General features: G+C 42.1%; 2 protein-coding genes across 2 annotated transcripts; both read right to left on the bottom strand.

Moving 5' to 3' along the window:
• Positions 1-1,643: 1,643 nt before the first annotated feature.
• On the bottom strand, positions 1,644-3,123 carry pou4f1 (POU class 4 homeobox 1). The gene is made up of 2 exons (XM_052026380.1): positions 3,001-3,123; positions 1,644-2,642 (listed from the first exon to the last, which is right to left on the bottom strand). The coding sequence occupies exons 1-2, from the start codon at positions 3,121-3,123 to the stop codon at positions 1,644-1,646; spliced, it is 1,122 nt and encodes a 373-aa protein (XP_051882340.1).
• A 25,956-nt stretch (positions 3,124-29,079) lies between these two features.
• On the bottom strand, positions 29,080-58,901 carry obi1 (ORC ubiquitin ligase 1). The gene is made up of 6 exons (XM_052026319.1): positions 58,710-58,901; positions 56,982-57,117; positions 52,965-53,056; positions 50,504-50,755; positions 40,473-40,561; positions 29,080-32,065 (listed from the first exon to the last, which is right to left on the bottom strand). The coding sequence occupies exons 1-6, from the start codon at positions 58,791-58,793 to the stop codon at positions 30,553-30,555; spliced, it is 2,166 nt and encodes a 721-aa protein (XP_051882279.1). The 5' UTR covers positions 58,794-58,901; the 3' UTR covers positions 29,080-30,552.
• Between the last annotated feature and the right edge of the window lie 13,188 nt (positions 58,902-72,089).

The following is a 72,089-nucleotide window of genomic DNA, read 5'->3' as shown; positions in this document are numbered from 1 at the left end:
ATAAATATTACACCTATAAACAGACAACTGTTTCCCTTTTTTTTCTTTATTAGTAAATGTGCGAAGACACATCTCCCTGTTGTATTTGGCTTACAGAAATAATTTAAATAAATAAGTAAATAAATTTAAAAAACACAATTCAGGAGAAAGCTTGGCAAATATACATTGGACAGGGATTGACTTAAAGTGAGACATTTTTATGTATGACGCACACGTGGCTGCGGTTTGTAAACACACATGTGCGCAAATTATAAAGTTATTTACAATAAACACCTATATACAATTATAAACAGGGTCGGAATGTTGTGTCTAGTGAAAACAGGCAGTTAACAGTGAAATCACACTATCCACAAGGTCTATCAAGCTACTCTATAGTGTTCATTTCAGTTCCAATGCATAGAATGTTTGCGCTGCAAACGGATAATAAAACATTTTTGTATCGAATCCATAGGCGCCAAATTCGGTATCCATCCTCAGCTCATGCAGTTATTTTGCCTCTGCGCACGTATTTTAGATGCCCATAAAGGAGATATTCCTACCCAAAACAGAATCAATAATTTAGTGTGAATATTTTATGCGCAAACTTTTGGTCGTCCTATATCAAGCTTCGATGTAAGCATCGCTTGGAATTTTGATCGTAAACCATAATACGCTAACATGTTTTCCAACCAGTACAATATACTAAATTCTGCAACATATTTTAGTGCAATTACCAAAACGGAGTGCCGACAGCTAATGCCCGTTACATTTCACGAAAAAAGGTGATTTGCTCAGCATGCAGACCTTTGGAAACGATTATCACTGAAAAATGTCAATTGTGTGATTGTTTTTGTATCTTTTTTTCTCTTTTTTTAAGAATCCAAAATAAATAATAATGACGCTATAACTTGATCTGAATAAATACTGTTTCAAACAGCAAATCAAGTCAGATTATCCACAATAGCACGCCTGTGCCGTTGTTCCCCTTGAAAGAATGCTGTACTTGGGGAAACTATATTCTTATAGTGCCCTTAACTTATACTCGAATGTAAAGAGTTACAAGACCATTATCGCTGCAGTTGTCAGATCTGCCTGAGTTTTTTTTATATATATATAGCTGAAGCAATTGCCTTCTGAGAGTCAGAAAGACAATCTCAAAACGCATCAGATTCGCTGGGCTGGAGAGTAACCAAAACGCGTCGTGTGGTAAATGTAAACGGGTAAAATGAAACGAACTACACCTTCAACAAAATACTGTAAAGACGGAGTGAAATAACACTGAAGTGACTGAACATCAATCAACTTTCCTTCAGATGTTGCCTTCTTAACAAGATAGGGGCCGAGCTAGCTCGTACCCCCGCAGTTTTATCTAGCAACTGGGCGATCTGATTTACCTGTGATTTGCATACTTCACCAATAACGTGAAAAATTAACATAAACATCACGATGCCTCGAAAACCGACGATTTTGGCATGGTCGTCACTAAACGCGTTTCTGCCTTTGCAAACCTCCGCTCGCTCCGCTACACACAGTCCTGGACCCAAGTCTGGAGTCAATGGGGAGGAACAACTGTTCCTTGGGCGACTCTCCCCCAGCAATTGTCCGCTGCTAAACTAAGTCAGCCAAGCAAAAGGGTTTAACCCCCCCCCGGCTGCCGCTTGCGGCTAGTGGTTGGCGGAAAATTTCATCCGTTTCTGCTTCTGTCTTTGATTGCAAAACCATACCCTCACCACGTTCTTTTTCAGATCCAGTTTCTCGGCGATGGCCGCGATCTTTTCAGAGGACGGTCGAGGCTGCACGGCGAAGTAAGCCTCCAAGGAGCGCTTCTCCGGGGCGGCGATCGATGTCCTTTTGCGCTTCTTCTCGCCGCCGTTGAAGAGGTCGGGCTTGCTGAGTTTCTCGCGGTGGGCGCCCTCCGCTTCCTCCAGCCAAGCTTGGAGGATGGGTTTGAGGGCGATCATGTTGTTGTGGGACAGGGTCAGAGACTCGAACCTGCAGATGGTGCTTTGGCTGAGCGAGCCCACGCCCGGGATCTTCAGGTTGGCCAGGGCTGAGCCCACGTCGGCCTGGGTCACGCCCAGCTTGATCCGCCTCTGCTTGAAGCGCTCGGCGAAGGCTTCCAGCTCCCGCGGGTCGGCGTCTACGTCGTTCAGGGCAGGCATGCCTGGGGCCACGCCGTGAGCCGCCAGCCCGTGGGGGTGCGGGGTCATGTTCAGAGCGCTCTGGTGGTGCGGGTGGTGGTGCGGGTGGTGGGGGTGCGGGCTACTGAGGTGACCCAGGCCGTGCATGTGCGCCGGGTGAGAGTGAGACGAGGTGGGCACTACCCCTCCTTCCCCGCTGCCGGCTCCGGCCCCGGCCATGGCCCCGGCTAAGCTCAGCGACGAGGTGCTCAGGTGGTCGAGAAGTTCTCCCGGGTCCAGCGTCTGGTGGGGCTGGTGGTGGTGATGATGGTGGTGGTGATGGTGCGAGGACAAAGCAGACGGGTGCGGCAGCGGCGCGGTCGAGGTAGAAGTGCATGGCACGCTGTTCATGGTGTGGTAAGTGGCATCCGGCTTGAAAGGGTGGCTCTTGCCCTGGGACACGGCGATATCCACGGCGGCCAGAGCCTCGGCGCGGGCCAGGAGAGTTTCATCCAAGCTGGCGAAGATATTGCTCTGCAGTTGCTACCAGAGAGACACAGAGAGGCCAGAAAACATGATCAACAAGCCAATTCTCAGCGGGGAACACTGTCACATAACACTTAAAAAACATTACTCTAAACCTTCAGAAAGCAGGGAGCCGAACTGCAAAGCCGGAAACTCTAAGCCAAAATTAGAAGAAGTTGAATTGCAGTTTTACACGGCAGAAATTTAGCGACTCAAACCAAAATCAAAAGGAGTTTAAGTTGCAATCTCTGCAAGGCAGAGAGATGGTGGCTTGCGTGGGTAAAGAGCAACACATTTTGAAGCAGCATCTGCCCAACGCAGCGTCACTTGGTTCGCACTCACCACAGACACACAGAGAGGGGAGGTAGCTACATACCGGCGGCGCTGGCAGACAGGCTCTCCTTATTGCTTCCGAGCTGGAGTGCAGAGAAGTGTACTTGTGCTCAGGTAGGGTATGATGCATGCCGAAAGCTGGCTGCTTGCTGTTCATGGACATCATTTTGAACACTGTTCATAAGGATGCCAGAGAGAGGAAATGAGGCTGCAACAGTACTTAAAAGAAAGTAAAAGTTCTGAGTATATATATATATTTATATATGCATTTATGATTCTTTTTTTAATATAAATAAATATGGATTGGCAGGCCGGTGTGCCGCCTGCACACCCCGGCTGTGTGCACGTCTCTCTCGCCCACTGCTGTCTCTCTATTACTGCTGGACTAGACAGATGAGGCGCTTACACCTGCTCCCGAGTCTCGTCCCGTCCCCTCCGCGTTCGCGCGAGATTTGCAACCCCCCCCCCCCCCCCCCCTCCACCACTGAAGCCCAGAGCATGAGAACCGGATGTGGTGAGGCAGAGGCGGGGGGGGGGGAGGGGGGGGAGCTGGAGACGACGCGAGGGCAGCACCTGGTCCCCACGACCAGTCCTCCCCGACCGCGCACGCGTGCTCCCGCTCCGCCTCCCCACAGCCGGCGTGTGGGTCCCTGTGATTGACAGGCCGCCCTCCTCCCACCCCCTCCCTGTGATTGGCAGGCCGTCCTCCTCCCTGTGATTGGCAGGCCGTCCTCCTCCCTGTGATTGACAGGCTGCCCTCCTCCCCCTGTGATTGACAGGCTGCCCTCCTCCCCCTGTGATTGACAAGCCGCCCTCCTCCCCCCTGTGATTGACAGGCCGCCCTCCTCCCCCCCTGTGATTGACAGGCCGCCCTCCTCCCCCCTGTGATTGACAGGCCGCCCTCCTCCCCTGCCAAACTCCTGCTGCCCAAACTCAGGAAGAGAACTACAGATCCCATCGCACAACTTCTCTCCGCGTCCCCCCCCCCCCCGCTCCAGCGTCTGAGCGCAAACACGTGCAAAACAACCGCATACAATTGCAATGCAGAAACCAATTGCAAATAGTTGTACCCTGAGTCACATAGTATCTGTTGACCGCCCCCTTTGAGGTGTCTCGTAAAGTCCTCGAAAAGATTAAATATCGAACCGATGCCCAGGCGTATTTTTGTGAGTGCTGGAAGCGTTTCAGAAAGATATCCAGGGTCCTGATGAAATGATCCGAGCAAGTTTTAATCATAAAACAGTTAAAGCGCATCTAATTGAATGCATTTCGGAACAGTTGTCTCTGCCTCGAAACATTTGCAGCAAAGAAAGAATCGAGAGGATGTCAAATTCTCCTTGAGCTTTATGTCTTCTGGGTTCAAAGGATATCGGTGGCCGATGAACAAACATTGCCGTCGCTCTTCTTGGAGAGGAGGCAAGCACGGTGCGCATGCGCACTTTTCCTCATGCCTCCTTGGAGGAGAGGTTCAATCCCTGTTGGAACACCCAACTCCTCAACTATGCGGACGGTATGAATTTCTCCGTTTGGCTGTATAGCAGTTAATTAAGCGTGCTCTTGCAAAGTTTTGTTTTAAATTGGCACACAGTTTTTCATGTTAATTGCCCCTTGAAAGCTTTAATGATGTTACAGCATGTCCGTTCCATCTCGCGAGAACATTATTCCAGTAATAACTTAATTACTTAGGTACATTCCAAAACTCAATTGGAACTAAAATAGTAAATGGGAGCTGCTCATATAATTATTACAATTCAGTCTCTAAACTTCCCTGGATAGATTAATAATGAATGTGTTACTTTCAAGGATTCTATTTAGAAATTGGTATTAGTATTGGTTTATTATTGTCACCTGTACCGAGGTACAGTGAAAAACTTGTCTTGCATACCGATCGTACAGGTTAATTCATTACACAGTGCAGTTACATTGAGTTAGTACAGAGTGCATTGATGTAGTACAGGTAAAAACAATAACAGTACAGAGTAAAGTGTCACAGCTACAGAGAAAATGCAGTGCAATAAGGTGCAAGGTAGATCGTGAGGTCAGAGTCTATCTCATCGTAAATGTGCATTAATCATTACTTCTAATAAACAAAAGAATGAATCGGAAGGTAGTTATAATTTTTATTCTGGAGATGTTTATACAAAGCAACTGCTGCAAAAATCTAACCCTTCAAGCGTTTCATTAAAAACAACTCTGAAAAGTGTATAGAAGTAGTTATTTTGCCGAATTGTGTAACAACCTGCCGCCCTAGAGTAAAAAAAAGCTTGGTTATATTTACTTTATACTTCCAACACTTGTAGTTGCATGGAACGTGATTCAGCGGAATAATTTCCAACGATCCACTTTACTGAATAATTTATGATAAAGAGTTTTTCTTTCTCTGTAGATTCTCAGCATGATGACTTTAACAACAATATTCGGTTACATTTTCCAGTCTAATCTATGTTTTTTTTCCATACTTGCTTTCTGTACCAGTGTATATTCCGCATGTTCTAAAAGTTCGGTGTAAGATGTTTAATTGGAGCTCCGCTGGCGTTTGACCGGCTCGTAATGTGTCGTGAGAAGATTATTTCTGGACCGAACCAAAAACAAATGCCAAGTTTTATAGCAGACCACCGAAAGTGTTGAAACACGAAGACAACGACCAATAATAGTAGTCTGTTAACAGATTATTGCTGCACGTTATTCTAAAGGGGAGTCGATTCTAACCGTATTTTCTATTCGAATATGACCGTTATAATAGATCCAATGCATAATAATGAATCAAATCACTTCATTGATCAGCAGCGTTCACGTTATTTTACAATTAATATAAAATGCAATCAGAAACAAACTGTACCGATAAAAACTAAAGTTAGAAATCACAACATGCTGGGGTGATTATATCCATAGATCTGTACCAGAACTTATCACTGGGCAGTATATTAGTGGTGCTATTAACTAAACAGTAAGATTCCAGGGAATCGTTTTTTTACTGTCAGTTTGTAATTTTTAACAGTAGAAGAACTTCTATCTGATATAATTAAAAACGATTTAGAGATTGGCTTCTGTGTCCTTGACTTTTATATCTGCAAGGCCACCAACACTCGTTTCCAGTGAAATGTTGCGAAACCATCAAACTATATAAGTGCTTGAAATAAACCCTTGATATGGAGTTCCAATTGTTGTGTTGCCAACTTATTGAATATAGCGGAAACAATTTTATCATCTGAGAGCAAGAGTTTGATACCAACTTTGTTTCCCGCCCTTATTTATTGTTAATGATAGAGAAGTAAATAGGAAGCGTATTGAACATTAACCCCTCCTAATACGTACATCAGTCTTCCAATATTGAGACTGCTAAGCAAAATATGCACCACCTTGGATCAAGTTTCATGCAATAGCAACACATGGGAACTGAAAGGTAGAAACTACACAACCAACAAGAAGCAAGCAGAAGGGGACCCCCTCGATCGTGACATTTCAAAGATAGTGATGTCGATATTACCCTTCTGTCAGCCCGCGATTTTCTATCAACTGAAGCAAAATTGGAAAATCGTGGGATGACGAAGGGGGTAAATATCTGTGCCGAAAAATAATGAAGGAAATAACCATAACTATAAATAAGAGGCAAACCACCGTGCTCAAAGTATTGAAAATCGAGCCATTTTGTTCTCTATCGAGCAGAGAACAGGAAGGGTTTCATTGGTTTATGATACTCCCAAGATGTTTTATGGGGGAGTAATCACGTGGGCCACAGGTTAACTATGACAGTGGGTGAAGGATTTGGACCGATGTATATTTACTCGACTGTTGCTTTTTTTATATAAAGTCCCCTCTGTTTCTGCAAATAAGGCAAATAAAATCAACCCATGAAATTCAAAATAAATAATTAAAAGGATGCTCTTCGATAATCAAAATTCCCACACAAAAAAAGTTTCTATCTGATATCTACGTATTAGATTACTGCAGTTTCCGAAACGAAACGCCATTGGATGTTACAACCTAGAGTATTCAACTGTGCATAGAAGAAATACAGAACAACGTGATGTAAGATTTTTTTTCCAGAATGTGTATACAGAATGTGTTAGTTGATATTCTATTAGGAATTACAGTAGATATAACTGAGCAGAAATTTAGCAAATGAGGAACAGAGTCTTGCTATAGCCTTGCTTAGCCGTAGGTTTCAGTTTATCACGGCAGTTACAAGTCTTCAATTTATATTTGTATGAACAGTAGTTCTGAATGTAAACTGTAACAAATCCCGAAGCATTACCAATTTTTGTGTTTTGGAAAGAATGGGTCTGAACTAAGGCAGTTTTATTTTAATACTTTATCTTCGTGTTTCAGCATATCAAGTGGAGATATTTTACGAAAAGGTAAAGGTGTAAGAAGAAAATATCCCATATTTTAGGGCCACACCCAGTCTAATCAAGAGAGGTAAACCATATTCTCTATTTTACAGGCAGAGATTGTTTATTTATTTTTTAAATATTTAAATGTTGTTTGACATCGGTTCTATGAATTGTCTTGGGGCGTTTTACTGCGTTAAAATGTATTGCTATTGTTGCATTTGACTTATTTATGTAAATTAACACGAAGCACGAGGGAACAAATTTATAAACTTGAAATTGGTGAGATACATGTTTACATTCCAGGACCATTTCTCACAAAGATCTTTCCGAGATATTTGACTGGATCTGCGCCCCACCCCTTTACAACCACGTAACTGTTTAACAATGAGCAATCTCGGGGGGTGGGGAAGAACTCGAGCAACACACTTCTATGGAGAGGCTTATCAGTAGTCTGCGATTCAGATCCTTGTTGTGATCTTTCTGTTGGCCCTAAGTAGATAAATGGCAGCGATCAGCTGGCTGTTAACTGATAACCCCAGTCACACGACAATGGTACAGTAATTGCTTGTAAATTTCCGCATCCGGGACCGTGAATTTATTTTACCTTTTAAAACATTTTTGCTACCTATAACACAAGCTGAAGTACGCACGAAGGGCAGTGATCAAGGTGGTTTAGATACATTGTTGGATGAGCGTGGAGGAAATTATACAAGACGGAGTATACACGTTTGCTAGTGAACTACAGTTTAATGTAGCTCAGTATATTCGGGTGGGTCTAATTAATTTACATTTATGTACATTCTTTGAGTATGGACCCGAAAACCAACTAGAAGTCAGGCTAGTCCATTTTCTTTTCGATTTGATACTCAATCAGGCAGGCCCTTTCAAAAAGAAACTCTATCTACAAGAATAAAATTCATGTAACTAAAGATAACAAACATCAGTTCTTCTGGAATAAGTAGGTGTAATTCTATTCTTGCCTGCAACATTGCTCCAGAATTATTAAAAGCATGTTTAAAATTCCGATTTTTTATACGCTTCTGAAACTAGAAATGGATGCACTATTTAATTTATTTCTTTCTTTAATTGGGTGTGGGAGACCTGGGTGGTGAGTCTTTGTGAGTCCTCTATTGCAATCACCAATATCTTTAGTTGGAGCAATAATACTCTCTTTTGATCCTGTGGGACTGTAGAATTTCTTCCCACAAAGACACGCATACATAATGGACAACGCTCAGCTCCTACCGGAATTGCCAGTGGATCAGTATTCTGTTGAGAATTATGTGCAGGAATGTGTGATTGCACTCCTAGGGTCGATATTATTTTGAATTATTTTTAATGAGGCACAAGTAGTTCTGAATAATTCTTCAGTAGAGATCTTCCACAAATAGCTGGATATGATTTTGGAATTTAATGGTGCTGTAACACTAGATACAATGAAACGCTTCTGATGCTAAGGTGTTATAATGCGATGTATATACTGCTGGATGAGAACTATACTTTTACTTAGCCATGAGCATCTCAAGTAACGATTGCAACGATTAGATTTTTTAGACTTGCAACAGTGATATCTTGAATGTGCAGTTTTGCTACCTAATAAACCAATTGTGAATTAGTGTTCTGCTTCTCAATCCCAATTACGAAATATTGTGTGTTGAAACGTCATAAATGGCATATTAAGTATTGTGATAGCAAAACGTTTGTTTTCACATTTTCCAAAACGAGGTAAACTAATTCATGGGATCAATTTTGAGTGCATGATACTTCCGCCTTGCTCACTTCCCACATTTAGAATACAATCAAGAATTTAAAAATTCCAACTGCAGCACCAATTTCCTACACACAGTGATCTGTTCTGGGTGAGTGTTACAAACTCAGCCAAGCCACACAGTGCTAATTTCAGAGGGCAACAACCAATAAACAGACCAATTAAGAAACAGTCAAAGGCCAAATAAAGCCTGTTTAAAATTATTCCTGCAGTCAAACCTCAAAGTCTGACATCAGGTAAGCACAAAACAAAGGTATACTTTTACTTAAGATATAATCAGTTTGACGCAAAATACTCAAATTGGTAATTTGTTTAATTGCCATTAATTAACATTTAATTTCATTTACCGATTATAAATTATTTTATACTGTTAGTATATAAAAACATGGAACAGATTATGAAGTGATATTGCCTATGCATTCAAATAAATCAATTCCTTAGATTAGCAAAGAACAGCTAACTGTCTACGTACGACGGGAAGTAATTGTGATTTCATTCAAAGTGTGTAACGATGTAATATTAAATATTGAAAGCTTTAATTGTGCTTTCCATCCCAGGGTGCTTGCTGTTGAACCCTTCGGGGTGGAGATAAGAGCATGCCGGTTTGGGCTCTGGATGCCAATGTTCTCTTTATATTTAGAACATCTTGCACTGTCCATTGTTATCTAATTACTGCCTACAAAAGCAGCCGACCTTCTTGCAAATATAATCTTTGAAATTCGAAACCACCGCAGCACCGATTTCAAGTTCTGAGAAATTGCTGTCTTGTCCCGCGTCTGATCTGATTTATTAGAAATTTTTAACGAAATCATGCATCTTTTACAAGCCTTTAATCACTCCATGAAATTTTAATTCATGAACTGTGGTGCGTTTAAATAAATGAAGCGTTAATTCATTAGGATTAATTAATTTGTTAAAAAGTTCTATGCACGGCCGAGACAGCATTGATCTGTTAGTATTATGTGCTAATGGGATAATGAAGACCTAACGATAAGATTAAGCATTTCTTAGCCCGTATCAACATCTGTTGTCAAAAGTTTATGATCTAATGTAAAGTGACGTATAGATAAACAGCAGAGCACATCCGAAAATCGAAATATTGTATTTCCTTTTATGTGTACACAATACTCTTTTATTCATAGGATTGATTTATTTTTTAGTTTCCCAGCGCAAATATCTACCCACGGTCTTTCACTCCATGCGATCTGAGTTTGAAAGAGTCAGACCACCAAAAAGGCTGCGAATCGAGCCTCATTTGACCTATACTAGCGGACAGGTATTTGTAACCGCAAGAACACGGAGAGTGGCAACTGTCCCGTCTCGGCGCCTGTGTGGACTAACTGCCTTTGCAAGTGGGATTGATATTTGCAAAGGACCGTCTTTGAAAATATGTGAAGAATTGTTTGCATCTTCCTGGACTGTATTGTTGAATTCGAAGCTCCGTATTTTCCGTCTAGAAACGGCTTTGCAATTCTAGCCAGTCTTAGGCCAACAACTTCAAATGAGTGGCTTATCGCGTGTAAATGAAGCTGAGTTCAAAATTACGGCGCATAATGGAATCGACAATAGTGCATAATGATTGCATCAAGGCAAAATAACTGCGATTGCAATCTTTGATTGTACCAGTTTTATTGGCGTTAAAGCGTTTACTGTATGGGCTCTGGTTTGTCCGTGGGATTTATGCTTTCCAACCGAGATCGGGCGCGTAATACGAAGAACTGCTGGGAAGGCTCGACTCTGCCGCCTGACTGCTGCAAAATCCCAACCAACGCTTGTGGTGACAATTGACCCACATTCTGGAAAGCCGGTCGTTTCACTGTGCAGCACCGACACTGGGTAGCCTTTAGTTTAGACAGTGGTGCCGTGAGATCAGCCGCGGCACACAACTCGCCGGCAAATGTGGGTAGATTATTCTTTCCAGACTCAGCAAGCGGCCAACGCGGCGAGCCGAGCACACTCACTGCTGCTGCGATTTCTCTTATACCTGGCGATCTTCCATTAGCCGTGGCACTTCGGGGGTGGGGGGTCAGAATATGACGCCCCACACAAGAGACTGGCGCTCACAATCTGCTCTGATTCCCCCTCCCGATGGAGCACACGAGGGGTGCCGCACGGTCGTCGCGCAAACGAGAGGTTAGGATGAGTTGCAGTCACAGGCGGGCGTGAAATACCCCCTTGTGCTGAGTGGGACAGTTTTCCAACGCCAGTCGAAATAAATGTCGGTGAACCTTCGCTGCGTCTAGCGTGGTTGCAGCCTTTCACGTTACAAGATGGGGTAGACTTGGTTCCTGTCCTGATGCAGGGGTCTGCACCCGAAACGTCGACAATTGCTCCCCCATCCCCCAGATTGTTCCTCCAGCAGATTGATTCCAGCATCTGCAGTCTCTAGACTTGGCTTCGTTGGCTCTGAGACTCGTCTGGAACTTTGTAGCAGGTTGGAAGGGGTTGCTAAAGGCAAGCTTCGTCATACAGTACGGAAACAGGCTCTTCGGCCCAACTGGTCCATGCCGACCAAGGTTCCCGCGTAAACTTGTTCCAATTTGTCCACTTTGGCCCACATCCCTCTAAACCTTTCCTATCCATGTACCTGTCCAAGTACCTTTTAAAGGTTGTTGATGTACCTGCCTCAACCGCTTCCTCTGGCAGCTCATTCCAGATAGGGACCACACTCTGGGTGAAAACATTGCCCCTCAGATTCCTACTAAATCTCTCCTGTCTCGCCTTAAACCTCTGCTCTTTAGTTCTTGATTCCCCAACCCTGGGGAAAAGACTGTGCGCATTCACCCTGTCTATGCCCCCCTTGACTTTATTCACCTCTATAAGATCACCCTCAGTCTTCTACCCTCCAATGAACAGTCACAACCTGCTCAATCTCCCTCCATAACTCAGTCCCTCGAGTCTCAGCAACATCCTCAAAAATCTCTTCTGCACTCTTCGCAAATCACAGATAGAATCATTCACAGAAAACCCCAAGCCACTTGTCTTTACATAGTCCTATTGAGACATAGAAACAACCCAAAGTGCTTCACAGTTTCCACAGCTCCAGGAACCCTGACCTCCGATTGCTGTTTGTGTGGAGTTTACACATTCTCCCAGTGACCATGCCAATCCCCTCCCTGGGGTGCTCCGGTTTCCTCCCACATCTTACAGATGTGCGGCTCCATAGGTTAACTGGCCACTGTAAATTGTCCCCTGGTGCAGAGTAACAGATAGAAGAATCAAAGATGTGTTGATGGGCACGAGTGAGAGAGAATGAGTTGCAGGGTTATGGGGAACTGAGGAGAGAGCAACAGGACCAATGGGATTACTCATGGCCTGAATGCCCTCCTTCTGTGTGGATATCAGTATAAGATTATCCAATGAGATTTGGCACTGAGTCACATGATGCTGAAAAGCGGGTGCTGAATGGTTAGCCAAAACCAAACTGCTGGAGGAACTCATCAGGTCAGGCAGCATCTGTGAAGAGAAACGGACAGCCAACATTTTGGGTGGAGCCCCTTCATCTGGACTGAAAGACATAAAGGAGATAGCCAGTAGGAAGAGGGAAAGGGAAGGGGTGGAGCAAGAGCTGGAAAGTGATAGGTGGATCCAGGTGAAGGGGGGGGGATGATAGGGCAGATGGAGGAGGGAAGAGTGGAAATGGCGATGGAGGCTGGGAGGTGGTAGGTGGAGGTGACAGAGGGCTGAAGATGATGGAATCTGATAGGAGAGGAAGGTGGAGCCTGGAACCAAATAAGGGAGGTGGGGAGGGCAGATGGGAACAGTTGGGGAGGGGACCCAGTGGGAGGAGTGTGGAGGTGATGGGCAGATGAAGTAGGGCTCAACTAACCTGTGCATGAACACACAGGACATGTATTAACATTAGGTGCTCACCTCATCATCAGTGTTGACTGTTATTTATGCCTTGGTGCAGATCCATCTACATCATCCAATTTTGTGAGTGGCTGGCATTAATCTGAGCCAACAGAAGCCATTCATGCAGCTCTTAAAGTGGAGGCACAGGTTACCTATGACTATTTCTGGAAGCCATTTCATAGGTTAAGGAAAGTTGGCGGAAACCTCAAAGAAGCACATGTGGAAGTGCCAACTGTGTTTAGCCAAGCGGCTTTAGATACTGGCTGATGGGGCGAAGAGGCCGTCTTCTTGTAGGGCATCATCAAAACAGGATGAGGAAGATGTCACACTCGAATCACCTTCAAGGATGAAGCACCACGTGTGTGGATGCAATTCCGCAAAATGTTTGATGGCATCACACACAGGCCAGTACATGATTCACAGAAGGCGAGTATGCAGGTATTGCAAGTAGTTATGAGAGCCAGCAGAATGTTATCATTTACAGGTCATGCCTAGGTAACTAATAGGTTCAATTCTTACAGACGTCCTTAAGTTAATTCTGTCCATAGGTCGGAAAATACACAAAAATCACTCAATATGGTAACCAAACCTCCACGGTATTGCAAAGAATGGCATCAAAAGCACATAAGGCTGACTTGAAAAAAACAATTAATAAGTTTGGAGAGAGAGATGAAACTAGTTCTGCCATTCATAGGAGCAAGCATATATCAGACTTCCGAATTTAATAATATTATGGGAGATTGTTCGTATATATGGGGTGTTCATAAGTCGGGCATTCAAAACCCAGGAATGGCCTGTTTTGTTAGAGGAATTTAATACAACAGTAGGGGGACAATACTACAATTAAACAGGGCATTGGTAAGACCACATCTAAAGTATTGCTCTTCTTATTTGAGGATGGATGTCAATGCATTGGAAACAGTGCAGAGAAGGTTTACAGTCTGATACCTGGGGAAGGCAGGTTGTCTTTTGAGGAAAGGGTGGACAGGTGAGGACTATCTGCTGGAGTTCAGAAGAGTGACAGGGAACTTGATTGAATGATATAACCTTCTAAGGCATCTTGACGGGGTACACGTCGAAAGAATGTTTCTCCCTGTAGGAGAATCAAGGGCTAGGAGTCATTGTTTGAAAATAATGGGTTTCCAATCTTAAGATAGTGATGAGGCATTTTTTTTCTCTCAGAGACCTGTGAGTCTGCCCAACTCTCTTCCACAAAGGATATTGGGAGCAGAGTTCTTGAACATTTATAAGACCAAGGCAGATAGTTTCAATGAGCAAGTGGGTGAAAGCTTATCGTGGGTAATTGGGAATGTAGTTTTCAGGTTACAATCAGATCAGCCCTGATCTTATTAAATAGAGGAACAGGCTTGAGTGCTGGAGTAGCCTACTGTTCCTTATTCTTATGATTGTAAGTGTGCATGCATAAAAATATAAGAAAAAGGAACAGGAGTAGAATATACTGTCCCTCAAGATTAATCTGCATTCAATAAGATCATGACTGATCTTCTACTGATCAATCTCCTGCCCTATTCTCATATTCTTTGATATCTTTGATATTCAGAAATCTATTGCTCTCTCTTTTGAATGCAATTAATGCCGTACCCTTCACTGGCCTCTGGGACAGAGAATTCCAAAGATTCACCACCCTCTGAGTGAAGAAATTTCTCCTCGTCTCAGTCCTAAGTGGACTCTTGAGACTGTCACCCTTAGTTCCAGCCAGAGGAAACAGTCCTCCTGTATCTACCCTGGTAAGTCATAGAGTAATACAGCACGGAAATAGGCGCTTCAGCCCAACTTGTCCATGCTGGCCCAAGGTGCCCACATAAGCTATTCCCATTTGCCCCTATCCTTCTAAACCTTTCCTATCCCTGTACTTATCTGAATGTCTTTTGACTATTGTTATTGTAACTGCCTCAACTACTTTCTCTGGCAGCTCATTCCATATACGCACCATCATGAAGAAGTTGCCCCTCAGGTCCCTTTCAAATCTTTCCCCTCCCACCTTAACCATAAGACCTCTAGTTTTTGGTTTCCTTTCCCTGGAGAAAAGACTGTGCATATTCACCCTACCTATGCCCCCCATGATTTTATATACTGCTATAAGGTCAATCCTCAGTCTGCTTAGCCTGCCCAAGCTCTCCCTATAACTCAAGCCTTTGAGACCCAGTAACATTCTTGTAAATCTTCTTTGCAATCGTTCCAGCTTAATGATGTCTTTTTAGGATGACCGAACCTGTACTCCAAGAGCAGCCTTATCAACATCATGTACAACTGCAACATAATGTCCCGACTCCTATACTCAACATCCTGACTGATGAAGGCCAGCACGCTAAATGCCTTCTTCACCACCCCATCTACCTGTGATGCCACTTTTAGGGAACTATGTACTTATACTCCTAGGCCCCTCTGTTCCATAACACTGCGCCGAGGCATACCATGCATTGCATAAGTCCTACCCTGGTTTGACTTCCCAAAAGGCAACACGCTGCACTTTCACCTTGCAAGAGTCGGGACTTGGAGAGGGATTTGGAATGGGAGATTTGGAAAGAGGTGTGTCTGTGTGCTTGGGAGTTTCACCTTGCAGAAGTCTAAAAGAGGCATATTTGCATGTTGTTAATAGTTGATTGGTTCATTGGCTGGTTAACAGTAGCCAATAAAAAGAAGTAAGGGTCAAGTGGAGTGGCTATTGTTGGAGTGGGCCAGTGTTGGGGGGGGGGGGGGGGGAGATGAGGCTTTGGTGAGAAGAGGCAGAGGCTAAGGAATTGGTGGCTTGGAGCGAGAGTGGGAGATTTGAAAAGAAGTGAGTTTCACTTGCAGGAATTTAAGAGGTAAGTCAGCTAATTGTTAGTTAATAGGTGATTGACTAATTAGCTAATCATCAGTGAATTAAAAAGTTAGGGTCAAGTGGAACAGCCATGTTGAGAGTGAATACCAACCTGTGAATACTGGGCTTCAGTGAGGAGGGCAAGCAACACGAAGGGAAGGTGAGGGTAGGTTCTTATTCATTTATTCTGTCTCTTTATTTTCCCTCAAAGCTTTTTAGTCATGGTAGGTGAGCTCAGACCTGTGTCATGCTCCTCCTGTGTAATGTGGGAACTCAGGGAGGCTGCCAGTGTCCCTGATGACTATGTGTGCGGGAAGTGTGTCCAGCTGCAGCTCCTGACAGACTGCATGACGGCACCGGAACTGTGCATGAATTCACTTTGGAGCATCCACGATGCTGAGCGTGTTGTGGATGGCATGTTTAGTGAGTTGGTCACACTACAGATTAAAGGCCTTGGGAAAGATAAGGAATGGGTGGTCAACAGGCAGAGCAGTAGCAGGAAGGTAGTGCAGAAGTCTCCTGCCGTCATCTCCCTCCAAAACAGATATACCTGCTTTGGATACTGTTGGGGGAGATAGCTCATCAGGGGAAGGCAGCAGTAGCCAGGATCAGGGCACTGTGAGTGGCTCTGCTGCACAGGAGGGCAGGAAGAAAGCGGCAGAGCTATAGTGATTGGGGATTCCACAGTAAGGGAAATAGACAGGAGCTTCTGTGGCCACAAATGCTTCTCCTGGTTGGTACCTTGCTCCCAGGTGTAAGGGTCAGATGTCTCAGAGTGGCTGCAGGGCATTCTGGAAGGGGAGGGTGAACAGCCAGTTGTCATGGTGCATGTAGATACCAATGATGTAGGTAAAAAGTGGGAAATGAGGTCTGACAAGCTGAATTTAGGGAGCTAGGAGATAGATTAAAAAGTAGGACCTCAAAGGTAATAATCTCCAGATTACTACCTGTGCCACATCCTAGTCAGAGTAACAATAGCAGGATAGTTAGGATGAATATGTGGTTTGAGCAGTAGTGCAGGAGGGAGGGTTTCAGATTCCTGGGGGAGGTGGGACCAGTACAAACCGGATGGTCTACACCTGGGCAGGACTGGGATCAATGTGCTAGGGGGATTGTTTGCTAGTGCTGCTGGGAAGGATTTAAACTAATATGGCAGAGGGATGGGAATCCATGCAGAAAGATGGAAGGAAGCAAAGCAGAGACCAGAGCAAAAGTTAGAAAAGAGAAAGGTAAGAGTGGAGTACAGAAAAGTCAAATGAAAAGGACACACAGGTTACTAGATTCTAAAAGGGCAAAGAGTGTAAGGGCAGTTTCTGAATGCCTGTAGTATTTGAAACAAGGTCAGTGAACTTCTGGTACAAATCAGTACAAAGGGGGGAATGATTTAGTGGCCATTACAGAAATGTGGTTGCAGGGTGGAGATGATTGGAATTAAATATCAAAGGATTATCAGGGAATACAGAAGGATAGGAAGGTAAGGGAGGTGGAGTAGCACTCATAATTAAGAATGAGATCAGGGCGATAGTGAGAGATGATATAAGATCTAAGGAGCAGAATGTTGCATCCATCTGGGTAGAGATTAGGAATAGTAAAGGGAAAAATCACTGGTGGGAATTGTCTATAAATCACTGGTGGGAATTGTCTATAGATCACTGAATAATAACATTAGTGGCACAGGCAATAAACCAAGAAATATTTGGTGCATGTAAGAATGGAACGGCAGTTGTCATGGGGGTCTTTAACTTCCACATAGATTGGGCGAATCAAGTTGGTCGAGGCAGTCTTGAGGAGGACTTCATAGAATGCAGCCATGATAGCTTTCTTGAACAGCATGTTAGTGAACCTACAAGGGAAAATGCTATCTTAGATCTGGTCCTGTGTAATGAGACGGATAAAATTAATCATCTTGTAGTCAGGGATCCTCTTGGAAAGAATGATCATAGTATGATTGAATTTCTCATACAAATGGAGGGTGCAGTAGTTTGATCTAAAACCAGTGTATTGTGCCTAAACAAGGGAGACTACAATGAAATGAGGGAGGAGTTGGCTAGCGTAGACTGGAAACACAGGCTATATGGTGGGACAGTGGAAGACTTCCAAAGAAATTTTTTTCATGGTGCTCAACAAAAGTATATTCCAGTTAAAAGCAAGTACAGTCAGGGTGGAGAGAGTCAGCCTTGGATAGCTAAGGAAATAAGAAGGCATTAAGCTAAAGGATCATGCATACAAAGTGGCCAAGAGTAGTGGGAAACTGGAAGATTGGGAAAATTTTAAAATGCAACAGAATCACCAAGCAAGCAATAAGGAAAGGGAAGATAGATTATGAAAGTAAACTAGCACAAAATATAAAAACGGATAGTAAAAGTTTTTATAATTGTATAAAGTGGAAAAGGGTGGCTAAAGTGAATGTAGGTCCCTTGAAAGATAAGAAGGGAGAATTAATATTGGGTAATGTGGAAATGGTTGAGGCCTTGAATGACTATTTTGTAGGTCTTCACAGTGGAGGACACATCTAACATGCCAAAGAGATGTTATGGCTGTGATGGGAGGTGAGGGCCTTGATACAATTGCTATCACTAAAGAGTGATGAGCAAACTAGTGGGCCTAAAGGTAGACAAGTCCCCTGGTCCTGATGGGATGCATCCCCGGGTACTGAAAGAAATGGTGGAAGTTATAGTAGAGGTGTTTGTGATAATTTACCAAAATTTTCTGGACTCTGGGCAGGTCCTGGCAGATTGGAAGACAGCGAATGTAATGCCACTGTTTAAAAAAGGATGTATGCAAAAGGCAGGTAACTATAGACTATAGGCCAGTTAGCTTAACATCTATAGTCAGGAAAATACTTCAAGCCTTCATTAAGGAAGAAATAGCAAGACATCTGGATAGAAGTGGTTCCATCAGGCAGACAATGCATGGATTCAGGAAGGGGAGGTCCTGTTTGACAAACTTACTGGACTTCTTTGAGGATATAGTGAGTGTATGGAATAGAGGGGAACAGGTGGATGTTGTGTACTTCCAGAAGGCATTCGATAAGATGTCGCATAAGACTTATCCATATGGTAAGGATGCATGGAGTTGGGGGTAAGGTATTAGCATGGATAGAAAATTGGTTAACCAATAGAAGGCAGAGATTTGGGATGAATCGGTGTTTCACTGGTGCGCAGAGTGCCGCAGGGGTTGGTGCTGGGCCTGCAACTGTTCACAATGTACATTAACCATTTGGAAGAGGGGACTGAGTGTAGCGCATCTAAGTTTGCTGATAACACTAAATTGAGTGGAAAAGCAAATTCTGCAGAGGATGTGGAGTCTGCAGAGATAGCTTAGGTAGGTTAAGTGAGTGGGCAAGGGTCTGGCAGATGGAGTATAATGTTGGTAAATGTGAGGTCATCCACTTTGGAAGGAAAATAGAAGATCAGATTATTATTTAAATGGTGAAAGATTGCAGCGTGCTGTTGTGCAGAGGGGCTTGGGAGTGCTTGTGCATGAATCGCAAAAGGTTGGTTTGCAGGCAACAGGTGATCAAGAAGGCAAATGGAATGTTGGCCTTCATTGCAAGAGGGATTGAATTTAAGAGCAGGGAGGTTATGCTACAACTGTACAGGGTACTGGTGAGGCTGCACCGGGAGTACTGCATGCAGTTCTTGTCCTCTTACTTGAGGAAAGATGTATGTACTAGCTTTGGAGGCAGTGCAGAGGAGGTTCACCAGGTTGATTCCAGAGATGAGGGGGTTAGCCTGTAAGGAGGGATTGAGTCGCCTGGGACTATACTCGCTGGAATTCAGAAGAATGAGAGGGGATCTTACAGAAACATAAAATTATACAAGAGAGATAATATGGAAGCAGGAAGGTTGTTTCCACTGGTAGGTGAGACTAGAACTAGGGGACATAGCCTCAAGATTCAGAGGAATAGATTTAGGATGGAGATGAGGAGAAACTGCTTTTCCCAGAGTAGCTGTCTCTGTACCAAGTATGTCATTACTTCAGAAAGAAAACCAACATTGTACTCACTACTTCTGATGTGGTCTCAACGAGGTCCTATAATATCCTCACTCTTGAATACAAATCCTTTTGCAGTGAAGGTAAACGTACCAATTCACTTCCTAACTGCCTCATACACCAGCACATTAGCTTTCAGTGACTCGTGTACGTGGATATGCAATTCTGGCATTCGCATCAAGTTCAGCGAAGACGTCAAGTATAATCTGTCAATGTGCACCGCTAGATAAGCACTCTGCTCTACAAAATGAGTTCCCAGGACACACCTTACAACTTCAATCTATCAGAATCATTTTAAATTCTTTTATGGGATAAGCATTATCACAAGAGGAACATTTGTTGCTATCCCAAATTGATCAAGGGGTACATGCTTACATTTGTAAGTCAAGGGGAGGGATTAAGGATTTTAAATAATGTCCACTGAAGATTTCAGTGGAAGTTATTTCAGTCCTAATGAAGGGTCTTGATCTGAAATGTTGACTGTTTATTTCCCTCCATAGATGCTGCCTGACCTGCTGAGTTCCTCCAGCATTTTGTGTGTTGCTCCACTGAAGATTTATTTGTTCCACCACACCCTCAAAGTTACCACTATTCTCGGCTTCAAAGTCACATCTCACAGCTTCCATGCCCTGATGGTTATTCTGTTGAGTATAGAAGAATAAATTACCTCATTGAAACGGAAAATCCTTAGGATTGTCTGATAGGAAGCAGAGGGTGATGGTGGAAGGTTGTTTCTTGAACTGGAGGCCTATGACTAGTGGTCTGCCACAGGGATTGGTGCTGGGATCTTTGTTATTTATATAAATGATTTTGATGAGACTGTGCAAGGCATAGTTAGTAAGTTTGCTGATATTAAAATGGGTGGTATCATAGACAGGCATGGTCCTGAAGACTGTTGCCTGCCCAGTGCTGGGGTTAAGGACTTTTCCTTGGGCTAGAAAAGAACTTAGATTGGGAGGGAAGGATACATTTATCGTGATCCATGTAGGGACCAACTCGGAATGAAGATCCACTGAAAGATTTTAAGGAGCAAGGGAACAAATTAAAACATTGAAGCTACGTGGTAATAATCTCTGAATTTTTACTCTCTAACACATCAGAAGTGCAAGACTCAGTAGTGAGTGAGAAAGGGGTTTCAGTGAATGTGACATTTCATTGGGATGGGCATAGCTTAGGCTGCATTAGGATTGGTATTCCAATGAGTAGCAGTACATATAGAAGTGAGAACTTCAACTGTGTAAAAAGCAAGAGGGTAGCTAAAATGAAAGGTCTTTCTAGGAAGACCATGACAGGAACTATAACTGGGAGAAAAGAGAGCTGAAATATTAAACAGATTTTTTTTTATCTTCTCTGCAAAAGGCACAATGCATGTGGCAGATTTAGAGGAAAAGCAAGGATCCAGTAACTTGGGGAATTTAAAGTAATTAAGACCACTAAAGGGAAAATACCAGAGAAAGTAAAGGGACTAGAATCAGATAAGTCTCCTGGGCCTGGTAGACTGTGTCAGGGTTTGGAACAAAGAATCTGCAGAGATTCAAGATGTATGAAGTTAGAGCCATAGTCGCAGAGCACAGAAACAGGCCCTTCGGCCCATCTGGTCCATGCTGACTACATTTCCCATCTAAGCTCGTCCCATTTGCCTGTGTTGGGCCCACATCCCTCTAAACCTTTCCTATCCATGTACCCGTCCCAGTGTCTTTTAGCTGAGAATCTTCCAAAATTCCCTTGATTCAGGAAGAGTCCTGGGAGATTTTTACAGTAACAAATCTAACACTGTTATCTTACAAAGGAGGAAGAGAAAAATTGAAACATTATATCAGTTAGTCTGAGTTCATTGCAGTTAGGTACTGGGATTTGCCTTAGCAGAGTAGTAACTTGGCGCTTGGAAAATCAGATCTGATTAGGCAGAGTCAACATGGTTTTGTGGAGAGAAAATTGTGTTGGACAAATCGAATGATTTTCTGAGCATATAACACAATCCAGTATATCTGGATTTTTAACAGGCACCACAAAGTTTGCTTTGCAAAATAAGAGCTTTTGTAGATTACAATATTTTGGCCTTAAGAGACATCCAAGATTCTGAGAGGCATATACAGGGTAGATGTTGAGGCTATTTCCTCTAGCTTGAGTGTTTTGAACTGCAGGCCATCGTCTCAGGATGAGAGATTAGTCATTTGGGAGAAAGATTGAAAATCTTAAGAATTTTCAACATCAGAGGACTGTTTGTTCAGTCATTGCATGTTCAAGGCTGAGATTGATGGATTTTTGCATATAGGGACTGGATGGGCCTATTCTCATCAATTGGTGGAGCAGGCTTGAGGAGCTGTATGGCCTATTCCTGCTTCTGTTCATTATGTTCTTGCATTCTTGTATTACTTTGATAGATTGAAGTACCTTCACTAACAGATTTTCCTCTCTTGTATGAAAAGTTGAAATACAAACAATGCCAACACCAATAAACCAGACATGGATCTAACCTATCCATCAGCTCAGCAGACAGGAGGAGAGATTGCTGCCAACTATTAGTGCAGCTGCCACAAAGATCTGTGCCAGCAATGCAGAGAGATCACTGAATATAATATACAATAGTTTGGGTACTCAGATACAAACTTCTGAGAAGAGGAGAATGAAGATCCTTTGCTGGAAAGGACTCAGATGAAGATTTCAGTGAAACAGTTCATGCTGTATGTGCATGGGATACTTGAAGCAGTGTCAGGCTTACCTGAGTTGTCAGGAACCATTGGCGAATCCAGCTCCAACCTTACGCACTCCCAGAAGGTAGGTGGTGGCCAGCTCCATAACTTTGCTAGTGGTCTCAACCATGGTACCATGTCCAGCAGCAAATTCTTAGCTTCCATCACAGTGCAGGCAGAAGCCATCAAGCATCTGAGTTCTGTAAGGTAAATTTTGACCTTTGGCTTCCAAGTGCAGACTGCTGCCATTATAGCTCTGAGTGCCTTTGTTCAAAAGGTCTTTTAGCATGTCACAATGCACCAACATTTCTCCCAGCATATCAGTAGGATTGCTGAAACACTGTCCACAGGGAATGGCAATGGTTCCAGGAAGACAGCTCTGTTGTCCTTTTATCACAAGAACGGTTTGCATCCCACCATTACAACTTGGTCAATGCCATGCTGTTGTCTGTTGGTCAAGTAGCACAGACTGCTGCCACTCATGGTAAAGGCAGTAAGGCTCTACCACAAGGCTGTTCCTCAGGGGTATCTGCAGCCTTCTCTACTGTCATCAAGGTTGAAGCCCATGGAATAAAAGCAAGAATAGAAAATTATCTAAGTAGTAGAAAATGGAGAGGACTGAAAGGTTGTTTCTTGAGGAGGAGGGAAGCATGAAAGAGGGAGTACTAGAATCACAACTTTTCTTCCATACAATATGAGCAGGCCTTTTTCAAATCCCCTTCAATAACCTTTGAATATAGAGGAATGGAGCTGACAACATAAGAATGTTTTTTTAATCGAAGAAATATCAGTCCAGTTTTTTTCTTTTAAGTCTTTTGGTTTGCTTTTGTTTAATATTATACTTTTTTTGATTTGGGGGTTTTCTCTTCATATAACTAAATTTCTTTTCAATTTTTGTCCCATCATGTACACTTAGCAAGAGTGTGGGAGGTCTAGATTACATATTTTACTCGAGCATAAATATTAACTTATTATTGTTGTTCTGATCTTTGTATCATATGTATAATGATGTCATGTTCATCAATTTGAATTAATTTGAAATTCAATAAAAAGATTGAAAAAAATCACAACTTTTCTTACTACGTTAATCACTTGGACTTAGACGGACAGGACACAATTTCCAAATCTGCAGATGAGACAAAACTTGCAGGCAGAGTGATCCATGAGGAGGATAGTGATAGAAGTCAAGGAGATTTACACAGACTGGTGACATGGGTGGAGAGATGACAGATCAAACGTGCAGAATTTTGAGGCATTACATTTTGATGAAAAGGGGCTGATAAGCTAGAGGGCATACTTCCAAAAGGGATACAAGAGCCCAGAGATTTGGGGATAATGTATATAGTTTATTAAAAGTGGCAGAGCAGAGAGAAAATGGTTAAAAAAGTGCACAGGATCTTTGGCCTTATAAATAAAATTAGAGTACAAAAGCAAGGAAGATATGATAAAGCTTTATAAAACTCTGGAGCAACAATCTGCTGGAGGAACTTGGTAGGTTGAGTAGCATCTGGCAGGCATGGTAGCATAGCAGTTAGTGTAATGCTATTACAGCACCAGTGACCTGGGTTCAATTCCTGCTGCTGTCTGTAAGGAGTTTGTACGTTCTCCCTGTGACTGCGTGGGTTTCCTCCGGGTGCTCTGGTTTCTTCCCACACTCCAAAAACGTGTACGGGTTAGGAAGTTGTGGGCATGCTATGTTGGCACCGGAAGTGTAGTGACACTTGTGGGCTGCCCCCAGAACACTTGATGCAAAAAGATGCATTTCACTCTGTGTTTCCATGTACATGTGACTAAAAGATATTGTATCTATGGGGGAAGTGGGAGGGAGGAGATGGCTCCATCTTCCTTTGCTCATTTGCCTTTGCTTGACTGCACCCCTCCTCCCTTCCCAACCTGGCTCCATCTGCCTGTCATCCTTTACCCCTCCTCAATGTGCCAATCACTGACTGGCCCGTCTCACCATTCCCCGTCTCTTCTTTATATCGGCTATCTTCCCTCTCTGCACTCAGTTCCTGATGCAGGGTTTTGACCCGGGACATCGACAATTCCTTTCCTCCTACAGATGCTGTTTGATGTTGAATTCCTCCAGCAGGCTGTTTATTGCTCCAGATTCCAGCATCTGCAGTCTCTTGTATCACCAGTATGAATTTGATGGGCTGAATGGTCTCCTTTCATGCAACCATTCCCTAATGCTGTGAAGTTAGTCTCCTCATAGCTGGGCTACAATCATTGGAAGAGGATAGAGAAAGAGCTAGCACTAATAAATACTAGAATAAATATTAAGAATCACAAATAATTTTTAAATGTGATTCTTAATTGAATTTTCATCTTGATTGGAAGTATGACTATGGCTTAGAATGTGGTTTTATCCTTCATTCATGAATTACAGCTAAATGTATGTTGTGATAATCAGTGCTGAGGGAAGGCGAGGTGGACACCACAGCTGAGTGAGGAATATTTGTTTCTTTTTAGTCACATGTTGGCAGGTCACCATGTAATGATTATCTCACATTTCTCGGCAGGAAGTGATGGACAGCCACCTACTCGCAGCACTGCAGTGTGTGTAGTGAGGGCCCTCCTGCTGTTACAGTTGCAGGATGGTCATCTATCAATAAAGACTAAGCAGAAATGTATTCCCAAGACAGAATGGAGTGTGACTCAGATGTGTTTCCCTGTCCTTCAAAGTGATAATCAAGTTGCCTTCTACACCAAAGAGGCTACAGTATAGGTTGTAGATTGAAGGGGTTACCAATGATCAGATACCCAGACCAGCTCATAGTTAGTTAGCCACAGGAACCGATCAGGGGTCCAGGTATTTTGGGATGAGGCACAGAATACGGTACCCTTATATAAGGTAATTACAGGCTGGTGAGTCTAAGCCCTCACTTCAGGTTGGTTTGTGCCTACCTGGACATTATGGCTCACAGGAGAAAATACAGTCATTCTTTTAACAATATTTCACATGAGTTGACTGCAATTCACATTACTCTAAAGCAAAACCAACAAAATACCTTTTGGCATTAACAACCTACAAAAATCACTTTACCAACTCTGCTGGAGTTGTGTTAGATTGGTTGGGTTTACTCTCAGTGACCCTCTGATGAACGACAGTATTACATGACTCCATTACACCCTCCCACATGACTTGTTCAGACTTACCGCTGGTTCCCCAGGGGGATGTGGTTGCCTTACCCCAGCAATCAGTCACAACCACCCACTGCCTCAGTCAGCACGACTGGTTGACCACTGGATGCACTGCCGATTCCTCCAGAGGATGACAGGACACCTCACAATACTGAGAGTTTACCCCTCAGATCTACTCTCCACTGTTGTCACCCACTCACTATTGGGTCACAACTGCTTACATAGAAGAGTACAGCAAAAGAACAGGCCCGTCAGCCCACAATATTGTGCTGAACTAATTAAGCTAGTAATTAAATTAGTCCCTTCTGTCTACACAGTGTCCATACCCATCCATTCTCTGCATATTCATGTGCCCATCTAAGAGCCTCTTAAATGCCTCTATTATATCTGCTTCCCCCACCATCCCTGGCAGCGCATTTCAAGCCCCCACCACTCTGTTTGTGTGTAAAAGAAAATGCCCTGCACATCTCCTTTGAACTTATCCCTTCTCAATGTAAATTCATGCCCTGTAGTATTAAACATTTCAACCCTGAGAAAAAGATACCAGCTGTCAGAGTAGACATTGATGTCTATGTATCTATGCCTCTCATAATCTTATAAACTTCTATCAGGTCTCCCGTCAGCATCTCCCACTCCAGAGAAAACAACTCAATCTCTCCTCATGGCACATGCCCTCTAATCCAGTCAGCATTCTGGTAAACCTCTCCTGCACCTTCTCCAAAGCCTCCACATCCTTCCTGTAAACGGAGTGACCGGAATTGAATGCAATACTGCAGATGTGAAAAACACTATGATGCTGGAGGAACTCAGCAGGTCCAGGCAGCATCCGTGGAGAAAAGCAGGCAGTCAACATTTCGGGTCAGGACCCTTCTTCAGGACTCCAGATGTGGCCTAACCAGAGTTTTATAAAGTTGCAACATAAGTTTGGCTCCTGAACTCAATGCCTTGACTAATAAAGGCAAGCATGCCATGTGCCTTCTTTACCACCCTATCAACTTGTGCAGCCACTTTCAGGGAGCTATGGACTTGGACCCCTAGATCCCTCTGTACATCAATGCTGTTAAGGGTCCCACCGTTAACAGTGTACTGTCCCTTTACATTTGATCTCCCAAAGTGCAACACCTCACACTTGGCCAGATTAAACTCCATGAAGTTACAAATTGGTTACAACATTGCAACTCCTATAAGAGCTACTAATTGTGCTGTCTACACAACTTAATCACAGTTGGTTTGGATTTGGGTCTCCAATTATTCTTTAATCATTCGATTTCCCCTAACAAGTTGAATATACTGATATCCGAAGCTCTCCAAACTCAATCTTACAAAGACCTTTTTCCATCCTGCCATTATCTCATTGACCATTTATTTTAGACAGCATGCAGCCAACAAACATGCAGTTATGTGATACTGTAAGAAAACAAAAAAAAAGTTGGTATTTTGACATTGATGACAGAGTTTAACATGTCACTCTTTACTACAGCTGAGTCAATAATAAGGTACTCCACCCCTCGAGGTATACTTTTTAAAATATAGTTCACCTCACTTTGAAGGAAAATCTAGAAACTACAAATGTGGATAATCTTTCCCAAAATAACTTCCCATTAGGATAAGAAATAACATCACTCACACATTTTTTGAGTGAAAGACCTGGGTTTTGTAAAGTTATGCAGCACACTGAGCCATTGATCTCATTCCCCAAACAGGAAAGTGAAACTTGCAAATAAAGACATTTCCTCCACTTCCCATCCTCATCTCCAAAAGACATTATCAGCTACAAATCTGATACCAGGATCCTTTTGTGGAATCCTGTAGTAGCCCCTCATAACTGTTGTCTCGACCAGCTACTCCCCCTTCCTGTTCCCCACCTTTATTTTTTCTGTGCTCAGAAAGCCTCATAGATCCTCAAACCTACTTTCTAGAAATCCCTGCAAAACAACTTCGAGTTTCTCTTTTTTTAAAAAAAGAGCATCCCATCTTACATGCTGGTAGTATGGATTAGAATATTTAATCAACCAGATCATTGCTTAGGTACACTAGTACAGCTATCCAGGTAAAATGGGAAAACAATGTAGTACATTATTCAAAATATTTAATCACTTTTAGGCTGCAGCCTTGTGTTTCAGTACTTATATCCTGCCTGTAGAATGCTTGCATTATTTTTGTTCCAAATTCAAATGCCCAAAAACAGAATGTTTTCAAAAATGGAAGTAACTACTGCAATAAGAAAATCATACACCTCTGATAAAAATGTGGCAATGTTCCTACATTATATAGCCAGTCCATTTTACTTTCAATGTGGATTATGTACAATTTAATCAGCAGCCTTTAAAGGTCCACTGCTGAAAAGGTATGCTTTTATAAATCTTTTCCTGAATGTGGAATACGTACTTCTCCCTGATTCCCTGTAGTAGAACACAGAACAGTACAGCACAGAATAGGCCCTTCAGCCCACAATGTTGTGCTGACATAGCTAATCCTCCTACCTACAGAATGCCCATATCCCTCCATTTTCCTCTTATTCATGTGCCCATCCAAGCCCCTCTTAAAAGCCCCCACCGAATTTGTCTCCACCACCCTATCAGGCAACGCATTCCAGGCATCCACCACTATCCAAGTGAAAAAACATACCCCTCATGTCTGTTCTGGACCTATCCCCTCTCACCTTAAATGCATGTCCTCTGGTATTGGATCAAAGACCATGACAATTTTTCTCCCCATCCTAACTTGTACACTTTCCATCTTGCCCCCTTTGCCTCACTCCTGCCTAATATTTTGATGTGCTCATTCTGTTGTGTCAGCGTCAATACAAACAATTATAAGGGTTGTCTACCATTGTCTAAGACTGGATAGGAAGATTCTGCTAAACTGAGGCAGTAAGCAAAAGGTTTAGGTTTTGTACAAGCTAATTGTTTCCCCATGTTCCAGAATGCATCTTTAAAGCACCATGTCTAACTAGCATGACCTTAAGATTATAAGTGTTGCCTGTTGAGCCCTCTAACCTCAACTGCCACCATTTGACCTGCAGGTCAGGCAGCATCTGTGGAAAGAGACACAGTTAGTGATTCAGGTCAGAGATCCTTCCTCAGAACCGAGAAAGGGTAAATGGTTAGAATAAAGGAAATATCTCTGATATGGTGAAACAATTTGGTTGCTAAGGGACAGATAAGCAGCTTTGTAAATATGTGCTATAAAGGTTGTAAAGTCTGTAATATTCCATAGTGTGGGCTATTGCGAATGACAAGGCCCAGCAATATAAAAAAGGAAAAAAAGGTGGTGGGGAAAGGTAGATTGTGTGGAGTTTGCATGGGTTTCCTCCCACGTCCCAAAGATGTGCAGGTTGGTAGGTTAACTGGCTACTGTAAATTGTCCCAATGTAGGTGTGTGGTAGACTCCAGCGAGCATCAAAATGTGGGAACAATAAAGCGGGATTAGTGTAAATTGGCACTTGATGGTTAGTGCAAACTCAATAGGCTTAAGGGCCTGTTTCCGTGTTATGACTCCATGGACTCTAATATTGGAAAGCCTATGAAAGGAAGTTTTTGCAAATTCACTACAGGTAATTGAACTCTGCAAAATGCATTAAAATTCTTATAGATTCATTCTACAGTTTCCAGTATTTGTACCTCAATGTGTCTTTCTGCTATTATCTTACTTGTAGGAAAATCTTTGTTTCTGTGTGATCATATCAGAAAGTAGTCTTTTGAATGTCAGGGAACATTGTAGACACCAGTAATGTCCACTGTACAGACCTGTAACTAACTGCTAGCACGGCAATGTATTCTTGCACAGAGTACAAAAGGATCCCAAGGTCAGTTGACAGATGCAGGCATGTTTATGAAATATGCCTTGAAAAGAAATGGAAAAAGTTGGAGGAAATCCAACTTAAAAAAATAGCAGCTAAGATTTTTGAAAAGATCTTTATTGCATGAACATCTTAGAGTTGAAACTGAATTTCTTCCTCACTTTTTAATCTGCTCTTGCAGATAAGTAAAGAATATAAAACAAATGCATTTTCATTGATTCAATATTTAAGCAAAGACAATTTTTTTTTAATATTTTTACACAACATTTTAAATGATCAGTGTAAGAAAAACCCAGACTTTGCAACATATTCATTGATTCCATTTGGAGGGAAATAGGATTTTACAGAAGACCACATTTTGTACATTTCTGTACCCAGGGAATCTACTTTAAAGAAATTCTAAGGTTCCAGAATCTCTTGTACAGAATTTGCCCATTTGTGTATCATTCATGCTGCTTCCTAAACCAAGGGTGCTTTTGCGGAGGTCCGTAACTTTCATCAATAATTTTTTAAGCTCAGTTGACTGACAAATGTAAAAAAAAGTCTCAAAAGGAGTGTATCATTCTGACAAGTATCCTTTTCCAATAAGTTCTTTTGAATGGTTGACAAATTGCTAACTATCCTTAATTCACAGTTCATTCACCATTAAGTTCAAAACTGCATTATAAGGGGAATGGGCCTATTTATAACAATGGACTATCTCCTTTTAGCACTAATACTTTAAGGAAAGGAATTTCAGAAGCACATTGCAAGATATGTGAATTAAGCACCAAACTTTCAACACATTAGCTTAGAGCAAACTCAGCTGGGTATTACATTCAAAAGTAGTTCACTGGCTTACTTTTAATTGTCAATTTGAAGTGGTCATGGTAGCTTTCCAGCCTCCTAATGATTTATCTACAACACAAAAAGAGCACTGCAGTTGCATTTGACGTACCAGACCTGGCATTCTGCTTATTGACTTCTTAGACCATGGCTTTCTACCCACTTAATGAGAGGATTGTTGTCGGCTGCTGGATTGGAAAAGCAGGAAACGTACCCACCGGGGTGGTCTCAGATAACCCATCTCATGATAACAAGAGACGGTTGGGGGTGGGGAGAAAAGACACAGACTACGAAAATCAGATGGACTCAAGATTCCACAGGGGGGGAAAAGAAAACTTGAATGCAGTCATGGTTTCAACGTAGAAAATCTTTCTTTGAAGATTTGGATGGACTGGATAAGTCCTCGCCATAATTTGGTGGCTTCCTCTTGGTGGTCTGGTATCTGTTGGCTGGTTCTGGCAACTGTTCACTTTCAGCCATTAAACAGTTGTTCCACAAAGATGGTTTCTTGTGCTGGAGGACAGATAACTCCGAAGGTACCGAAAGAAAAGGGGAACTAAAACTACACTGGAAAGAGGATTTCTCTTCTGAAGACAAACATTCTTCCTTTAGATTGGAGGCAACTGGAGACACTGCGGGCAATGAAACTGCACTTCGCTCCCTGCTTTTTATCTGATCTCTGGTATCAGAGACAGCGGCAAGCAGCTGATTTTGCCTCATTTTCTGCTCTAATCTTTTCTCAGCTTCATTCAAAAGTTCAGTGCACTGCACTAAATCTGATGACAAGGACACGTCTAAGTCAGAGAGGTCTTGGGATGGCACAGAGCACTGAGGATTTTGAGTATTCTCAGTTTCATCCAACATGAAATCCAGTTCCGATATCTTTTCCCGATAGGCTGCATCCATTGAGGTCTCACTGGAGGTTCTGGAACGTTGACTGTTGCACTCGGCAAGGCAAGGAACATCAGTAACTGGACTACATATTAGATCAGGCATTTTGGCCTTCAATTTGGGGTCATCGTATGCAGAAGTCTGCAAGTTTTTTCTTAAAGTGCCTTTATGGGCACTTTCAGTAGGACCAGATTGACAATCCCAAAACATCAAGCTTTCAGAGGCAAGGTCAGCATTCTGCACACGATTGCCATCAACATTCTGCTTTAACAAAACCTGATCCTCAAAACTGGCATTTCTCCAGCGAGCATCATCAAAACAAAGTCTTCTCAGGTAGCTCAAGTTTTTGCCTCCATCTCTCCTTTTCATCAGGGGACTGGCTTCATCGTCCGTGCTGTCAAGGTAGAGGCCACCAAGTGACGTGGACGGTGTACAGGGGCTAGGAAGTTCAAATTGGACCTCGCTCTCACTCGCTGGTAAGGTGCGTTCCTCATCCTTTGCGCCAGACCTCAGACAACGCAAAACATTCTCCACCGTGGCTGTAGCTAAAAGTCCATTGTCAGCAGGGACTTGTTTCTTTGGAACTGACTCGCACACGGTCCCACTTGCACTTTGGTGGCACGATGGGGCAAAAGGCGATTCCACTCTATCTAACTGGTTGACGGACGACTGCTCCATTGCACTGAGGCTTCTCCTCAAGGCAATAATCGTCTTTTCCTGGGGGTCACTGTGACAGTTCCATAGCTTGCTGCCGCTTCCATTTCCTCTGGCCTGTACAGAAGCAGAGGGTGACGTTGAACAATCTCCCCCACCTTTGTTTTCACTTTGCTCATACTTTCCCTGCAGTTGCTCAATCTGTAACTCCATATCCTCGATGTACTTGTCACTCCGATCCAAAGCCCTCTTCAGACGACTTATCTCGCGTTCACATTGTTCCACTTTGGACTGAAGGGCAGCTACTGTGAACCTTCCAAATCTGCAAGCAGATACAAATAGTTTATGGAAACGAGAATAGGCACAATTTTTCTTTGTCTAATTCTTACCTGTACACCTGACCAGAAACTCTGATGTAAAAAACAGAATACATTGGGTACTAATGGATAATGGAAAACTGTTCAACCCATGCTGCTTGCATTCCAAAGCCAAGTTCACCACCATCTCCAAGATCGATTATTCCAAAGCCAAGTTCACCACCATCTCCAAGATCGATTTGCAGTATGCAGAGGACACTCATGTACAGGTCCTCCCTAGGTTAAGAACATAGAACACTACAGCACAGTACAGGCCCTTCAGCCCACAATGTTGTGCCAACATTTTATCCTGCTCTAATATCTATCTAACCCTTCCCTCCCACATAGCCCTCCATTTCTCTATCATTCATGTGTCTATCTAAGAGTCTCTTAAAAGTCCCTAATGTATCTGCCCCCACCACCTCTGCCAGCAGTGCATTCCATGCACCCACCTACGACAGGGTTCATAACCTGAACAGTTCGTAAGCCGGGAATGAACAGAAACGGTGCATGGGAGAGAGGGTTGTAGAAATGGCTGTGACGGGAGAGCGAGCAGGTACGGGAAGAGCAGCTGCCAGCCAGCCTCACTCACTCAGTGAGTGAGTGAAAGAGTCCACTCGGCGCTCTCAGCTCTACCCAGCCTCTGACTGCTGTGGCGAGCGGGGTGGGAGAAGGCACGCGGAAATGCCCCATTCCCACACGGCAGAAGATGCCTGCAGTTGCCGGCAAGTCCATCCCGCCAGTCTCCCAAGCGCTCAATCACACGTATGGCTGTACACAAGTCGGGCGTTCGTAACCCGGGGAGAAATTGTCTGCACAACTTTGGAGGCTCGACTCCAAGTCATTGCTGACTCCCACGCTGAAGAAAAATAGCAGTAGGCCACTCGGCCCCTCAAACCTGCCCTGCCATTCAATTGGATCATTGCTAAGTTGCCCCTAGACTCATCCTGCCTCTGTATCAATTCTGCATTGCCCTCAATTCCTTAATCTTTCAAAAAATTATCTACAGGTCCTTCCCAGGTTACGAACGCCTGACTTATGTACAGCCCGCACATACAAGCCAGTGTTTGGGAAGCCGGCAAGATGGACTTACTGGCTGCTGTGGGGCTGCAGGCATCTTCTGCCCTGTGGGAACTTGGCTCACGGCCGCAATTCCGACTTGCGAACAGTTCACAGCAACGGAATCCTGCCGTACCCTGGGAGAGGCTTTGCATTTCCCCTTTAAATACCCCCAATGACCTAGAGTCCAGAGGTAGGTGAATCTCTGGGTGAAGAAATTCCTACGCAAGCCAGTTTTAAATGATTACCCCCCCCCCCCCCCCAATCATGTAATTCTGTCCCTTGTTCAAGATTCTCCCACAAGTACATAGAACATAACAGCACAGTACAGGCCCTTCGGCCCACAATATTGTGCCGACATTTTATCCTGCTCTAAGATCTATCTAACCCTTCCCTCCCACATAGCCCCCTATTTTTCTATCATTCATGTGTCTATCTAAGACTCTCTTAAATGTCCCTAATGTATCTGGCCCCCACAACCTCTGCCAGTAGTGCGTTCCACACACCCACCACTCTGTGTAAAAAAAAACTTACCCCTGACATCCCCCTTATGCCCTCCTCCAATCATCTTAAAATTATGTTCCCTCATGTTAGCCATTGTCGCCCTGGGAAAAAGTCTCTGACTGTCCACTTCATCTATGCCTCTTATCATCTTGTACACCTCTATCAAATCACCTCTCATCCTCCTTCTCTTCAAAGAGAAAAGCCCTAGCTAGCTCAACCTATCCTCATAAGACATGCTCTCCAATCCAGGCAGCATCCTGGTAAACCTCCTCTGCACCCTCTCTGAAGCTTCCGCATCCTTTCTATAATGAGGCGACCAGAACTGAACACAATACTCCAAGCGTGGTCTGACCAGAGCTCTATAGAGCTGCAACATCACCTCACAGCTCTTGAACTCAATACCCCTACTAATGAAGGCCAACGTGCCTTCTTAACAATCCTATCGACCTGCGTGGCAACTTTGAGGGATCTATGGATGTGGACCCCAAGAACCCTCTGTTCCTCCACACTGCTAAGAGTCCTGACATTAACCTTGTATTCTGCCTTCGAAATGGGGATATCCCACACCCCCTCAGGATCTTATGTTTCAATAAGATTGCCCCCTTTCTTCCACCCCCCCCCCCCCCCACAAAACTCCAAAGAATACAGATCGAACCACAAAGCATTTCTATAGTGGTGTTTGCTATGGAGCTATTGAGTGGATAATCCTGTGCTCTGTATTGCCTGCCCGATCAGGCTATTGCCAGATTCATGAATCAGATATGTGGTGGAATATCCATCATTAAGTGTGAACCTGACAGATGGGTGCAGGGAGTGTGATAGGCTCCCAGGAATTACCAGGCAAATATATTTCCATTTGAAACCCAACCAAATTTAGGAAAACTGAGTGATATGCTTAATTTTGCAGTAAACTTGCACAGCTGGATTTTCATTGAACAAATATCTCTCTTCCCCTCCCCCCCCCGACACAAAACTTGTAACTGCTCTGAGTTTTAAAAATTCCAGAAAAAGTGCTCACCAACTAATGTGAACATGCACAAAATGAGTTTATTTGACACATTAGTGGATCCTTTCAATGAAATCTGCACTTCAAACAGCTTGACTGACAATGAAAAGTTGCTGAGAGATAGTTTTTTAAGAACTAAAATAGCTATTAAATTTAAACAAGTACTCTGGGATGTACATAACATCAGTACTCTATATTAAGAACAAATCCCTTGTCTCAAATGTTATGATTTTCATCCCACACACACACAATGCGAGATGAATCTAACTTCAAACAGGATTTCTCCCCAGCCCACTCAACACTGCCATTTTAATACAAGTGATTAGGTACTTTTTTGAATAGAATTTCAATCAATAACATTACTTATTGTGGAAGACAAACAGAAAATGGCAGAAACACTCAGCAGGTTGGTCCGCAGTAGAGGGAGAGAAAGGACGGATGTTTCAAGACACTTCATCAGAACTGGAGGTGAGGAAATAAGTGCGTTTTAAATTGGAAAGACGGGGGAGGGATGGAGAGAACAGAGGGAACGTCCGTGATAGGTTGCCGAGCAAAATTGCCAAGGCGACAATTACTTTAAAAACCTGCGGTTAAATACGGAAAAAAAGGAGAACAGAGAAACTGCGGAGTTACAAGAGGCTGCAGATGCTGTATTCTGGAGCAAAACACAAACTGCTGGAGGAGATCGTGATGCAGGGTCTCGACCTGAAACATCAACCCACTGAGTTCCTCCAGCAGTTTGTTTTTCGCTTGGAAACAGCACCTCTTCTGTTTGGGAACGTTGCAGCCCTTGGGAGTCAATGTTGAATTTAATTGGGACAGAAGAGGAACAAGTCACATCTGTGCAGAGAGAGAGAGAGAAAAGGGGGTGGTTAATCCAAAACTGTTGAATTCAATATTTAGTCCCAAGGGCTGTGATACAGCCAAACAGAAGAGCTGCTATTCCCCAAGCTAACACTGAATGCCACTGGAGCAACCTGCAAGGTGAAAGGTAGAGAGCTCAGTGTGAGAGTGGGACAGAAAATTAACGTGATGTCCTTGTGGACTAAGTGGAGGTGTTCTGCAAAGCGACCACCCTGTCACCCAGTTTATCCCTCCACTGATGCTGCTTGACTAGCTGAGTGCTTGCAGCATTTTCTATTTTTAACTCGGATTTCCAGCATCTGCATTTTTCTGCTCCAATTACTTATTCTGGAGCTTAAGTGTTGAATGAATAATAATTAAGAGAAACATGCATTATTCAGATTAATCTTTTAGATACAAGGCTTAAAAATTATGTTATAGCTAATGTTAAGTCTGCATTTCCATTTTTGATTTAACTATCTGCATTTTAGTTAGTGCCCTCCTTGTTTGGGATAATGATCATTAATTGCAGAGTCCAACAAATGATTGTTACTTTAAAATATGGTTTATATACCATACTAATACTCCACTCCTAAAGTACGACTCTAACCTCACTAAGAGCTTTTTAAATGATTGACATTGTTACACTGTAAATTGATAACAGCCTCTTTTCCTAAGTGATGAAATGCGAACATGCACAAAATGAGTTTATTTGATGCATTAGTGGATCCTTTCAATGAAATCTGCACTTCAAACAGCTTGACTGACAATGAAAAGTTGCTGAGAGATAATTTTTTTTTAAAACTAAAATGGTTATTAAAATTAAACAAATACTCTGGGATGTACATAACAACAGTATTCCACATTAAGAACAAATCCCTTGCTCCAAAAGTTATAAAATGATTTTCATCACAAACACGTAATGTGAGATGAAGCTAACTTCATAATTTCTGGGAAAATCAACATGTCTGGATTCACTTTGGATAGATAATGACTCCTGCATTTTCCATTAAAACAAAACAATCCAGTTTGCACCACCCCGCCAAAAATATTATATCTGAGCATTGCTGCAGGTAAGGATCGAACAACTTTGGAGACTGCACATCATTCAAGAATGAAGGCAAACTTACAAAGTGATAAGTTGTCTTTCAGCTTTATTCCACACACTTCTCAAACTAAAGCTACAAATCAAAGTGGTAAATATTTAAGGGATACAATTTTGGACTTAGGAGCTACTAGATTAACTTTCTGGAGTAATCTACCATAAGCATTAATGTGTGCTGTAGCTAAATCTAGAGAGGAATTGCCAATAAATAACAAAATAAATGTGGATTGCCTCATTTAGCAATCTTGCAACATTCATTCTGAAGCAAAAGCTATGTAGAGGGGTGCAAACAAACACACAGAACAAGTACAGAATGTACTCATCCAACCATTTTCTCCTTTTTCCACCAATTTGCCTCTGTCTCTTCAGCATCAGGAGATGGGTCAATGACTTGGGGCCTCTCTGTCCATGGTCTCCTGCACTGTTATAAAGAAGCCCAACGCAAGCTGGAGGAGCAACAGCTTGTATTCTGTCTGGGCATTGGCAGCCTTCCAGACTTAATATTAAATCCTCCAACTTTAGTTAACTCACCCTCTCTTTCTGTGTCAGAAGTAGCAATCTCTGCAAGTCATCATTTTGGCTCTTCCTATTAGGACAGACTAGCCTTCTGGGCAGGTCCCACAGCCTTGTTATTAGCAACACATTACACAAACAAAGCAGCATAATGGGCTTTAACTGCTACGTTGTCAATTGGTCTCACCCTATCACAGAGATTCCCTTTGTGCTGCCCATTCCTCCTCCATCTTTTCTGCTACTGAAAACTAACTTGCTTTCTCTCTTTCTGACAAAGGGTGTACAACTAAAAGCATCAACCTTCTTCTTCCACAGGCGCTGCCTGACCTGATGAGCATCTCCAGCATTTTCTGTTTTTACTTCAGACTTCCAGCATCTGGAGTTTTATCGATTTCCAAATATGCCATCCCCCAATGGAATGCAAAAGAAAATACAGATGATCTGCAATTAAGTATTTACAGTTCAACTCTATAAACCAAGACCACAAGCAGTGAAGATACCTAGGCTCACATATTCAAAATGGTTAATACAAGTTAGATATATTAACTTGCAAAGAATGTACATCTCCAACTTGAAAAGCAATTAGGACAAACTGGGCGATACTGATATATAGCTTCCATAATAAGATACTAATAGGTGCTCTCTTAATGAGATTGCTTAAATAAGACTGCAAATGATACTAAATACAATAGGTTTTTAAATTAAATGTTAGAGATATTACAAAGTGCAAGTTATGATATGAGATTAATATAGAAAGCCAATGCACAGTTGTTTTCCATCTTGTGACACATGCTCCAATAGTAAATTACCCTTTACGAACTTGGCATAGGGAAGTACCTTGGTCAGTGCATTCATCCTTCAACAGAGCAATCAGTTAGACTGTCTTCTTGTTTGCATGACAAATTTTTACAATGTGCGAATTCCAAATCTAAAATGATTTTGAATAGTACCATAGTAGTTTTCTTACCAATATAACCACTTGTTGTTATATACCATCTTTTAAGTTAAAGCTTCACAGAAGACTAATCTAAAAACATACAAGACAATATTAAATTAGAGGACCAGAAGCTCATCAGAGGTCAGTTGCAAGTGTCTGAAAAGAGGTGGAAAGGCAGAGGTTTAGGGAGGGAATTCCAGAGCTTGGAACCAGTAGCTGAAGGCACTCCATCAATGGAGAGATTGAATTAGGCATGGAACAAGGTCAAGACTGGAAGAGTGCAGATACAATGCAAAGCAGATTAAAAATACAGCGAGAAGTGAAGCCATGGAAGAAAAATGCTAATTTTAAAAATTGAGGAATTGCTAAGCGGGAAGCCAGTGTAACTAAAGTAACATCCTTACATGCGTTTCAGGGCTACATCTACAAGTGAGGTACTGTTACAACTAAGGCAGCAGAGAAGCAGAGTAACTCAAACAGCAAGCTCTGCATTTCTGTGTTTAACTCCACAACTGCAGAATCAAACAGCCCAATTAACTTAACGGTGAGTGCTCCTACCTCGAACCATTCCAATGCAAAATAGAAGCGAGAGTGAGCTGCCACCCAGCAAGATTGTAGCTGACCTCCCCGACCTGGTCCACGTCCCTCCTGGATCCCCATTACTCTCAATTCACTTTAGAGTCTATTGATTTCAGCTTTGAATATGCTCAGCAACTGAACCTTTAAGCTGATCAAGGACTCCAGAATTCCAGATTCGCAACCTTCCCCTAGTCTATGGGCTACTCCATGTCTAAGACTACTTCCTCGGGTTTAAGACTCTCCAGGCAGAGGGAAAGACCTCTGAGCACCAAGCACACCGAGAATCATACAATTCAAGATTACCCCTCATTCTCGAGTATTGGCCTTGCCTATCCCAGCTGTCCAAGACTGCTTGGATTAAGTATTTCTGACTGTAATAACATTTTCTCTCCAGATGCTCACACAGGGAATACAGATGTTTTCCCAAAGACCATCCAACAATCGAAAAGGATGGAACATTATGGGGAATGATTCCCCATTTACCAGTATGCCTTTCAGGTGAAGCTGTATACCCAGAAGCAAATTTGTAAAATTACCATTGAAACTCTGGATGTTTTTGTTTTGTTTTTGCATCTTTCATGGAAGAGGTTTCGGCAAAGACAACAAAGAGACTGCTGCTGCTCCCTTGGCTTAACCACGAAGCAAAAGTCTGTCAGAAACTGCAAGTGTGTGCAGCACCTGAACTTGTACTGCAATTTTGACTAAATTCTTAGTTAGGTACAAGTGGTCGATTGCACAAGAGTCACCCAATAGATATGCCCCATAAAGACTGGAAACAGTACATTCACAATTTAAACACTTCAAACTTTAGAGATTTAATTCAATTTGCCAATTCTATTGTTCCAACCATGTTGAAATGCACACCTCCATTTCACCTTAAATTATAAACTATATGTTGTGTTCACATCAGAGTGGCATGGTTTTGTTTCAAAAGGTATTTTTTCTTTCCTCAGTTGAGGAAACACTACAAGTTATTCAACAAAAGTATTCTGGTTAAACATATTGTCCCCAGGTTTGCTTAAGGTTTTAGCAAGATCACTCCAAGCATAAAGAAGGTAGAAATTAGATGGGAATCAGCAGACCTCTGTCCCGAGATTCTGATTTTGAACACTGAAACTTTTCATTATCTGGAGGAAGAAATGGCTTTAGAAGTTATTATGGTCAACTTCCTTTGGCTGTCAGTGCAGCCTGCAGGAGCGTTGTTTTTGATGGTAGCATCAACGGAATCAAATGTGGAGTTCCACCAACTACATCCTACTCAATGCATGAATGCGGCATCTAGTTCACATCAGGAGGAAGACTGGGGCAGTAACTGCACATTTGCCAACTGACTGTTGTTAGCAAAAGCAGCTTTCTTGGGGGGGGGGGGAGGGTGGAATAACAAAGCCAATTCTTTCATTCGTCAAGGGACACAGACACTGGCTGGTCTACGCTACTCTTCCCTTGCAGTCTAGGTGACAGAGATCCAAGCTGCACTGACACTGTGTTGGTTTTATATAGAACTGCTGTGACCTGACAAACCTGATGGGATTAGGAAATGTCTGCAACCAGTGAACATCAAGTCCTGGCCATGCAGGACTGCAAGCAGGGAGATCTCAAAGCCACGTATCTGCACATAGGGAAATGGCTACTTAAACCCCCAAACCGCACACCCCCTCCCCCCCCCCCAAAACTCCCAACTTTCCTGTTTGAAACCTGGTCAAGAGGTAGACATTTAACACTGAGTGTATCACAGTTACTTGGTTAACAGTTTACACAGGATTAGGGAGAAAGAGAAGATAAAGCTCACAACAAATCTTGCTCTTTTAGAACAGTGATCATACGTACTTTTGTGGAGATCTATTCTCCACTTCAGCCTTCAGATGCAAATTCTCTCTAACAAGATCACCATTTTGAATACGAAGTTTTCGGTTTGCCTAAAGGGGGAAAAATATTTAGAAGTATCAAAGTATTGTTACAGATACTGAAGGGCTGCATCAAAGAAGTTTTACACTGAATGGTTCAACATCAAAATAAAATTGACAAGTTCAACAACAATGACATGCACATCTTTCCCAGGCTCATTATGCACGTGATCTCCTTTCAACACACACACTTCAGTTTGAATTAGATTTTGTAAATGAATATTTTACAGAAAAATGCAGAATATATTTTTAATACTTCAATGGCAGCTGAGAGCTAGCCACAAGACATCAAGGGAATGCGCTAATGGTAAAATCATGTTTCTTGCACAACTGATTTGAATGTAGTGCGTAATGACAATGTGCATGCATCAACAAAATTGTTCAACAGCTATTAGGAAGAGAGGAAAAGCATTAATTTAAGTTTCATGTTGCATTAGACCGAATTTAATGCCAAAAGGCAATCCTTGAAGTGCAAATACAATTTACGCAGCACACAGTGACCATTCTTTCTGTTACAGCAGATGATACGAGGAAGGATTTCACAAAAGCAAAACATACCCTCTAAGTTTCATTCCATGGGCCTTACAACTCGGAATTAAATTTCACCCTCCTGTTTATAGGTTCAGAACACACCACTGCAAGAGGAACCTCCACCGAATCATTGGCAATGGTGGATTGTCACCAAGTCCAACTCTGGTTAGGAAGTAACCATAATTAACATACTGATTGATTTCCTGAAGATCATCATTTCTGGGCCTACACTAATTAAAAAGAGTGGGAGTGAACGAATTCAACTAAAGTCAACAGGGAAAATCAAGTAGTTCAGCACATATGCAATGTCAGTTTGTATGTAAGGAGGTTACCTCTCGACAACTGGCACAGTGCCTTCTTTCAGGCAGTGCTCCGAAGTGTTATCCTCACCTAAGTGAAAAGGGCCAGAAAAGCTCAAGCTCAATGCAGCCAATGCTAAGGCTCTGCGGGAAGGACCACAGTCTGGGCTCCTTCCGCTACCGCACATGGAGGGGTTGAGTTGGGTGGGGAAGCCCCTCGAACAATGAAAGGAGTATCACCTCAGGGAGCCACATAAGTGGCAATGGTGCTATGTTTGCTTTTCTCTTTAAAAGTTTACACTAATGAAAGTAACAACCGTGTTAAGGTTTTTTTGCACCGTTTCTTCCTTTAAATTAAAAGAAAGGAAATGCTCACATGGAAAAGTCTGAAAGGAGGATAGGCTGAAGTTAAAGCTAGTAATGATACAAACATATCTAATGTCTTGCAAAGAGAACTCTATGCTTCAAATTCCCAACATCAAGCAGTCAAAATTTGAGGATGTCTTGTGCCTTAGGAGCAGAGACATGCATAGAAGCAGGAAAATTGGCCCAACCAGCCCCTGCTTGCTTCCACACTCTATCCAAATCTCCTCACACACACTTCCATGTAGCAGTATGACCCATTCATCTTTTTTCCCATTGTATCATTTTAGTGGGAAGTTGAATAAGCAGCTATACTATTCATTTCAACTACTGCAAACGAATAAAAAGATCATCAACCCCAAAATATTAACATAAACTGTTTCTCTCTCCATACATGCTGTCTGACCTGCTGAGTATTTCCAGCACTTTATTTTTATTCTGACTAGCAGAGAGTTTCACATTCTTGCCACTCTCTGAGTAAGATTTTTCTGAAACCCAGTTATAGTTTGGTCAGACAAATACAGCAGCCAAAATCAATGGATCAAAAATCAATAGATTTTTTGGATACTGATGTAAGTCCGGCTTTCTGATAAAGTTCTAACGGTTGCTTCAACAATATTTATAGGGTTATGCATAAGCTATTTCCATATTGTGAAAGACTATTAATCCTGAATTTCCTGGAACTTAAAACCTGGTCCTCAAAATTTTCCACAACTCGACACCATGATGCTATAGAGGAGGCCAACAGATATCAGATAAATCATGTCAAGAAAAATAGATGAAAGAGAAGAGAGATTTTGAATTCAGGATGAGAATTGATGTGGAGTGAATACAGAACGTTTCTGCAAACCAAAAGACAAACCAGTGAAAAAGGCCATTGGGATCTGAACTTAAATTTAACTTCTCCTCAAATTAAATAATCTGCATTGCACAATTTACCAAATCCCATAATATGCCCAAAGTTAACACAGTTGCAGTGTGGAAAATGCAAGTTAATTATACAATATTCATTGTTTCCAAGATACAAGATCAGTGCTGAGGTGATTGCCAGGGTAAAAGAAATATTAATTCTCCATCCCACTCCACTCTGACCTGCTTGCCCTTCTGGGGTTAAGTGGAGCCCTTCTCTACTGTGTGATTGTTGATGTTATTGTTAATTATCTCAAAAGGCCTTTCAATGGTTTTAACTACTTGTTCCACACCTCACTATTACAACTTTGTGTCATAAAAAATAAGTAAGGGCATTAAAAGTTACTTCTATGCACGATGCATTACAGAGTGAGCAAGAGTAAAGTTTCAGATATGGCCGGCATGAATGTTCTCTTTTTAAGACAAAATAGGTCTGTGCAGGCGATAAGACAGATAACAAGCCAATAAAATTAACTGGACAAATCAGATGGTTCTTTCAGAGAGCTGCATGGGAGTACTGGGCTAAACGGACCTTTTTCTCCTACATAATTCCATGATAATTAACAAAGGCTATTCAACAATATGATTTTAAAGGCCTTTCAGACTATGTAGAGGCAGATGGGATTAATTTAGATTGGCATCATGGTCAGCACAGACACAGTGGGCTGAAGGGCCTGGTCCTCTGCTGTACTGTTCGATGTTCTAAACAGTAAAAGAACCCCAGAAACTGTGAAGGTTCTAAGAGGCATAAATGACTAATGAGCATGGCCAAGAATAAGGAGTCATGGGGACAATTTGCAGAATGCTTTTAGCCAGCTGGCTAGCCAGAGTTGAATGGCGGTTATTTGGAATGGCAGAGGTTGGAAGTGGAGTCTCAGAATGATAAGTGTGGGACCATTACTGTTCACAATTTATATCTCTGATTTCCACTTTGGAATTCATGTTTTAGAATGCACTCCAGGTTATTTTTTTTCCATGGGAGAAGACTGAGAAACAATGAAGGAGATTGCAACAAATTAAAAACAGTAACAAACAGATAATGTACATATAATTTGGCAAATGAATTTCATTGCATAACCAAAATGCAATACCACTTAAGAAATCCAGCTATTACTTGGTAAATATCTATACAGAATGGAAAGTATAAAAAGATGCAACAATAGACTTAAAGTTCAGCGGGGCAGAATTGAAATGAATAGTTATGCTAAATGGATTGATCATTGGCAAGATAACACATGGAGTGTGTTCTGGTTGCCATATTAAAAGAAAGATATGGAGTCACAAAGAGTGTATAAATGATTTACAAGAATGCTACCTTGACTTCATGAGTTTCCTCTGGGTGTTCCAGTTTCCTCCCACATCCCAAATATGCGAGGGCTGCTGGATTAATTGGCCACCGTAAATTGCCCTTAGTGTGTACATGAGTGGCAATCAGAAGGGAGCTGATGAGAATTGGGAAGAAAAAATGCGATTCATGTAGGATTTATATAAATGGGTGTCTGAAAGTTGGCATCGACTTGGTGGGCAAAAGGGCCTGTTTCCTTCTGCCTCCCTGCAACTTTGACTCTCTACAATATCAAACTGAAGTAGAAGTAGGCCATTCACTGTTTAATAAGGTCAGCTGATCTTTCACCTCAGTGCCAATTCCCTGTACTAACCCCATACCCTTTGATTCATTGACTATCCAAAGATTTATCGTCTTGAACATAGTCAGTACCTGAACCCTCTTGGGTAGAGAATTACAAAGATTTACTCCCCTCTGCATGAAGAAATTTCTCTCCATCTCAGTCCTGAATGGCTGACATTTTATTTTCTGACTGTCTTGGTTCTAGGCAACCCATCCAAGGGAAACATCATCCCTGCATCAAACCTCCTAAGCATTTTGTATTTTTCCTGAGATCTTCTCTAATTGTTCTGAACTCAAAAGAACATTGGCCTAATTTGCTTCATCTCTCCTCAAAAGGCAAACTCCAGGAACAAATAGAGTAAAACTTCATTGCACTCCCTCTGTTATAAGTATATCCTTGGCAGGGTGACAGACCTGTTCACAATAATCCAGGTAAATTCCCACGAGGGCTCTATATAATTACAGTAAAATGTCTTTACCCTTTATTCAAATTTACTTGCAATGAAAGTCAACATACCATCTGACTTCCCAAATGCTTGCTGTGCCTACATATTAACTTTGTTATTCATGTACAAGCACATCCAGGTTCATCTGAACCCCAGCACCTTTGAAATTCCTACCGTTTTGAAAAAAAATACACTACCTTTCCATTTTTTTCTGCTAGTGGATGAACTCACATTTTTCCACATTATATTCCATCGGCTACACCCTTGCCTATTCACCTAGCTTGTCTATGTTTCCTTGAAACCTCTTGGCATCTTCCTCACTCCTAGCTTCGTATCAGTAAACTTGGATTTATTGCACTTGATCCCCAAATCCAAAACATTGATATACATTGTGAACAGCTAGAGCCCCAACACCAATCCCCACTGCAGCTCGTGAGCCACAGTCTCCCAACCCAAATGACCCTTTTATTCTGCTCTCTGTCCTGTCAGTGAACCAATGCTCAATCCACATTAGTATATCACTGCCAATACCATGTTCTCTAAATATTTGATCAGCTAACATTAAAGACCTTCTGAAAGTCCAATACACTACATCCACTGATTCCACCTGGTCCATTCCACTGGGTACAACCTCAAAAAATTAACAGAATTGTCATACATGATTTCTCCTTCCCAAATCCGTAATGACACTGCCCAATCCAACTAATATTTTCAACATGCCCTGTGACTACTTCCTTAATAAATTTTCAACATTTTCCCTACTCCTGCTCTCAGGTCTACAATTCCCCATTTTCCCTCTCCTACCTTCCTCCATTGCCACCTCCTACAAAACCTTGGGATTTAATAGCTTGCTGCTCCATGAATTCCTCTAAAACATGTTAACTTCATTCAACTCCTCATTCACTCTGGACCAGTTACTCTCCTAATTATTTCAGGTGGTTTTTTTTTTGTCTCCTGTGAAGATGGATACAAAATGTATTTAACTTTCTACTATTTTCTTCTCCCTGATATTACCTCTCCTGTTTCAGTAGGCAGGAGTTTATACCTATCAGGAGACGGCGAACATGTTAAAATCTCCACGTTTGAGTAGTGCTGAGGGGGTTACCCAATGAATTGGGGGAAAGATATGATAGCCATCAAGAAATCAATCAGGGCCCTCTAGAGGGTTCTCTACCCAGACTGCAGAAAGAATATAGAAATTCCCACCACAGGAAGCAGCGAGGCAAAGAGGAGAAGCACTTAAGGGAAGCTGGATACATATTTGGAAGAAGGGAAGAGCGAGGTACACTGCCAGAGTTAAACAAAGAAGCTCAAAACGAGGAAAGTGAAGCAGGTATACACCAACTGGTACTCCTTTGGGCTGCATATGTGATACAAACCCTTATGCAAGCATCACATTGCCATTTGTGGATCACGGTGGGATGTAAATTGGCCACCATCCTACGTCACAGCAATGGGCAGACTTCAAATGTACGTTGTTGGATGTGCCATAGCTGAGAAAAGGTGCCCTTTGCCAGAAAGCAAGGGGTTGAGTGTGGGTGGTCTAGAGAGAAGTGACGCTAATGGTAGGTGGATCATCAGTTTAGTGGAAAGCCGGAGCTGGGTCTCATGACCGATTAAGGCTCAGGAAAGGACCAAGGAGAGATGGTTTGTAAACCAGGCAATAGTGTAGCTGTAGAAAGAAGGTGGAGGTGGAACCTGGAACTATGTTTGACTTGTATGTTTAACTAATTTCTTTTTCCATGCAGAGGGTGGTGCATATATGGAATAAGCTGCTAGAGGAAGTGGTTGAGGCAGGCACAGTAATAACATTTAAAATTTTTTTAGATAGGTACATGGATAGGAGGGGTTTAAGAGGGATATGGGCCAAATGTGGGCAAATGGGACTAGCTTGGTTGCCACCATGGTCGGGACGGATGAGTTGGGCTGAAGGGCCTGTTTCCATGCTGTGTTACTCTAATACTCTACTCCATGACTCTATTGGATATGATGGTGAGGAAAGAAGGCCTTCAATTAGGACGTACGTGCATCCACATCAGCACGTATGGACATCACCTCAATTTGTGCAGAGATAAAAGAAACCGTGATTGTCAGAGCAGAGGAGAGCAAGAGGAAATGTAATAGCAGTGATCAAAAGCAAGGTTTCGGAGATAGGAAGCAGGGACGGAAATGAGAATATAAAGGTTTAGACCGGCGTGATCTGGAATGCATTGCCAGAAAGACCAACAGAAACAGCAATGTCAAAAGGATAATTGGAACTGCTTGAACAGGAAAACATTGTCGGGCAGTGAGAGAGAGAGAGCAGGGAAGTGGGACTGTTTGGAGTTCATTCCAAGGGCTAGTGCAGGTATGGTGTGCCCATTGACTTCTGTTCTATAACGTTATGGTGATGCTGCAGTGTTGCTGAGGCCTTGCAGTTCTAGGGACACGGCTTCGATTCTGACCTCGGGTGCTATGTGGGCATCCGCCAGACGCTCTGGTTTTCTCCCATATCCCAAAGGTTGATTGGCTGCTGCAAGTTACCCGTGAGTGTGGACAAAAGAATTAGAGGGGAGTTGATAGACACGTTAGGAGAGAACAAGTCGCAGGGCTTCAGGGAAATAAGGAGGGGGAAATAGGACCAATGGGATTGCTCTCCTGAGAGACACCAGTGACCCAACAGGTCAAATAACCTCCTGCTCTGTCTAAATAAGTAAGTGACAAGTTAAACACATTAATTTGCATTTTACCTGATATACCTGGCATGTCAGATAAATACACATTATAATATATATTAATCATATCAAAACTAGGTAAATGAAACTGCATAATTTGTAAGTGAAGAGACTGTACTTATTTCTTTTTTTATTTATGGGATTATGGACTTCACTGGCAATGCTTATGTGCTTCTGTTGTCTTTGGGCAGGAGTGTGAAGCCACTTTCTTTAACTTTCTGGTGAAGGCATCCCTGTGGTGCTCTGGGTAGGAAATTCCAGGACTTGGATCCACTGACAATGAAGTGTGCCTCTGGGTCGACATGGCAGGTGGGTTGGAGGGAGGCCCATGGACGGTGGTGTTCCCATGCCCATTATCCTCGTCCTTCTGGGCAGTAGAGATTGCAGCACTGGGAGTGGCCTCGATGAGCTGCTGCAATGCATGATGCACCAGTGGTAGAAGTGGATGTCTGGGCCACTAGATAGGGTGCTAATCAAATGCTTTGGCCTGGATAGTGTTAAGTTTCTTGAGTGTTGCTGGAACTGAGCTCATCCAGGTAAGTGGTTTTGTTATATATTAAGACTAATGAATATTAGCATATAAATGTAATATATGTGCTTGTAGCATCTAAACCTTTAATCAGGGATTCCCTAACCAATCTCTCTTCTTTAAGCAGCATTACAGTGTCCATTTTGTCTGGTTATTCACCCGTGGAGTTTCTTTTTTTTAAAAAGGCACTGTATAAATGGGAGGATTTTGTAAGATAAAGGCAGTATTAAAAGACTCCATTTATTTCCTGAATTGGATTGATAGCTAATCCCAGATTATGTTTAGTGCTATTTGAAAGTAAAGGAAGAGGAACTGCATGCAGAATCCACAAGGAAGGCTGTCCGATTTCCCTGGTGTCACCTTCAGTGAAATTACAGAACCTCTGACAAATCTTAAACTCAACCACTCCATGACAATGGAGCAACCTGAAGTGGAGGGTATTGTAGTTTGTTATCAAGCAGTGAGATGTGTCCCCAAAACCTGGTGTGTGAATCATGCACATCCTTAACTTACATTAATAGTATCTCCACAAGGGACTATGTTACCGGAAATATAATTACACCACTTTGTAATCCAGCCCCTTAATCCAGTTATGCCTTATTCACCTATTCCCTTTCTTGGAGAATTAAGGAAGTGAGATCATAGATTGTATAGCAGTACCACTTTAAGCTTTGAAAAATTTGCTTTTCGTTTACTTCATTGGTATTGAGTGATTACACAGACAGCTACAGAGACAAGACGTATAAATATAGACATTTTATCATGTTTACAGTATATATTTTGACTGCATTATGAGAAAGCAAGGCATGCATTGGGTAAATAACCAGGATAAGTCTGATTATAGTTCAGACAGCAATAGAGTAAGAGCTGATACAAGAAGGGAAATTCAGATAGAGACAGACAGAAATAAGTCAAGTCTCTTTCTTTCCTCAGTTGGTATAAGCCTGGAAACCACAGGCCAGTGATCATTACATCAGTGGTAAGGAAGTTGTTGGAGAAGATTGTGAGGGACCGATTTATGTTCATTTGGAAAGGCAGGGACTAATAAGGAGCCAACATGGTTTTGTGCAGGGGAGGTCATGTCTCACAAATCTGATTGAGTTTTATTTTGAGGAAGTAGCTAAGAAAATTAGTGAAGGCAGAGCAGAAGACGTGGTCTACATGGACTTTAGTAAAGCTTTTGACAAGGTCCCACATGGTTCGCTGGTCCAGAAGGTTAAGGCACAAGGAATCCAAGGCATGTTGGATCAAAAATTGGCCTGATGACAGGAGGCAAAGAGTAGCGGTGGATGGGTGTTTATCCGACTGGAAATTTGTAACAAGTAGTGTATGATGGGATATTTTAATGACTTGGATGAGAATGCAGGTGTCTGATTGGTAAGTTTGCAGGTAACACGAAAATTGATGGAGTAATAGGCAACAAAGTAGGTTGTCCGAGGATACAGCTGGACATAAATCAGCTGAAAAGTTAGGTGGAGCAGTGGCAGATGGAATTTAATCCAGACAAGTGAGAGGTAATGCACTTTGGGAGGTCAAATTCTGGTAGGACACAGAGTAAATGGTAGGGACCTTAGGAACACTGATGTACAGCGAGACCTTGGGGTGCAAGTCTGTAGCTCCCTGAAAGTGGCAACACAGGTGGATAGGGTACAGAAAAAGGCGTTTGGTATGCTTGCCTCCATAGGATGTGTCACTGTTGTACATATCATTGGTTAGATCACACTTGGAGTATTGTGTACAGTTCCAGTCGTCACACTACAGGAAGGATGTGCCAGCAACAGAGAATCTAGAAGACATTCATCAGGGTGCTGCCTGGAATGGAGGACTGTAGTATTAGAAGAGATTGGATAGACTGGGCTTAATCTCACCAGCAGGTAGGAGGCTGAGGGGCGACCTCATGGAAGCTTATAAAATTTTGATGGGACATACAGGATAGAGAGTCAGGAGTCTTTTACCCAAGGCAGGGGAGTCTAGAACTCAAGAGCACAGGTTTAAGGTGAGAGGGGAGAAATTTAAAGGAGATCTGAGGAACAACTTTTCCCACACAGAGGATGGTGACTATTCAGAATGAGCTGCCAGAGGAGGTGGTGGAGGCAGATACAATAAAATGTGTTTGGACAAGTACTCAGACAGGAAAGGTGTGAAGGGATACGGGCCTAATGTGGGATTAGCATCATGGTCGCCCAGGACAAGGTGGGCTGGAAAGGCCATTTTCTGTGCCATACACTTTGATGACTCTTCTTCGGGAGTCCCACAGGATCAACAATGACTTGCTTCAACTTCGGTTTAGTGGGTCTGGGGTGACTGACGGGGTCACATTCAAAAGGTGTTTGAATAGGTACCTGGAGAGGAACGTGATAGAGGGACACAGATCGAATGCGGGCAAATGTAGTTAGCTCAGATGGACATCATGGACGAGGTGGACGGAAAGGGCCTATTTCTGTACTGTATGATTCTATGATAAATGCAACCTAAACTGGAAGCTATACTTTCATCCCCCACTCCCCCAAATAAAAAATGTATAGAAAGTACATACTTCCTTGAGTTTATCTAAATCCACTTTTGTTTTCTCATAGATCTCAGTGGCAGCTTTGAGCTTGGCCCTCCATTCCCGTTGACTGGTTAAGCCAGATGCACTGCCCTGCTCAATTGGGCTCTGCTTTCCACCGTCATCTTTACTACCAGGTGGCAGCACCACTGGATCTAGGACACTCTTTAGCTGCGACTCCAGGCTCAGATTTTTGCCACGAAGGTCTTCAATTTCTCTCTGCAAGGACTCAATTTCTTCCTAGAAGTAAAAAGACCAACACGTCTTCAGAAATGGTTGTCAAGAAATGGTTCAGAACACCTTTCCCCACATTCTGAAAAGCATCCAAATATGTGAATGGACACCAAATGAGGTTACATTATCAGATAAAACAAAGAAATGGCCTGGTATTGCCAAAGGAAACTAAACTGGACAGTAATTAAAGAAAATAAGCACAATGTAAGTTGTTAGATGGCTTTACTGCTCCACACACAACTCCAAAATTACTTATTCATTTCTTGCAACACAAATCATTTTTCTCTTTAGAATTACTATACAAAAGGCTTAGCCTATGAGGAGTGCTTGATGGCTCTGGGCCTGTACTTGATGGAACTCGAGGATGAGGGGAGATCTCATTAAAACCTACCAAATACTGAAAGGCCTAGATAGAGTGGACATGAAGAGGATGCTTCCATTAGTAGGAGAGTCTAGGTTCCGAGGGCACAGCCTCAGAGTAAAGGGATGTCCCTTCAAAACTGAGATGAGGAGGAATTCCTTCAGCCAGAGGGTGGTGAATCTGTGGAATTCATTGCCACAGAGGGCTGTGGAGGACAAGTCATTGGGTGCATTTAAGGCAGAAATTGAAAGGTTCTTGATTGGCAAGGAGGTTAAAGGTTACAGGAAGAAGGTGGGAGAATGGGGTTTAAACAAAAAAACAGCCACGATTGAATGGCAGAGCAGACTCAACGGGCCAAATGGCCTAATTCTGCTCCTATATCTTCTGGTCTTATATTTGGTCATCAGCCTTGGCTCACATGTAGCAGTCTCAGCAAGTGAGAGAGCTGAATTTGTTTACTGTGGGAGAACTTGTCCAATAGACGAGATGCTAAAAGTTGAGGTGTGAGCATGAGACTATTTGGAAGCAAGGAAGTTCTCCCTGGTGTTCTGACCAATGTTCATCACCAAATTCATCATAACAATACTTTATCTGGTCATTAACTCAATGCTATTTTTATGCACAAAATCACTGGGATGTTTCTTTCATCTCGAGAGACATTTCATTGGTTGTAATTGCTTTAGGGTAACAAGAGATCTTGTTTTCAGCTTTCAGCTTTCATTTTTACTTGTTGGGATGCTGGATTTCCCAGTGTATGCAAGCGTCAAAATATCTGGAAAAATACTTGAATAGCAGAGGACACAACCTATTCCTTCCTACAATACATGACCAACATAGTGGCTGGAAGACAAATAAAAAAAACAAGGAAGACTCAAGATTACAATTACGTTTATGCCTCAATTATAAAATAAATTAGGAAAATGGAGAACTGGAAAGTATCTATAGTCAATGGGTTATGATAATTTTTTTAGAAAGCTATTCACATGGGAGATGGTTGATACAGGCTGCAAAACGTTTGTTTATTTTGTTCCTGCTTCCCTTCCTCTCCTGGGGAAAAGGAAGCAGGCAGTCATGGCCTTAGGGAATCGGAAAGCTTTACTAAAATGATTAAACATATGTTATTCAAGACAGCAAAGTTGCACACGATCATGTCACTCATTTGCTATCACCATCTTAAGAGCAACTTAGAAACTGCAAGGCATTTTCCTTGCACAATGACTATTGCAAAATCTATACATTTCAAACACATCATAACCCTTCCACTTGAAAATGGTCTTGATACTAATTACAGAAATAGTCTATAACAAACAGAGCTCTGATTTTGTAAACCTCTTATTTTACATCCTCACAAGAACCTCCACGTAAGAACGTAAACAACAACAACAACAAAATAAAGTGCAATAATTAAAATAAAATCTCAGGATACTTAGTTGTTAATAACAAAATCAAATCAAATTTTTAATTAAAACTTGAAGCACTGCAGGTTTTGAAGTACGGACAAATTTTAGATGGCATTTATGAGGATTCGCAAGGACAAGAACAGAAAGAGGAAGTGATGGTCAGTGATTTATAAGATCAGGTTTTGTTCTGCACTGGGGAGGAGGCTTGATGTTATCACCAACACTGAATAATGAAATAGCATTTCAGATTTCTCTTTGCACACGTATACACACACACACACACACACACACACGTGCACTGTACGTCAAAACCAAATATGGAGAATTCAGATTGCTCCCTGCATATTCAGGAAGGTTAGGTTTTTCAGAGCTTAAATGAGTTCAAAATCATTAAAAATCTTTCCATGTCCACTTCACCAACTCTGAAAGCTTGTCTCATGAGCACATGCATTACCTCATATTCTTTATGTAACAGTTCAAGCCTGGTTTTTCGAAGGGATCGCTTGACTGATGAACTGTCACAATCTTCTGCTCCATCTGATCCACCTGAATGAGAATTAAATACTAATCAGCAAAATAGAAAGCAAAATTTGAGTCAAGGTCTGTGATATTCTTTTCCCTATAAAAATCCAAAGAACATTAGAAATTCCAGTTTGCGGTTTTATATCCTGCCTTTCCACCTCGTTGTTTAGAGAGAGGTGCTTAGATTTACCATCTTGGCAGCTTCACTCAGCACTAAGTCTAATATCACACCCACCTGAAGAAAATCTGTGGCATTAGAACAAAGCTTTAGAAATCTGACAGCACAAATCAAAAATTTAATCTTGAAACTTTACACAACTGAATGTAGTCATAATTACTGAAAGTTGAAAGTGCAGTAATTACATCTACAAAAGCACAATCACTATATGTAACTAGTCTATACCAGTAACAAACAAAATGCTGGAGGAACTCAGTGAGTCAGGCAGCATCTGTGGAAGGAAACAGACAGCTGATGTTTTAGTTCGAGACCCTTCATCTGGACTGATGAAGGGTCTCAACCCAAAATGTCAACTGTCCATTTCCCTCCACAGATTCTGCCAGACTTGCTGAGTTCCTCCAGTGTCTTACTTGTTGCTCCAGATTTCAGCACCTGCAGTCTCTTTTGTCTCTGGTCCATATCAGTGGTGTCCAATGCCACAAGTGGCTAGATTTGGTTAACTGAGAATCCAAATGTGGTTAACTGAATTCTTCATCCATAAATAAAAATGAGCAAATGCCACTTTTCAGAAGGTAAATTAAATGCATATTCACAAGAGCTATGCATCTTTATTTTAATTGTTTTATGCATTTAATAAGTTGCAAAGCCAAGTTTACTGGTAGACCTGATTCCTGTGTTTGCATTATTACCTCAGTTTGTAATTACTGCCATTTAGCTAAAATGCAAGGTAATAAGAAACATCACATTTCAACACCATGGAAACATCAATGGCATTTTATAGAGAGGGGAAATGCCACTGGGACAGGTTCCAACCACTGAAATAACTGCTCCAGTCCATCAGTAATATCCAATAATGAATAACTCCAACAGGTGACAAAAGCAGCAGACCTGCTGTTGCTAGCTGCCAGAGACAACATTCTCCACAAACACACAGTGAAACACGAGAGGACATGGCTTTAGGGTTGAAGGGGAAAGGTTAAGGGGGAACATTAGAGGGAACTTCTTCACTCAACGAGTGGTGGGAGTGTGGAATGGGCTGCCATCTGATGTGGTAAATGCGGGCTCGCTCTTAACTTTTAAGAGTAAATTGGATACACAGACAAGACAGGTCTGGAGGGGTATGGGCTGGGGGCAGGTAAATGGGACGAGCAGAATAATGTTTCGGCACAGACTAGAAGGGCCGAATGGCCTGTTTTCTGTGCTGTAGTTTTCTATGGTTCTATGGAAACTATTGGACAAAAGACTAGAAACTGCACAAGATGTGCTGTGACAGACAAGTCAGTCTAAGCCTTTGGTGAAAGACTGCAAGATTTTTGCATCAAATAGTGAAAGTACTTGAGAAACTAGATTTATTATTGCAGAGGGGTTTATTTTATTTAAATTTGTCATTAAGATATTGCTGTTGTAGATACATCTTTAGACAGCTAATACCAGTTTATACAAACGTAGGATCCAGATTTATTACTTTAACAATTACTTCTGACCTTTTCTTCTTCCAGGTATTAAATGGAAAAAAAAGTCAAAGGAAAACATGAAGCAAATTATATTTTGACATGTGTGGAAGATGGGCACTAAATTCAGATGAATGCAAGTGAAGAATAGGAAAAGCAGAATCTCTGCCCTTCCTTTACACAGAATCAATGAACTATGCTTCCTCACTTTACAAGTTACAGAACCATCTCATCTTCCTGGCCACAGGATGTCCCATGCCTGACAGGCAGCTGTGACAAACTCAACCTTCTTTTGTAAAGGTTCCCAAGTCGAGCCACTTGGGAACCTTTTACCAGTGTTTTATCAATATCAATTGATACAATATCAGGTAAATATCAATTACCAGTGTTTTTTTTTTAAAACCTGCACACAATTCAGGAAGTTGTTCTTAAATGCATACTGAATTTTGAAAATAGCAAAGCAGAACAAATCAGAAACATTTAATATAAGTAAATGTATTACTTTTATCATATTGAGGCAGCATTGCTATTGTAGAGGGTGTATGTGTTATTCTAGGTAATAAATTCACTTATAGAAATAAATTCCTCGATAATCCCAAAACTAAGTAGTGAGCAAACTGTTGCTTCTTAGGTAACTGGAAACTGCCAAGTAAATACTGAACATTATCCAGTGTTGGCCAACAACACACTGAGCTGTCAGCAGCATTTCAATAATGGTGGGTGTTGTCAATCAATGCAAATCACCACCACGCATCCCAAAGTCACAGGAAAATCAGCAATGATGTTGAAATGCTTTATATTTGTAATGTTTTTAAAGAAAACTTTTGCAAATATAAAAAATATATCACTTTAAAAAATGTTTGGTAAAGCACTAGTTTGCAAATGGGCAGTATTAACTTTTCACTGAAGACTCCACATGCAAACCCCATCCAGTTTATCTTTCAGTGCCATATTTATCACTTGGATTAAGAACAGAATGTTTATTTTAACATTTAATTACAGCATGTGGAAACTACCACCAAGGACAGCACTTATTGCCTATGCTTATACTCTTAAGAAAGTCGTGAATAACTACTACTTTCTGAGCCATCCTAACCCATGTTGTGAAGGTACTTCCATGACCGCTCAAGTAGTGGGCGCAGGACCTTGATCCAGTGACAACGAACGAACAGAAATTATTTTCAAATGGATGTCGTGTCACTTGGAGGAGATCAAACTGAGGGAGTGGTGGAGGCAGAGATTCTCACAACACTTCAGTACCAAGTCGAGCACTTGAATCACCAAGACATAGACCATGCTGGTAAATAAGTATTGATGGTGGGTATGAATGTGGTGGGCAGAAGGGCCTGTTTCTGTGCTGTATCACTCTAATCTGCATTTGTGTGTGCCTGCTGCTCAAGTCATGCCTAGCTAAAAGTGGGGCTTTAGCTCACTAGAATTCCCTAGAACTTGTGTTTTGAATTCAGATTTTACAACTGGTAAATTGGTTTATTATTGTCACCTGTACTGAAGGACAGTGAAAAACTTTTTTTGTAATGCCATCCATTACAGATCATTTCATTACAACACTGCATTGAGGTAGTACAAGGGAAAACAATACCAATGCACAGTAAAGTGTTAATGGCAGGAGAAAGGCAAATATAAAAATCAAATTTCTTAACCATATTTTAGTGGGGACATTTTTAATTATCAAGAGGTTTTATGATTATTAAAATGGTTGTGATTTAAACCTGTAATAATCCAAATTATTTGATTTTTAATTACTTAAATATATGGAGAAGGATTTAAAACATTTGATAGTTTTTCATCCAGCAAGTTGGGGGAAGACAGAGTGGGGAGGGGGTGAAGAGAAGGGGATGTTGAAAGAGACACCATAGGTTTTCCAAACTTTCAAGGGCAGTGCCTGCTGCGGTGACCAGATGACATCATACAAGGCCTTGGTATCCCTGCAGGATAGAAACACTTTCCACCAGCGATTTCATTCTTACAAAGGCAGTGAAATAAACGAGGAACAAACATGTTTCTTACAGTCAAAGCACATTCATCAAATTCTGAACCAGTAAGTTATTCACTCTTGTTATAGCAAACTGTCAAAGCTTCACCTCCAAGAAGGTGTGTCGATTTGATGCATTTCTTTTGAATACAAAGTTGTACAAATGATTAAAAGGATATTTAAAACTGACCGACCTGAAGATTAGCAGTTTCTATTCTGGCAAAGAAATGTGGGTTGGTATTTTGAAATATCCGATTAGCCCTTTTATAACTGAACTGGGAAAAGAAAACGCACCAAGCAAATTAAAACATTGGAAGGATGCCTTACCCAACACTTCCTTGTAAGGATTTTCAGATGTGATCGGAATCCTACAGGTTGGACACTGGGCACTGTTTTTCAGCCAGGATTCCATGCACGTGAAGCAGAAGACATGGTTGTTTGAACAGATAACCGGGTGGCGAACCTAAGACATTTCCAAAAGGGGAATAACCGAGGTTACCACATCCATACAACTCGATCGGCCTGATCAACAGTGTTAGCCAGATCAATATTGGTTAGAGATGGGACTCTGATAATCAATTGAAACATTACTAAACAAGTCTGCAAATTAATGCCAAATTCTGTTCTCTGCATCTAAGTTAATAAACTGTGTGTCACAATACACTAGAGATGGGGCTCCAATAATAAATTGATACATTACTAAACAAGTCTGCAAACTAATGCCAAATTCTCAATTCTGCTCTCTGCATCTAACCTAATAGAAGCGATTGAATAAATATAACCACACACAACGACAGCACTTAAAGCCTATTTCAGCAAAAAAAAACTCAAGTTGGCCTACATTAAATCCTCCACCAAAGTCAGAAAGTTGTGGGGTGTCTCACTCCAGAGACTGAAACCAGACTGGCACTTTAATTCAACGTGGAGCCTCTTTCTCGGAGGCTTAGAGCCAAGGTCCCATTAACACACTTAGATGGAGGCAACAAATTCAGCGAAGAATAGAGAATTCTACTGATCCCAGCCAATTTTTGTTTTGGCTCAGTCAACACTTAAAACAAATTATCTAATCAGATATGTCATTTTTTTTTTAAAAACACGACATAATTTAAGTATTTGCACTTTAAAAATACAACGTTGGCTTTGGCGCCTCACGAGAATGCAAAAATACCATAATCTAATGTTTTAACATTTTTTTATACTTGAGCAAACTTGTATTGCAATAAGCAGAAAAGAGCATTTTTCCCCAGTTCTAGACTCCGTCAACACCATGAAAACATTGTTCTGCCATTATTAGTTGTCTGTGGAAGATGCTGTGCAAAGACAATAGACTTGATGCTACAAACAGCCAATACAATTCAAAAGAACGTAATTTACAGCGAGTTGGGACCTCCTGGGTTGAGCAAGGCGCACCCTCGATCACCTTTGTTTAACACGAGTGTTTACCGGACATTACAAAGTATGGTGTTGATCAATTTTCAAGTGTATAAATCACATAACCATTGTTATTCATTCAAAACTGTAAAAATATATTTGAAAGCGACGTTTGGCAATGCAAGGCAAATGTGCACTTCAAACAGGCACTCAATGCTCTGAAAAAATGCACAAGATACAACTTCATGGAAGTGCTAACTTTTCGGGAAAAAAAGAAATTCAAATGGTTTGCGAGACGTTTGGGCTGCAGCAAACACACCTTGTGTTTCGACCGTCTAACATAACGATACGGAAGTGAAGTCCAACCCAGAATTCACGAGTTCCCTTCCTTTCAACTTCAAATGGCTCTAACGTCTGCACTGCCGACTTTGCAACGCATTACAAAAAAATGAATGGGCTCCCTCTTGGAAAACTCCTGGCAAGCCTGTTTTTTGTTGGTTTTGCAAAATCTTACAGTGATTCCGATCACCAAGATGTAAAACTAAGGCGAGATCCGTCTTGCAAAACAGACGTAAAGAGAAGTTAAAAGAAGGTAGTCTTCAGGGTGAGTTTGCAAGAGTCCCAGGGTGTGGGCTTTGCCCGCGGAGTGTTGCCCCACTCCCCTGTTGCGAGCGCATACATTACCTTCCCCAGACAGATCTGGCATGAGATGGGCAGCGTGAGGCTGAGTGTAACATGCTGAACGGTCTGGAGCGCCGGCTTCTGCATTGTGCTTGCAATTCCGCCCCGGAGCGCGCGACCCGCAACAAGTCCCCGGAGCGCGCGACCCGCAACAAGTCCCCGGAGCGCGCGACCCGCAACAAGTCCCCGGAGCGCGCGACCCGCAACAAGTCCCCGGAGCGCGCGACCTGCAACAAGCCCCCGGAGCGCGCGACACATACGCGCTCGCTCACCCCGCCCCCTTCCTCTCCTCTCCTCGCCTCCCCGCACTTTGCAGCAGCGAGCTCCACAATCCGCCTCTTTGTCCGCCGGAGGTCGGTTTGCAACCGCTTTCCTTTTGTTTTTTGTTTGCCGTTTTCAAACGGTGGAGCATTGGGTCTAAAGGGAAAAAAAACCTTAAAGAGGTCTGCTGCAAGACTTTAAAACAAAAGAAGTTTGCAAACATTCAGGGTGTTGCAAACATCACTCAAGAATGGTATGGGTTGTACCGTTGCAAATTCACAGGCCCAAGACATGAGTTCAAATCGCAGCACAGCAGCTCATTATTTAAGTAGCACTTTTAAAAAAAAACTAGCGCTAGTAATGGTGACAGTGAAATTATGAGGTTGTTGTTAAAAGTGTATCTGGTTCAGTAATATCCTTTAAGGAAGGAAATCTGCCGTCCTTATCTGGATTTATGTGCGACTCTAGACCCCTGCTAACGATTCTTCAGTGATCTCCGAAAATGACCACCTTGGTTCATGGGGCAATTGAGAATGGGTTATTAACGCTGGCCTTGTCAGTGTGCCATGAGTCAATCAAAAAATACATAGTAGCTTGTGCGAAGTTCTCTGTAGACCTCCACTGCATTCAGTTCTGGTCACTGGCTTTGGGGATGTGGTCTAGGTTCACCACACTGGTGCTAAAAGGTTAAATTCCAATGGAAGTTCTTTGAGCTGAAACTTTTGCTCGGTTGCTCTCTCCATGGTAGGCCTTATGATACAGAATGAGGCTATTCAGCCCATTACACCATGCTGGCCCCCAACAGAGTAATCCCATCAGTCCCATTTGCCCCTCTCCTTATTTCCTCGCACAATTAATTCCAGCAGTGGCACAGCTGGTAAAGTTGGTGCTTCATAGCTCCAGAGATCCAGGTTCAATCGTGACCTCCAGTGCTGTCTGTGTGGAGTTTGCACATTCTCCCTACAACTGTGTGGCTTTCCTCCAGTGCTCCAGTTTTGTCCCATATCCCAAATGTGTGTGAATCTGTGGGTTAACTGGCCACTGTAAACTGCCCCTAGTGTATAGATGAGTGGTTAAATCAGGGAGGGGGGGGGGGGAAGAAAAGGTTACAGGGAAATATCAGTGGGACAATGGGATTGCTTTGTGAGCCAGCATAGACTCAATGGACTAAATATCCTTCTCTATGTCATAGAGAAATTCTGTTTCTATATTAAGTTATGAGGACAGATTGCATATTGATTGAGATTGAGATCTATAAAGTTGTTCATAGTTTCTCTCTGAATATAGTATTTTCTCAGATGAGGGAAATCCTGAATTGGTGCATGACTCAAATCCAGGGCTAATGTATTCAACAATGAAGGTGAATGGGGTGCCTGCCTTCGTCACAAAGAGGTTGGAATACTGCTGCGAGGATGTCTCCTTTGACCCTCACCACTTTTTATCGTTGCACCATATAAAGCATCCTATCTGGATGCATCACGGTTTGGTATGGCAACTGCTCTGCCCGTGACTGCAAGAAACTGCGGAGAGTTGTGGACACAGCTCAGCACATCACTGAAACCAACCTCCCCTCCATGGACTCTGTCTACACTTCTTGCTACCTCAGTAAAGCAGCCAACATAATCAAAGACCCCATCCACCCCGGACATTCTCTTTTCTCCCCCCTCCCATCGGGCAGAAGATACAAAAGCCTGAAAGAAGGTACCATTAGGCTCAAGGACAGCTTCCATCCCACTGTTATAAGGCTATTGAATGGTTCCCTAGTACGATAAGATGGACTCTTGACCTCACAATCTACCTTGTTATGAACTTGCACCTTATTGTCTACCTGCACTGCACTTTCGCTGTAACTGTAACACTTTATTCTGCATTCTATTTTGTTTTACCTTGTACTACCTCAATGCACTGTGTAACGAATTAATCTGTATGAATGGTATGCAAGACAAGTTTTTCATTGTCCCTTGGTACATGTGACAACAATAAACCAATTTACCAATTTGGTGAGATCTCATTGGAGCTAGGCACGTTAGGGTCTGCAGTCCATAAGAAGGACACAACTGCCTTGAAGGTCGCACAGTATTGATCTGTAAAATCAATCTCTCGAATAAGGTACTGTCTTATGAGGAGAGACTGAGTAAAAATAGTTTTACTTCCTGTAGTTGACAAGTTAGACATGATCTCATTGATACCTTCTTCCAGGCTTTTGAAATGTACAAATAGCATCAAAGCTGCAAGAATGTTTTCTCAGGCTGAAGAGTTTAAAACTGTGGGTATAGTCTCAGGATTAAGATGGGTTTAGTCTCAGGATTAAGATGGAGAGCTGTGAATTTTTATAAACTTCTCACCGTACATTTATAATGTAAACTGCCTGCACAGTGTCACAATCTAATTAATATTTGCTACTGATTCAAGCAACACAGCACTGCCTCTGCTGGGAGGACAGAATTACAAGATGAAACGTAACTCCAAAGCTGAAACTGAAATATCAAAATACCTCTGTCCCAGAGAGTCAGTTACAGAGTACAATTATAAACTGGGATTGGTAAATTTTTGGATACTAAGGGAATCAAGCAATTCAGGGATTTGACAGGAAAGTGGACTTGAAATACAGGATCAGCCACAATCTCATAAGCAAGCTCAAGGGGCTGGATGTCCTACTCCTAGTTTGTATGTTCTTACGATCCAACTGAAAAGCTAAGAAGTTGAACTGTTCCACTGTCTCAGTAGTGAGTAAAAAACTGTGGGATGCAAGGTGGGCAAGATGGAAATCAGAACACTCTACGCAAAAAGATGCATTTCACTGTGTTTTGATGTACATGTGACTAATAAAGATACCTTATCTTTAACACATTAATGTCAACCCTTTGAAACAAATGACATACCCAGCTCAGTTTTTCGTGTGAAGCATAAAGAATGGAGGTCAATACACTTCAGTTAGGAGTCAACACCTTCTGAAAAGGAAGAAGAAAACCATGAAAGGGTGAGAGAGGGAGAAAAATTAAACTGACTGCAGGAAAAATTGGAGAAATTGAATCCAAAGTTCTGGTTTACATAAGGGAAAACATAAACACTGATAACTTCAAAAATGTCAGAAAAAAAAACACATGGGTTATAAGAATATGTTTTAATCTTGATGTTAGTATTCAGGGAGAACTAAAGTTGAAAAATTGCCACACAGATATATTAAAAGACTTACAACTATTTTCTATTATATGTTTCTCAAGGGACATTCATGCTAACTTGCCACACTTCTATCTTTGCTACTGGTCCAAGCACCACAGTGGTCCGCCTCTGGTGGGAGGGTGTCAGTACAAAATGAAACGTTAATAACTATTGGGCTTAAATTTACTGCCTACAACAGCACGTGGAACTGCTGGTATTCTCCGCATGTAATTCCTGCACACTAGTAGAAGCCTTCACTTTGCTGTTTGCTAGTAATTGCTCGAATACGCTCTGTGGCTGGAATCCAGCAGTGGAGCAGCAAGTTGTAGCAATTTACTGTATCCATTGTCCCTCCTTAACTACCATTGAGAAAGTGTTGGTGAGCTGTATGCTTGAACTGCTGCCGTCTTTCCATTGAAGATACTTCCACTGTGCTATTACATAGGGTGTTCCAGGATTTATAGCCCCAGCAACAACAAAGGACCGGTGAAATATTCCAAAGTCAGGATGGCATGCAATTTGCAGAAGAACCTGGAGATGGTGTTCCCATGCATCTGAAGCTCTTGTCCTTCTCGGTGGTAGAGGCCATGGGTTTCAGGAATGGCGAGACAAGAATGCATAGACAAGTATTTGCGGTGTATTTTATGCACTGTAGCCGCTACACCGACGGTGAAGGGATTGAATATTTAAGGTAGTAGATGTTGTACCAATCAAGTGAGCTGCTTTGTTCTGAATAGTTGAATGCTTTTGAGTTTCCTGTGTGTTATTGGAGCTTCATTCATCTAGGCAATTGGAGATATTCCATCATACTCCTGATTTCTACCTTGTAACTGGCGAGAAGGTTTTGGAGTGTCAGGACATGAATCACTTTCTGCATGACATAACTTTTAACCTGCTATCATAGCCACAGTATTTAAGTGGCTGGTCTAGTTGAGCTTCTGGTCTACAGTGACGCCCAGGTTATTGATGGTGGGATCTCATTTATGGTTAGTAGTTATGCTGTCTTTCGTTGAAAATGGTGGTTGCCTGCCACTTTCACTTGAATACGTGTTAGTTGCCACTTATCAGCCACACACAGGCATGAGCTACAACACTCTCTGAGGATTGTAAATGGGACTGAATATTGTGCAGTCATCAGCAAACACCTCCATTTTGGACTTTATAATGGAAGGAAGGTTGAGGACGAAGGAGCTGAAAATGTTTGTCCCTAGGACACTGCCCCGAGGATCTCCTGCCACAACGTTCTGGGGCTGAGATGATTTACTACCAACACAACTTTCTTTGTATGAGGATGGACTCCTTCCACTGAAGTGGTTTCCCTTTGTTGACTCCAGTTTTACTCGGCCTACCTGATATCACTCTCACCTCACCTCTGGAATTCAGCTGTTTGGTGCACATTTGGACCAATGTGATGATGGGGACTGGTGTTGAGTGGTTTTGGAAAAACCCAAACTGGACATTGGTAAGTGCCACTAGAGAGCACTGTCAATGACACCTTTCATCAGTTTACTGATGACTGAGCAGTGACTGGGCAGTAACTCACCTGACTGAATTTGCCCTGCTATTTGTAGTTTGGACACACCCAAGCAATTCTCCGTATTGTCAGGTATATATATGTACTGGAACAGCTTGGCTAGAGGCTTGGCTAGTTATGAAGTGAAAGTCTTCAGTACTATGATTGAGGTGTTGTGTATTCTGTATGTGCTGCTCTCTGTTGTTTTTTTGATATTTAATTGGCTGAAGACTGGTGTCCATAATGGTGGAGTAGTCTCAGGAGGGAGCTGAGAATAATATCCATGGCACTTGGCACAAGGTAAGCTTTAGGTAAGTTGCATGTTTTGTCTTAATTGAATTAAGTTAAATGCTTTTAATTGTTTTAAAATACCTTTAATTGTTTTTATTATTTTAAAAAATTATAGCAGTTCTTAAACACATTTAATTGTTATGTTGATTTTTTTAATTTGTTTTGAATGTTCCTGAATGGCAGGAATATGTGGAACCATTTATGGTCTTTGAGAGATTTTGACAAAATGGATGAGCCATGAATCATGGTTAGCTGACTGTCAAAGTTTCTTTCAGCTGTTTCACAAGCAGGCTTATTTTGTCCTTCTGTATGGCAGCATTACATCCCACGAGACCCTGACACCATACAGGTCCTCACATTTAATATTGGGACAGCTCTTACCAGAAAGTCAACACTGGCAAAATGGAAAAGCTAAGATTGTTCTTACTGTATGGGTCAATAATAGGTATGGGCAGCTTGCCAGTGGCTACAGGATCTGGTCTAACAAATGTGGATATAGGAATTCAGAATGGAAACCTAACAATAGGACAGAATGTATGACTTTAAAATGATATCTAGATTATCGCTGTTGCACGGGTCCACATACAGGTCCTCCCCAGGTTCTGTTCCTGTGAACTGTTCATAACTTGGACAGTTTGCAAGTCGGAAATGTGGCCATGAACCAAGTTCCCTGGCGGCAGGAGATGCCTGCAGTCCCGCAACAGCCGGCAAGTCCATCCGGCCGGTCTCCCAAACACTTGTTTGTATGTACAGGCTGTACATCAGTTGGGCCTTGGTAAGCTGTGGAGGACTTGTATTGACAAGTTCTCTTCATCTCATATCTACACTTCTTGACTTTAAGTGTTTTCCCATGTGCAATGCCCAGGAGCTCAATCAGTCTTTTGAAAAGTTAATAGTTAATGTTGCAAGAAAAACCTGTTAAATGCTACGTGGGTGAATGTCTGTCAGGACTACAGATTAGGCATTAAGGTTATTGTATGCCCAACATAGTGAGTGGGTGGGTAGTTTGTGAGGTAATGCGTTCCTTCCTGCATTGACTTCCAAGCTTCTCTGTATCCCAGAAGGATGGGCTTAGTCCTCAGTGCCATCCCAAAGGCTCCTTCTTCATCTTGAGCAGTCATAGTCCAGGAATTTCTAGGATTCAGTAGGGATGTTGCATCTTTTCAAGGGGGCTTTGAAAACATCATTGAACCTCTTCCTCTGTCCAGCTGGTAATATCTTCCCATGACAGAGCTCAGAATAGAGTGTCTGTTTTGGGAGTCTGGTATCAGGCATAGGAATGGCTTGCCTAATTAAGCTGGCTGGCTGTAATTATGGCCACAATCCTGGAGATTTGGCTTGGGAGAGGGTGCTGACACTCGTTCACTTATTCTTCTTGTGCATTTGGAGGACTTTATAGAGACAGCACTGATGTTGTCTCTCCACCGCCTTAAGGCACCTCTTCAAGTAGTCCAAGTCTCAGAAGCAAATAAGAGGGCAAGAATGGTGATTATTGTGTGCCCAACATAGTGCCCAGCACACCTCCTGCCCCATCTGTAGTACAGTCTGCAGATTGCACTTTGGCTTCATCAGTACACTCAGAATCAGAATGGAAGTGAGGGATCACATTGTAAATAGAAGGGCATCATTAAAGAATTTGGCTAAACCTTCTGTACTCTGTGCATTGTCTAACTGCAGCCTGTAATATTCTTACACTGGTGCTAAGAACTAATCATCCCATGACTGCTACTAACAATTTTCCTACCAATAATGGCTTAACTACATTTAGCACTTCAGTTAATCTTTTTTTACTTTTCACATTATGGTTACTGAAGACTATTGAAGGCTGTTCAATAGTCTTCAGTAACCATACGCAGGATTCCCGTGTCACATTCATGTTATTTATATTGTAGGTTGGAAGACTCCTTGGTATAGATAACAGCATAGTTAAGTTTGATGATGTTGACTGTCACAATGGCCTGAAGACAGACTTGATCTCACTTAGTGAGCTAGAAGTGGTTTCCAAAAAGAAATCTACCTCTGGCTGACTGTAGAGGATCGGTGGATTCTGCTGAGTTAGTTGGCTGTTGACCAAATACTGCATTATGTAACACTTTTAGGTTTCATAATGACATTCCTCAATAGATCCATGTATTGAATTGTGCATTACGATATCACAATGGGTTGAATACATATTATGCGCTGAAGGAAAGTGCATCTTAGTTATGCTTTACATCCATTTAAAACTATTTAAATATGAGTATTGACATTCCAATAATTTCAGCAATTAGATGAGTTAGAAGGACTATCATCACTGCTTACAGAGGCAATCTTCAGTAGTTACTTTAAATCTACAATGTATTGAACCAGCTCAAACAAGATCCAGGCCCAAATTTTCTTCAGGCAGCAATAGCCAATGGGTGAAGCACTTTTACAGAGCATTGTAAGTTGAATAATTTAACCTTTTGATGAGAGCTGATATTATATTAAAAAATTCCACCTTGTCTTAACTTTTGCATATTTAATGAATTGTCTTGGTCTTTGCACTGATAGTGCGATTGGCATTAGTCTGCTAGATCTTTAATTTAGCTGGAATTTTAACCATGAATTTGATATGGGACTTAAAACTCATTTATCTGGCAGCAAATAGCATCAGTGGTTTGAATTTTAACAGAATCAGAATCAGGTTTCTTATCACTGACTTATACGTCATGAAGTTTGTTGTTTTGTGACAGCAGTATAGTGCAAAGACATAAACTTGCTATAAATTAAAAAATGAATAAATAGTGCAAAAAAAAGGAATAACAAGGCTGTTCCTGAATCATTGAGTGTGGGTCTTCAGGCTCCTGTACCTCTTCCCTGATGGTAGTAACATGAAGAGGGCATGTCACGGATAGTGACGTTCCTTAGTGATGGATGCTGCCTTCTTGAGGCAGCGTCTCTTGAAGATGTCCTCGATGGTGGGGAGGGTTGTATCCGTGATGGAGCTGGCTGAGTCTCCAACCCTCTGCAGCCTCTCTCAATCCTGTGCATTGAAGCCTCCATACCAGGCGGTGATGCAACCAGTCAGAATGCTCTCCACCGTACATCTGTAGAAATTTACAAGAGTCTTTCGTGACATACCGAATCTCCTCGAACTCCTAATGAAGTAGAGCTGCTGGCGTGCCTTCTTCAAGATTGTATCAATGTGTTGGGCCTAGGATAGATCCTCTGAGATGTTGACGCCCAGGAACTTGAAACTGCTCACCCTTTACACTGCTGACCCCTCACTGAGGACTGGTGCATGTTCTCCCGACTTCCCCTTCCTGAAGTCCACAATCAATTCCTTGGTCTTGCTGACATTGAGTGCGAGGTTGTTGTTGCGACACCACTCAACCAGCCGATCTATCTTCCTCCTGTACGCCGTCTCGTCTAGATTTGGCATTTTAAAAGTCAGGCTGAATAAATGTAATAATCAATGTAAAATTTAGTTAAAGAACACCTGGTTGAATCATGTGATACTGCATCAGGGTAAGGAGTTTTACTTTGAATTTCTGTCCCAGTCTGTTTTGGAGTCAGTGCATCCTACTCTCATTCCAGAAGTCAAACCTCAAGTTTTATTGGCCTCAGTAGAGAGGGAAAAGAGCTGACGTTCAGAGTGTATAGCCACTGAGTTGACCAAGAGGTAAATCGAGGATAGTATGTAGATTAAAGGTAATTGCCTCATCGACATTAATGGCAAAATGCATGCAGAAAATAATAGGCCATTTAGTGTCCGTGGTAGAGTGTACGTGCCTCATGAATTGTCCACACCTATCTAGGTACACATTTTTCTATGTCGTTTTTTGTTCCCTTGAATGCATTTGTATATTGCTCTCAATTGCTAGCTTTCATGGCAAGTTTCATACTTTAGGCCAGTCTCTGGGTTAAGACATTGTACCCAAAACTATGAAGGCTCAGAGCATTCTCATCCATCCTATTCCCCACTTATTTCCCATTCTCTCTCACATGACCTCTGCTCCTCACTGATTCACCTGCCTGCTCCCCATCCACACTAGGGGCAGTTTGCAGTAGCTAATTACGAATGGCTTTGAGATGTGGGAAGAAACTGGAGCACCCACGTCATAGGGAGAACATACAAACTCCATGCAGGTAGCAACCAGGATTGAACCCAGGTAGCTGAACTGCGCTGCAGCAGCACTCCCTGCTGCACCACTATACTTCCCTTATTAGTGACCATCTTTCATTGATTGCTCCTGGTTCTTGCCTCAGTATAAATGGAATATTTTATACTCATCTTCTATGTAAAATTCTTCCATAATCTTGAAGTCCTCTATAAAGTCTTCATGTATGACAAATCAATCAGAGCCTTTTGAGGTTGAACCAGTATTTTAGATAAAGAGGGGTCCTGTGGATGTGATGTATTTGTACTTTCTGAAGGCCTTCAATAAGGGTGCCATGCAAGAGGTTATTAGACAAAATTAGATCACATGAGACTGGAGGTAATATACTGGTGTTGACTTCTTAACAGACAGAAAACAAAGAGAAGGAATAAACAGAATATTTTTGGGTTGGGAGGTCATGACTGGTGGAGTGCTGCAGAGATTGGGCCCCAGCTGTTCACAATCCACGCCAGTGACTTGGACGAGGGGACTGAGCGTAAGGTATCCAAGTCTGCTGATGACATGAAGCAGGATGACAGTGGAGGTTGTGAGGATGAAGCAGACAGGATACAAGGGTACGTAGATGAGCTCTGTGAACGGACGAGGACACATCAGATGGAATCTAAGGTGGAAAAGTGTGAGTTTGTCCACTTTGATTGAAAAAAAAGTAATTGGTGTGAATTTGAAAGGTATGGCTGTTAAGAAGGACCTGTGTGTTCATGTACATGGATCATTGAAAGTTAATGTGCAGATACTGCAAGCAATTAGGAAGGCAAACAGTGTGTTAGCCTTTATTACAATAGGATTTGAGTACAAAGGTATGGATGTCTTACTGCAAAATACAGGCCGCTGGTAAGACCATATCTGGAATCTTCTTGTAGAGAGTGATGAATCTTTGCCCCAGAATGTTGTGGAAGCCAGATTATTGGAGGTATTAAAAAAAAGGAGGAAGATAAATTTTTGAAAGATTGGGGAATTGAAGTCTGTGGGGAACTAACGCAGATGAGGAGTTAAGGCCTGGAGCAAATCAACCATGAATTCAGGGCAGGCTTCAGCAGCCTACTCCTGCTTCTATTTCCTTGCCTTATCATGTTCTGTTGAATATTGTGCCCAGCTCAGGCCTCCCTACCTAAGGAAATATATATTTGGCATTGAAGGTTCATCAGATTGACTTCTGGGATAGGAGATTTGTCCCACAAGCGAAGATTATGCAGACTGGGCCTGCTTAGAAGAATGAAATGTGATCTCATTGAAGCATACAAAATTCTTCCAGAGCTCGACAGGGAAAACGTGAGATGATGTTTCCCTGCTTTCAGATGTCCAGGTCACAATCTTAAAATACAGAGTCAGCTAGTCAAAACTGAGAAGAGAAGAATTTTTTTTTACGCGAGGGTAGTAAGTCTTTAGAATTTTCTGCCCAAGATGGCTGAGAAAGCTCAGTTGCTGAGTTTGCTCAAGAATGAGGTCAAATTATTTTTTTCTTGAATAGTAAGGGAACCAAGGGTTTTTTAGTTACTACAGGAAAATGCTGCTGAGGTAAATGACCAGGGATGATCCTATTGAAGGGCAGAGCAGGCATGAGGGACCGAATAGCCTATTCCAACTTTTATTCCTTACGTTCTTATGTTCCTCTCTATTTCAGAAGAAAATGTTCAGCCTGTTCAGTCTTTCCTGATAAACGTAACCACTCAATTCTGGTATTGTCCCAATAAATCTATTTCTTGCATGCTTTCTAATGCTATAGCTCTTCTTTATAACATGGAGAGCAGAATATTTCAGAGAACACCAGTGTATGTGCCATGTACAACACCAAGAGCACCTTACAGGTGAAAGGAATGGAGAATTGGACAAGCCTTTTACCAAAGAACATGATCTTGTTCTTGCTGTGATCAACTCTGGTCCCTGCAGTTAGTTCAAACTGGTCTCAGATGCTGATCAATTTGCAGATTGATCGTGAATCCAAGCAGAAAATATCACCATCATCCATGTACAAGGGGGTTTGATCTGAGTGCCCCCACTGCCTGGCAACATCTTCCCTCCTTCCTGCCCATGTCCTTCCTGCCCCTAGGCAAAGGGATCAATGCAACACACAAACTAGACAGAAGAGAATGCACAGCCTTGCCTGACTCCAGAGTTTGAGGGGAAACCTTTCTATTTTCCCAGTACAGATGTCTGTGTAGAGCAGTTGATTCCCTCCTGATTCCTGATTTCCTCCCCAGACTCCATTTGGAGAGCAAACAAACCATGTAATGCTTCCTGGTTTAGCTGGCTGTCAAACCCATTGGAAGCACAATGAATGTTTCTGAAAGTCTCTGACATGCAAAGCAGTTAAAAAGTGGTTTGAATAAACTGAACTATACAACACTAAAATTATTAGAAAATAATAAAAAAGCACAAAATAATTAATATATTTACCAAACCAGTTATTTGATAAAATGATATTATATACACCATTTAAAAAAAAATGTGTAACATTGGGACTAGTGCAACTAGGGCAACATGGTTGGCATGGACTGGTTGGGCCGAAGGGCCTGTATCTGTGCTGTATTGCTCCATAACTCTGTAATGATGAACAGTGTGATTAACTCACAACTAATCTAGAATAATCACAACTACTTTTTTAATCACTGAACTGCCCTTGTATTAACCGTGTCCCACAATTTGATGTCATCTGCAAGTTTTGAAATTGTGCTTCCAATTATCGATTTTAAATTATTTATACAGGCAACCTCCATGTTGCAGCAGTTTGGGTAATGGAAATTTGCCCTCACAAAATTCACAAACCACTGCCAAAATATCTGAGATATGGAGTAGAAAGTTCACTCTCATGGTGTAGCGCTTTACAGCGCCAGTGACCTGGGTTCAAATCCGGCCACTGTCTGTAAGGAGTTTGTACGTTCTCCCCGTGTCTGCATGGGTTTCCTCCGGGTGTTCTGGTTTCCTCCCACATTCCAAAGACGTACGGGTTAGGAAGTTGTGAGCATGCTATGTTGGCGCCGGAAGTGTGGCGACACTTGCAGGCTGCCCCCAGAACACTCTCCACAAAAGATGTATTTCACTGTATGTTTTGACGTATGTGACTAATAAAGATATCTTATGTGTAAATTTTTATTTTATTTTCAGCTTGCATTTCTTAACACACGAGCAGATGATGTGGCTTTGTGTTATGGAAAATTGCACTACAGATGGTTTTCTGGGAACACGACCCCTCCCGTAACCCATGGATTGCCTGTGTAAATGGTGAACACAGCAGGCGAGCAAGCATCAATGCATATAGAAAAGAATTTCCCCAATCATTTGCATCCAAGAAATGATCTTTAGCCCCATTCTTCTCCAATAAGTTAACCTCTTGTCGTGTTGTGCACAGGGAGTCAAAGCCAAGTGCAATATTTCAGTCAGTCTGGGTTAAAGGCACAGTGACTTGACCTAAGAGTGGGAGGAGAGAGAAGATTAAGGGGGCTCTGATAATAAGAGCTGATGCGAAAAGGACAGGGAGGATTGAAAGCCTGGGACAGAGAGAATAGGTAGAGAAACAGAGTTGGGACTTAGGAGTGAGGTCAGTGATACACAAAGTGAGGCGGAGGAAGGGAAGGCTTTTTCCTTTACTTGAGTGTAGTTTAAATTAGTGAGCTGGTGATGGCAGGAAAGCATGTGTCTCATTGGTGGGGGAGGAAAGAGCCTGAGAAGATATTGATTGCTTATTATAATGCTGTTACCACAGGAGCACGAAAGATGGGTCAGATGGCCAGAGCTACGTAACTGCCCCAGTGTGAGCATTCCACGTGCTGTGAAAATGAAAGGAAATTGCAAATGCAAAGCTCTCCCCAACAGTGTTCATGATGGCCCAGATTTTGCTGAAAAAAATAATGGTGTCTGAATAAAACGCACTATTATTAACGCACAAATCAACCAGTAAAAAGCTGGTTTGTGTCCTGCAAATTATCACAAGTTGCTGGCTGGTTCGCACCACTCCACCATTAGCTGTGTGAAAACAGCGTCTTTACAATTAACCTCCCCATGATTTTCATGAAGTTG

Source organism: Pristis pectinata, chromosome 11, assembly GCF_009764475.1.
Source record: "Pristis pectinata isolate sPriPec2 chromosome 11, sPriPec2.1.pri, whole genome shotgun sequence".
Classification (NCBI taxonomy): Eukaryota; Metazoa; Chordata; class Chondrichthyes; order Rhinopristiformes; family Pristidae; genus Pristis; species Pristis pectinata.
This window is presented reverse-complemented; position numbering and strand designations above follow the sequence as displayed.

Excerpts from the sequence above, each read along its gene's own strand:
- pou4f1 (XM_052026380.1), bottom strand. The coding sequence starts at position 3,123 with ATGATGTCCATGAACAGCAAGCAGCCAGCTTTCGGCATGCATCATACC. Across the intron at positions 2,643-3,000 it reads CCTGTCTGCCAGCGCCGCCG|CAACTGCAGAGCAATATCTT; the intron begins GTATGTAGCTAC and ends TCTCTCTGGTAG.
- obi1 (XM_052026319.1), bottom strand. The coding sequence starts at position 58,793 with ATGCAGAAGCCGGCGCTCCAGACCGTTCAGCATGTTACACTCAGCCTC. Across the intron at positions 40,562-50,503 it reads ATTTAGATAAACTCAAGGAA|GCAAACCGAAAACTTCGTAT; the intron begins GTATGTACTTTC and ends TTCCCCCTTTAG. Across the intron at positions 32,066-40,472 it reads GAGAATAGATCTCCACAAAA|ATTTGGAAGGTTCACAGTAG; the intron begins GTACGTATGATC and ends ATCTGCTTGCAG.